The sequence below is a fragment of the Anas platyrhynchos genome, chromosome 4 (assembly GCF_047663525.1).
Source record: "Anas platyrhynchos isolate ZD024472 breed Pekin duck chromosome 4, IASCAAS_PekinDuck_T2T, whole genome shotgun sequence".
Taxonomy (NCBI): Eukaryota; Metazoa; Chordata; class Aves; order Anseriformes; family Anatidae; genus Anas; species Anas platyrhynchos.
The window spans coordinates 71,901,856-71,973,611 of record NC_092590.1 but is presented as its reverse complement, the minus strand read 5'-3'; the positions used below and the strand labels follow the sequence as shown (position 1 = coordinate 71,973,611).

Genomic DNA, 71,756 nt, shown 5'->3' with positions numbered 1-71,756 from the left:
ATCGCCCAGTCAACCCACAAAACATTTCATCACAGTAGCAGCCTGAATGTTCAGTTAGGGGGCCAATTAATCAAGTTGGCATTTAAAAATATAAGACTGCATTTTATAATAGCATAAAACATCAAGGTATTAATTTTAGTTGCATTTGGCATGCACAGCCGCGTATACACAGTATCTCTCTACTGTTTGATTTATTACATTTAAGACTGAATGGCTTTGGAAATCAATTTTATTAGACTTCATTATTTTCAAACATAAAATAAAGTGAAAGCATTAGTTAATAATAGCTTTTAAATTCTAGATAAAGATGCCCAAAGGGAAAATATATAAACCCTGGTGCATTGTATATTGTACATTTTTGCACGAAGCAGCTTGGTGATTTGGAGAAAGAAATGGTGCAAATTAAAGAGTGTATAAGGGGATGGAGTTTGTAGGTATTACCACTCATCCAGCATGCCCAGGAATGAATGGAAATCATTTCATTGTCCCCGATGTGCTTTGGATCAGAAAACATAAATGCGTGGCATCTGTCTCATTTAACTACAACAATAACAACAGAAAGAGAAAATGAATGAGGAGTTGTCCTTTAAGAGACAAGAGAAAATCCCTTCTTTATTTGCAGATGTTTCCCCATCCAGAGCTATACTGGGGGGAGGAAGGGGTAGATTAGAAATTAATGAAAGAGAGAGAGAGATCTGCGCCGCAGCACTGAGAAACTGGCCCACAAGTCATTCCCAGCAGCCTGTAACGCGATCTCTCCCGACTATCGGCACCTGTGTGATGGAGAGGGCAAGAGCAGAGGTTTGTTGGAGGTGTGTAGCAGCTAGGTGGGCAGCAATTCCCATCGAGGCAGTCGATGTGCAGGTTGGTTGAGCAATCAGCACAGGTCACGATGTGGGGATCAGTGCATGGCCTTCATTGGCAAGGTCTTGCTAGACAGTGAGCATGGCCTAGGGGTTTAAAAACTTTAAACATACTCACACAAGTATGCGTGTATGTGTATATGTGCATTTATATATACATTTTCCTATCCAAACATGACTACTTAGAATGAAATGAATGTTATCTACGGCTATTCTGTGCCTCCAAATTAGACAAATGTGTATTTAACATATTTTTTTAACAACTTACAGGTGTAAGTACACTTAATTTTGAGGTCTTCTGCTGCTGACATTACCACTGGGAGGACATGGCTCAGGAGCGAGGTCAGAGGGAACACAGGACTGCTGAACACAGTTTGATGCTGACAGAGGTGCTGCAGCAGGTGGCGGGTATATATATATATTTGGCCATGGAAAGATGAAAAGTCAAAGGCTGATTATAGCTTTACTGGTGAAGTTCATGTTACCCAGATTAACCTGTCCTGGCAAGAAATCCGTGTATGAATCCAGATCTTGAAAAGCAGAAATGGACCGTGCTGTTATATACCTACTATTTGGTTAGTTGTTGTTGTTGTTGTTGTTTGTTTGTTTTATTAAAATTCGAATTTGAAGAGAGAAGAGATTCACCTGCTTGAGGGTGAGTCCTCAACAAACTCTGGGTAATGAGCTCAGCAGGAGAGTCTGAATTTATGGCTGAGATCAATCACTGTGTTATCATATCAATCTAATCCTGTCAGCATTACTAATGCTTTGCACCAAGGAACTGAGCAGGACCAGTGGTGTTGGCAAACCAAGACCTGCCTGAAACCTGAACTCATTTTTTTTCCCCATGGCTTGCAGTGGGCAGCTTCCCTGTGTGCTGCTGATATGGTGTGGTTTTACCCTGGGAGGGTTCCCTGTCTGCTTCCTATATTTCCAGTAAGCCTCCTTCCTTTTGCTGCAGTTTCAAATTCTCAAAATGCAGATTTATATATATATATATATATATATATATATATATATATATATTTTTTTTTTTTTTTTTCAGGGGTTTCTCCGTCTTCTCTCTCTCTCTCTTTTTTTTTTTTTTTTTTTGGAGACGGCCTAATCTCAGGACCTCATCTGAACTCTCTTGTGCTAAGACATTAATCTGCATTGCATAACGTTTCAGAGCAAACAGCGCTGGAGTGAAAGCAAGCTCTCCCCGTCTGTATTTTACTCACTTTGCTCCTCTCGGCAAACACAGATGACATTTTTTGTGCACAATAGGCCAACACAAGAAATAGAGGGGCTCATTCTGGGAGAGTTTTTGTGTTTGCAAAGTCCTGCCACTATTTTATAAAATGAAGACAAGTCCAGCTGGGCCTCAAATGCCAAACAACATACCAAACAGCTTATTAGTTAAGGGGCAGCATCAGCCCCTTTGGGATGAGGTTAGAGGACAGTGGAAAATTGATTTAGGAGAAATGTGAACAAATAAATTATCTACCTAGGATTTATTAAGTGTATGCTTTGTTTTCTTTAATCTTGTTGTTTTATTTTCATCCCAAGGTTCTTCCCAGGGTTTGCAGCTGCTACCTGCTCTGCTGACTGGTGCTTGCTTGAGATCCAACATTAGTTATCCAATATTATAACTAATTGGATATTCATGAGGGTTGTACTACTGGGAGTTGCCTCAACATGGCCACTCCAGGTGCTGATCTGGGTGGCAGCTCCCTTAGCCTCAGGCAGGGACTTTTTCCCAGTTAAGCTGTCTCTTCTCCAGGAAAAAAACTTTTTTGGTGTCACAGAGCTGAGAAAGGGCCTTGTTGGCACCAGGAGCAGCCCAGGGCTGTGAGGAGACACAGAGTTGGCTGGGAAGGGAAGGGAAAGGGCAAGGCTGACGTCTGTGAGACAGCGACTCCTTCTCCAATTAGCATCCCTCCAGCCAGGGCTGCAGCAGCTCAGCTCTCTCCTATCTCAGTTTTATCCTTTTTGTCTTTTCCTGCCTTCTTGTGAGATGGTCACAAAAGAGGGTGTTGGCATCCTTGATTCGGCAGCTTTCAGCATTGCACGTAGGGCTGAGCTTGTCCTGTTGAGCACAGGACATTGGAGCTAGTCTGGGCTTGCTGAGAGTGGCTCTAGGATGTAGACTCCTCACTCATTATTTAGTCTTGACTTGCCTTCAGCACTTGCTTTGAAAGTGTTATCATCCTCTGCTTCTTACTTTCAAAAGCTCGCATGAACAATTCCCTACACAAACTGGCATCAACTGGAAATTGCAAGTGGGAAAAAGGACCTCATTGAAAAACATCTCATTGTCTTGTGACATGGACAAATGCGCTACAAGGATTTGAACCCACACAACATTTCCTATCCCGGTGTATTTTAAAAATACCTTTTTGAAAGGCAGAATTAGAGTAAAAGGAGAATACATCTCCACTGGCACCACTAAAGATGGCCAGGACATGCCTCTCAGAGCACAAGCTAACCATACCCAGACCAGCTCTATTTCAATGCTCCTGTAGCCAGAAAGCACGAGGAAGAATCATATTCACAGCTGCTTTAGCAATCATGTTTTCAGTGTGTGCCTCTGCTTATATTGCCTGAAGAACAGCTGTGGGTAATGGTCCCTGGTCCTGAGGCCAGGTTGGATAGACCCTAGTGTCCCCAGAACCAAGGCTAGCTTGGTCCACAAGCCAAGGAACATGCAAACCATGAGGCCTTGATCAGTTGTCCAGGGCTTCAGGTTGTCCCACCACTCTGTGTTATTCAGCATTGCACATACATCTCATGACCAAGATGTATTCATGTAGGAAACCCATGGCAGAGTTAGGACATGAGCCCATCTCTCTGGAACCCTAAGAGACTGTACTGTTTCCTTCATGTGGTTTTATTTCTGGCTTTTCTGTAGCACTGAGATATATTTCTGCATTCCTGCGATGGAACTGTGATTGTCCTGCTGTTGGGAGGAGCTACCCAAATGTAGTAGTGACCCGGTACCTCCAGACCACTTGGGATTGTTTCAGCAGTGCACCCCTGGGAAGGGTGACATGGAGGTCAGGCTGCCCTGGGCCACATTTGGCCACTGCCTAGGTTGCCTCTGGTCACAGCTGACCCTTGATAATGCTGTTGGCAGCGCTGTCCAGGGAGGGCATGGCCCAGAGAAAGCTTATCTAAGTCCAGGTCCTGGTCACATGTGGCTGGGCACAAATGGAGGAGAGGAATTGCAGGTGGTTTTGCATGATCTTCTCTCAAAAGATCCATTTGCCATTGCTAGGACACTGGTTCCCTTAGAGAAAAAAATCCCTGCCCTCTTTGAGAGCTCCCCAAAAGAGCTGAAATCCCTCCCTCCTGCACGCTGCAGAAGTCCGAGCCCGTGAGACAAGCTGTAATCAGGCTCTAGCCGCAAAGCACAGCCCCAGACTTGAATTCTCTTGGAGTCTGGTGGATTCAGTGCTGGGAATTTCCTTCCACTCACGCCAGGGGTAAAAGGATTAGCTGCGAAGCCCTGATCCCACTCTGTGCTCCTCCCAAAGCTCAGGGCAGCCTGGGCTCCCGGGCTGAGGTTCAGGCCTCTGAAAGTGGTTAAATGGGAATGTCCATCACTCGGGGCGAATAAAAGCGAGCGTGGCTCTTTTAAAAGAGAGCGATGACTTGATCAAAATGCTGCTTTGTCATATCTGTTTCATAAAAATTTGCCCCCTCCGGGCCAATCCGGCTTGATGTCAATGGCGAACGCCAACCACAGCCTTGTCTCGGTGAGTGCCGCACAAAGCCTTAATTTCACAGCCTTCAAACAACAGTGAAAAATCACCAGGAACTCTCTCCCCGGCTCTGGGATCTCCCTAGCAACCTCAGGCCAAGCATACTGTAATTCAATTTACGCCTTGAACTCCCTCAGGAGCCTCTTCTTTAAAATCTGTCACAGTCAACGTGCCTTGGGAAACTATTACGAGCGCCTGAACCTTTGACCAGCCGGAGGGAGCGAGCGTCGGTATAAATCTCTGCGAGCACGTTTGGCCTGTTTCTTTTTTTTTTTTTTTTTTTTTTATGTTTGCTGTGCGGTGTGTTTAACATTCAGCCCGTGGCCTCCCATCTCCTTTTCTGCTTGGGAAAGGCACCCCGCATCTGTCACGCCGTCCGGACGGAGGCGCGGGGGAAATGCCTCCGCTCAGCCAGAAGAATGGCTTTGTGCGGAGATGCACGGACACGGCCCCGGGCGCGTCGGGAGACGGGGTGTCATGGGAAAGATAAGCAGGAGTGACCTGGCAGGTTTGGGAATGTCTCAATCCGGGGCTCGGAGTGGGCTCACAAAAGAGTGAAAGCTTAGCAGGGGAACACAAGCGATAATGAACTGCTCGCTGTGTTTAAATAGCCGTCCCCCGAATAGGGCTGCAGCGAACATTGTCAAGTTGCCTCAGTCAAAGTGAGGTTTGGAAGCCCGTAATTTTCAGGGCTATTTGCTCAGGAGCCCTGTGTGAGCATCTTGAAAAAATTACCGCTTTCGCTGACAAATGCCATTTTTAAATTAGCCATATGACACAATGTCTTATAAATAGGATCCTTTGCTCTGCGTTAGCTCCATGTCTCAAGTGTGGTCAGAAAGAGAAGGGACAGCCTCTCAATGAGAAATGCTTGACAGGAAACGGGTTGGTGTTGTAAATCCGGGGGTAGATTTAGGCTAGGGTCAATCAGGGAAGGAGAAGGAGGAGGAGGATTAGGAGGAAGATCTGCCCCTGTGGAGGTGCCAGAAGAACTCTCACTCATATAGGCTTTGATGGGATGGGCAGGTGCTTTGCACCTCTGATTTGGCTGCTGAAGATTTGCGAGTAATTGCTATCTGGCTGTATTCCAGCCCAATCTGAGCATTTTATCCCTCTCTCCATCACACTGGGTTGGCCACGAATAGTGATGGGATTTTCCAGCAGGATCAAAAATAGACATCCCGTTTATACCCTGTCGTCTTGCTGAGCTGTGGAAAGGCATCCTAAGTAAAGTGGTGTGGTGTGATAACACACCTAAGTGCTGGCAATTACCAACAGCTCATGTGAATTGAAATTGCTGCTTCCAGAGCTGAAGGAGGGGACCACGCTCAGCCCATGCAGCCCCTGCTCATGGACTGGGGAGGGTTCGATGCTCGGCGCAGGCACAGATCTGATCTCGGCACTCTTTCCTCACATTCCTTAATATGACCATATTTATATTTTCAGGCCTGCTGTTTGCTTTGATCTCAGGGAAGCTCTGTAATGCAGGTTGGGGACGGTATTTGGCCGGGCGGTATCTCCATCTACTGTCAGAGAACAACAGCCTGCAGCTTTTTCCAACACTTGGAGAAGTGCTGAGATAAGGACAGCATAAAATCAGTAAGGGTCTGAATTCTCATCTGCAGCTGAGTAGAGACTTGGCATCGTTTTATGCTGGAAGAACCTGCTCTGACTTTAGTGAGGCTTATGGGGATTTGGCATTGCAAAATAAGTGGCTGCTGAAAGGCAGACAAGGCCCTTAAGAAATGACAGGGTAACATGCGAAGCCATGGGGCTGGAAACTGCAGCGCTGCGATTTAGTGCAGCAAAGCTGGAGCAAATGCCAGCTCAGGGCAAATGCAAATCTGTTGTGAGTTTTGCTTTCCCCCCCCCCGGCATTTCTTGCTTTTGTAGATCTGTGCAGAGCCGCTTTGCTCTGTGCTGTGTCCCTGCGTATGGTGACTGGTACGGCGTGGTGCTGGCACGGGGAGCGCGGAGGTGCAGTAACACCGTGTCACTATTCATCCATCACAAGCACACAGACATCGCTGGAGTACCCCCGGGTTCCCATGGGGCAGGGCTGTCCTTCACCGGGCTGTCTCCAGTTTAAATAATTCCTCCCCGCTCAAAACTGAGCTGTAGGAAAAGTACACATATTACTAATTAACCAGAGATCATTGTTTTACCCCAAACAATGATATCAAAACTCATCAGTTTCAATGGAACAGGACTATTTAGAGAGAGATTGATTAGTGTCACATTAGCAATGTTCCCTTAACTGTTTGTGCCCTGAACAGCAGCCTAATCATTATACAGGACATGGGGACAGATTTTATTCCCAAAGTGGGTTACACCATCAGCATTAAAGCTGGGCTCCCATTTTTTTAAGATAAACCGTGCACAAGCAGCAGACAGAGTTGGGTAACTTCATGAGCTGCCCGGGGCTGCCAGCACTGCTCTCAGCAGAGATTTCAGCAGCCAGCCGGGGCACGGGGGATGCCTGGTGCTTCAGACCCAAACCTGAACATTTGCAAAGCCAGGGAAGCAGATCATAATAGCTGCTTTGCACCAGGGACACTTTGTTGGCTCTACATCAAGAGAAAAAAAAATTAAATATCATTTATCTTTCTCTGGGGAGTTTATGGGCCAAGTTTTGAGGGAATTATCTTTTTCGCATCGCCTGTTCGCTTGACTGTATAAATACAATACCTGCTTGAGAAAGGAACAACAGTGCTCCTTTCAGCCTTGCAGGATTTCAATTCACAGTAAGTTTATCTGACATCTCTCATGATTACCTGTGAACTTATCTCAAGCAAGAGAGAGGGGTGGGGAGAGAGCAAGAGCGAAGAAGATAAGTACCAAACAAAAGATTTTTGTCTATCTCTGTTTGCTGCCTTAAACAAGCCCAGTCTGTCAGGTACTGAAACACAAAGCAGCATGTAAATTTTGGAGCAGGGAGCAAGAAGAAAGCATGATATAGGAACCCACTCTGGACACCAAATACATCTTAAATATTATTTGTGTCCCTTAACAAATTGTAGGGCTAATTTCATGTAGTCAGCAGGAAAAATTATGTGAGCAGGTAAGATCTTGCTTTGAGGTGCAGTGGAAGATTCCCAGTGATTTGGGTAGGTGTGGGTCAGAGCAGGACTGAGGCAATTTGCAGCTGAGTCCTGCATCTTGCTGCAAGGTGGAGCTATCCCTCTAAAGGCTGCAGGAATCTGGAGGTGACCAGCTTTAGAGCCTAATCCACCTCCCAGTGGAGGTAATGAGAAAGGTCCAGGTTACCTGAGTGGTTTGAGGAGTCAAGTGGGCATTTTTTACCATTTGTAAAGCCAGGGATTACCATTGTTTCCACCACTCACAAATCAGAGGACATCAAATGAGATGATCACAGAGACATCCTACAGCACACCAAACTGAGTACCTTTTCCCACCACCCATAGCCTCATAGTAGAATTCACCTCCACAGGGTGTTATGTCAAAAATTTAAATTTATTCAAATATGTTTAGACAAAGCTGTGAAAGAGCTTCAAGAGCAAGTAAACACAAAGATGCAAATCCATCCCCAACGAATTCCCTGAGCTAGGCCCTGACATTTGGGCACATATTGTAGGAAGCATCGTGCTCATCTGATTGAGGCTTCTGTTGGCATCTGCTGCTGGTCACCTCTGAAGGAGGACACCAGCTGAGATGCACACTGGTTCTATCTCTATTAATAAATCCAAAATAGAAGCAGAAAATCTTTTACCAAAATTGCTTATAATTTTTCAGTAGAAAAGAAGAATAGCTTTATTTTCAGTGAAGTGAAGCAGTGCAGTGTACACTACTGGCTCGATGCCTGCAAGATAGCTGTTTCCAGGATGCTCCACACTGTGGTGCCTTACATTATTCAGGGCCTTCTCCCACTGTAGACAAGAAGTTACTCCAGAAGAGGCCTGAAGGAATAGTTGTTCCAGAGATAACTGTCCCTGAGTAACTCCATATGTGGACGTTGTTACTTCTGGTTACCAGCATCTTCTGCGGGACTAATCTAAAATGTCTCTCTGTTCTCAAATATGAGTTTTCACCCATGTGTAATTCAATCATTATTGCTCTCTGAATTCACCTTGCCTTTAACATGAGAGGCCTATAAGTATAAAGGGGCCCAAGGACAGAAGTTCATGTGGTAACAGCTGGCACATGTTGATTGCTCATCATTTCACAATATTAATTACGTTTTGTTCACAAATGGCTTGTGCTGGAGTCGCTGAATGTACTTTGAGAAATCACGGTGGAGTAAGCAGTCTTACTTCCATTGCACAATCAGGGAAAAGTGAGGAACAAACACAATAAGGCACAATTTTCCAAAATGATTATTAAGATGAGATATTCCATTTTGGGCAAAACTGAAGTGCAGAACAAGAAGAGTTGGACTTTGAGATAAAGGTGAGCATCTCCACTTGGAAAGCAAGAACTTCTAAAGGGTCTAAGAATGGAGGCAACAAAGCTTTCTTGTCCCTCCTGATTATGTTGGCTGATACAACTCGTCATGCAGATATTATTAGCATCATTAATGTAGTTACAGACAAATATAGATCTGGGGATTCTCATTGCTCTACAAACTCAGCAAACATATGTCAAAGAGTGGTCCTTTGCCCTAAAACCTTGTTCTCCAGACAGCAACACATAATCACAGGGCTGAAAGTGGGTCAAAGAAAAATAACAGTTGTGCAGTTGGGAGATGCTCAGGAAGAAGAGAGCGGCACGCTACCTGCTCAGCTGCAGTTTGGCTGCAGTTTCTTGCCGGCTGTATAGAAGAGGAGAGAGCTGGCAGGAATCACGGGGCAGGCTTTGCAGTGCTTTGGTGGGAACCTTTCCCGTTTCCCCATGTGGCAGGAAAAAACGGTCTGAAAAGTGATTGTTGGAAAGAGCAGAGCAGGCAAGTGGGGCTGGCCTCATCTCCCCCACCTGCCTAGCAACTTCGGGGAAGATTTGGGAAGCAACACAAAACCATTTTCTTTCTCCCTCAGCCTTTTCCCCCTCTCGCAGGCCATAACCTGAATTGAATTCTGTCTCCTTCCCACTGTCTTTCTTCTGTTGCAACTCCAGTGGCGTATCCTGGCACTTTCCGAAGTGAAGTCAGATTTTGGCAGCATCCCTTCAGCTGTGATGAAAGTTACAACAGGGAGGATAAGTGGAATTTGATAACAAAAAGCCTCTCGAGGCCTTTTCATCTTTGAACCACTGGCAGTCCCAATAAAGTCCTGTTTCTGCCTCAACATCAACATTCACAGTTCTGCAGGAAAAAAAAAAGAAAATGGAAGATAAAATAAATAGGCATTACCACAGCAGATCCCCTAAAAGATTTTCCTTTTACTAGATTCCAACAAATTGCTTAAAACACATCTTAAACTGCCTGTATTCTCAGGAATGTAAATACACCGAAGGACAGATTATACAGTCACAGCTTTCGGGGCCGGCATGTCAGAAGTACCAAAGACGGGGTTGTAATCCTCCCCCTTGTTCTTCCTGGCAAAATATTCTTATGTGGTCAGAGTGACCTACCGTGCAGTCATGTCAGCTCCTAAGTGGTTTAAGATAAGTGTCCCTTGATCACAAGGGAAAATGTGTGGAAATTTTCCAAGACATAAGTGTTTGGAAAAGCTATTGACGGTTTGCAATGAAGAAAATACATTCTCAATCCCCACTTATTGCTGAATTTCTATGCTCAAATGTAAATATAATTTAAGTATAAAGCAATACTTCTTTTTTCAAGCACCAACCTAAACAACTGCTAGAAAAGAGAAAAAAAAAAATCAGACTGAACTCTAATGACCTTTGTGTATGTGTATTTGACAATATAGCATCTGTAGCCAAGGTTTAAAAATGGTTCAGTCTTGCATCAGAGGGTAGACTGGACCATATTTCTAAACTGTGCTGCAGTATTAGACGTACTCATTTATCTTCTGTTTCTGCAGTTAGATTTCACAGAAATAAAGAGGACGTACTTGCCAAAGCACATGTTTCAGAGTAAATAACGATGAAAAAATGTCGTGTTTTGTTTGCCAAAGTGCAGTATTTTGTGTTAATGCACAGAGGACTCCCATGGTGGGAATGTCCAAACTGGGAGAACATCCTGGCTCAGCAAGAGTGGTGGTGGGGCTGCTAAGAGGAGCTCAGAAGGTCCAACACCAACCTGGAGAGGAGGCACAGGGCTGGCAGCAGCCTTCATTTTGCTTCTTGGATGGGGTCCCTTTGCCTCTGCCAACCCCTACCATCACAGTCTGCAAGAACTGAGGTAGAACCGAGATCATTGGAACAACCTTCCTTGGAAAAATAGCTAGAAGTGCAACTTGGTATTTTCTATTTTGGTATTACTACATATCCTTCTTCAAGAGCCCCGTGTAGGCTACCTGGAGAATATCAGAAGATTGTCAGTGTTGAGTTTCCCTCTCTTTCCCTGCATGTCTCCAGCTATACGTAGAGGAGAAAACTCTAGGTGAGCTCATTTCTCTACATGGTCATTACCATGGTGTTCTCTTATTGATGGCCAAAGCATTTGCCATCAGTTGCTAGTCTCTGAACACTGGGAGAAGAGAATTAGCCAGCCTGTGCTGCACACCCTGCTAAATACTCTTGACTCTGGTTTTGTCAGCCTGAGACAAACTTCTGAGCAATAACTGTGAAAATGCTTACTCAGAAACCTCTGAAAACTCATTGTCCATCAGGCTTTTGAGTCTGGGGAGCTTCAGGAATATGTCCTCAGGGTTTGCAGAACCATGCTGTCTCCTCTATGGTCTATTCACCCTCTCACATCTCAGAAGAGGAGTGAAGAAAATTTTGCCAAGTTACCCGAGCCATTTTTCCACTGAAGACTTAGATATCTCATCATTATTCCAGAGGCAACTAAAATCCAGTATCTGTTAATAAAAACTTATTGTATATGAATCCCATTTGGGCTGGAATATATAAAGCTGCTCTGCTGCAATAGATTGTGTTGACATGATTAAAAAAAAAAATACAAGATTCCAAGTGGAAGGACAATTTTCCACTTGATTTTGTTTGCATTGTTGTGGTGATAGTGATAGTGGTGATAGCAATAGTGATAGCGTCCCTTCTACTGGTGTACTTTGCTGGCACTGCCCAGCTGGAGGGCTTCAGTGGCCACCAGACTTTGCCTTGTAGTTTTCCCGGACTTCAAGTTTCTTTGCGAAAGTCTTTGATATGAGTAATACATCCGCAATACAGTGACATCAGCCCAGGTTGGAAAGGGAAAAATGCTCTCAGGCCTTCCTTGTTTATAAGACAGGCGATAAGCCAGATTTCACCCTGGCTTACATCAAATTCAGGGCTAGATGACGTAATGTAGGTCAGGATTCAGCTGTGCAAAACCTGGGAGAGGACAGAAAAGACGATACTGACTTCCAAATGCCTTAATAAGGGCATCTTTTTTTAAAGGGAGAGTTAGTCTAAAGTAACTACTCTTATGCTAACAGTTATGACTAGGCAACTCTAAGTGTTTAAATCAAGTGGGATTTTCTATTCAAGGCACTGTGAAAGACCACGTTTTTTAACTGCTTAATCTGGTAGCCCAGGCCTGCTTGGGAGTGTCATTTGTTAGGGAGAGCAAGATTTAAAGTGGAGAAACGTATGTAAATGGCTTTAGTCATAAAAAACAGCCCAGATAGTTCATGAGCATCTTAACGTAAAAGTATAAATTACTAAACCCACAGCTATGCTTTAGGGAAATAAATAAATTAGAAGCTTTAATTCAGCAAGGCCTGCAAAGCTTCATGCTTTCTGTAATTATCTGAAATACTTCAGAGTAGACTCTATGCTCACAGCACACACACACGCACACTCATACACGCAGATACATGGAAACTCACTAGTAACGGGTGTTTTGAACTGCTGTAACATCCCCAAACCCTACAGAGCCCTTAGCAGAAGGGAATTGGAAATGTTTCACCTGCATTGCTCTTGCTGGGTTGCAACTGCATATTCTTGCATTATAATGCCAGCTCCAATCTGATGAGAGTTTAATTCACCTCCTCTCTTGATTCAAGAGGTTGGGCTCTCTCAGAGACTGCTGAGACTTGAAGGGCTGGGGAGAGCCTTGGTGAGGGTTCCCAAAGTCAGTGCTTTGCCCAAAAGATGCATTTGCCTCGTGCCTTTGCTCTGCAACTGTCCAACAGAGGATAAAATAAGGGAAAATAATAAGGGAAAGATGCCAGTTGGTTTACAGCTTGCACTTCATTTTCACCTGGTATAGACGTAGCTGTGTGGGCAAAGATTTATTTCCATTAATGTTAAATATGCCCAGCCCACCTCTGATCTGTTGCACTAATGCCTGTCCACAAGAGAAGCATTGATGCAGGGGGCTCATTTCACCGCCTTGCTCCAGCATAATATTGGTGGGTCTGAGAAGAGATTTGCCCTGACACCTTTTGTCTGCAGCTCATGGACACCATTGTCTGTGGTGCATAATCTGATTTAGCCTAATCCAGTCCTAATGGGAAGGAACTCCCACCTAGGAGATGGGGGAATAGAGATACTGTGGGATTTCCACTAGGTCATGGTGGTCTGTTTTGTTTTCAGTTTTTGTTACTTTTTAGTAGCAAAATAAATAAATAAATAAATAAGTCATGCCTGAGCTCTTGATAGATAGTATTGATAGTAAAGAAATCCCTAAATGTACCTTTTGTCTCCTTCCTCTGCAAATAGGTTTCACCTAAGACATGTCTCCTTTTGAAGTACAAAAGGCAACATTCAGTTCTGTTTACTATACCATGCTGATTCCGAGAAAAATATCAAAACGCTCACAAATGAAACCCCTGGATAACATTAAATATATTTATCATCAGACTACTGTTGTAGTACTAAATACATAAGTGAACATGTATTACATTAAAATTATTTCCAGAAGCAAAAGTGAATCTTCTCTCTGTGGAAACAAACAGCATTTTTAGACATTCTTTTTTTTTTTTTTTATGTGCCCAAATGCTAATCATTTATTCTCCATTTTTATTATTTCTTTTTCCTCCTGTTAATCATCCAGGCTTCATTAGTTGTCACAACGTCTGTGTTTCTGTCAGAGACAGTTGCACACAGATTGCAGCCCTCTGAGGATGGTCCCAGATGAGGCTGAGATGGCAGACTGAAGGAAATGAGTAAAATATCACTTTTTCTTCTGAGAGAGCCTTCCCTGGCAGGGAGCATGAGAGGAAGCTCAGCTTCTTGCCTGCATCTCAGATTCATTGCTGTCTGCTCCCATCACTGGGGCTTTGATCTAGCGAAAGCCTTAAGTGTGCTCTTACCTTCGGATTCATGTGAAGTGCCACGAACTTTGCAGGGTCTCGAGCACCCACTCAAAAACAGGCACGTGCCAGAGTGCTCAGCTGAACAGGAATCCAAGGCCCAGATCCAGCCTGACACACTTGGGAACCAAAATTAGTTCTCCCTATATAGTCAAAGAAAGGAAGAAAGTACTTCTCCAAAACCTTCAGGGATAATCCAGCCTGTCACCTGAATTAGACGTATTGGAAAGGAGCCCAATTTTTTACACTTGCTCCCGTTCTGCAGATTGTTGGCTGGCTGTACAGTGCTGAGAATAAATACTAAAAAATACTCACCCAGAGGCACGGTGGCCTTCAGAGAGGGTGCGTGGGGTAGGGCTGTCCTACCACCCTGGGCAGGATGGTGGCAACCTGCAGAAGGTGGTCCCCTTTACCAGTGCTGTACCCATTCCCACCCATTTATCCCAAATCCCACAGCAAGGCAGCTGTGGATGTAGAAGAGGGAGGGCTGGGAGGACAGGTCGTGAATTTATCCCTAAGGTTTCTGAACCTCCTGCTCACCCTTTGGAGGGGAGAGGAGCATGGCCCATGGGCCTGGCGGTCCCAAAAAGTGGGTGTGGAAGGAGGCACAGTGCCAGGATGACCCTGGGAGATGAATGTGCTCCTGGGGGGGTCAGTGATCCCCAACAGCTCCCCTTGCCCCCAGCTCATCTTGGTTCAGAGCAGAAGAGGAGGGAGGCACAGGGTGCCCGCACTTCTCCCCAGCAGCCTCTCTGTTTGGCTCCCGATGTCCTTTCACTTGGCACTTAGCAGAAAGTGATAACAACAACAAAACAAACTTTCAGCAGCTCCAATTACATGAAAAAAGAGCCCAGTGTTTTCTCACTCAGAAGCACCGAGAGCTGAGATGTCACCCGGCTATCAGCGATACCTGGAAAACACTGTGCTCAGTGCCAGAGAACGTGATGTGTTTTTTTTTTTTTTATGTTTTATTTTAATGGCAGCACTCTGAAAGAACCAGTTGTTAGGTGCATTGTACACCATGGGAATGAGGTGTGGGGTCGTGTTGGTCCTGGCATTCTGTATTTCTTTTCACTTATCCCAGCAATCTCTAAGGGGGGGAAGGAGGCAGTGGGTGCTCTGGGTCAGCCGGAAGGGCTCTGCCTGCTGTTCCCATCACACCTGTGTGGCTGAAGGGATGAGGAACTTCTGTTACACACACCAGTGTTTCATGGGGTGATTAAATCAAATGCTTTGTGCTGGCACAATAGATACAGTTAGAAAGATGTGCAAAGATTAGCGCATCACGCAACAGGAGAAACCTTAGAGCAGAGTAAGATGTAACCAGTAAAGGATGGCATTGTCTCCTGTGTCCCCACAGAGTGCACGTTTGGGGTCAGATAAGGCATCCTGAACTTTTAGAAGAAAGAGCTGAGTTTAACATTGCTTGGGATAAATATCAGCTATTCTACTAAATTCATTATTTTGCTGTAAAACCTGTTCCCTGGCAGAAAACCTGGGATAGTGCATCTGCTTACAGGGCAGCAGACTCCAAATATTGATTGTTCCTCTCCTCTCCTCTCCTCTCCTCTCCTCTCCTCTCCTCTCCTCTCCTCTCCTCTCCTCTCCTCTCCTCTCCTCTCCTCTCCTCTCCTCTCCTCTCCTCTCCTCTCCTCTCCTCTCCTCTCCTCTCCTCTCCTCTCCTCTCCTCTCCTCTCCTCTCCTCTCCTCTCCTCTCCTCTCCTCTCCTCTCCTCTCCTCTCCTCTCCTCTCCTCTCCTCTCCTCTCCTCTCCTCTCCTCTCCTCTCCTCTCCTCTCCTCTCCTCTCCTCTCCTCTCCTCTCCTCTCCTCTCCTCTCCTCTCCTCTCCTCTCCTCTCCTCTCCTCTCCTCTCCTCTCCTCTCCTCTCCTCTCCTCTCCTCTCCTCTCCTCTCCTCTCCTCTCCTCTCCTCTCCTCTCCTCTCCTCTCCTCTCCTCTCCTCTCCTCTCCTCTCCTCTCCTCTCCTCTCCTCTCCTCTCCTCTCCTCTCCTCTCCTCTCCTCTCCTCTCCTCTCCTCTCCTCTCCTCTCCTCTCCTCTCCTCTCCTCTCCTCTCCTCTCCTCTCCTCTCCTCTCCTCTCCTCTCCTCTCCTCTCCTCTCCTCTCCTCTCCTCTCCTCTCCTCTCCTCTCCTCTCCTCTCCTCTCCTCTCCTCTCCTCTCCTCTCCTCTCCTCTCCTCTCCTCTCCTCTCCTCTCCTCTCCTCTCCTCTCCTCTCCTCTCCTCTCCTCTCCTCTCCTCTCCTCTCCTCTCCTCTCCTCTCCTCTCCTCTCCTCTCCTCTCCTCTCCTCTCCTCTCCTCTCCTCTCCTCTCCTCTCCTCTCCTCTCCTCTCCTCTCCTCTCCTCTCCTCTCCTCTCCTCTCCTCTCCTCTCCTCTCCTCTCCTCTCCTCTCCTCTCCTCTCCTCTCCTCTCCTCTCCTCTCCTCTCCTCTCCTCTCCTCTCCTCTCCTCTCCTCTCCTCTCCTCTCCTCTCCTCTCCTCTCCTCTCCTCTCCTCTCCTCTCCTCTCCTCTCCTCTCCTCTCCTCTCCTCTCCTCTCCTCTCCTCTCCTCTCCTCTCCTCTCCTCTCCTCTCCTCTCCTCTCCTCTCCTCTCCTCTCCTCTCCTCTCCTCTCCTCTCCTCTCCTCTCCTCTCCTCTCCTCTCCTCTCCTCTCCTCTCCTCTCCTCTCCTCTCCTCTCCTCTCCTCTCCTCTCCTCTCCTCTCCTCTCCTCTCCTCTCCTCTCCTCTCCTCTCCTCTCCTCTCCTCTCCTCTCCTCTCCTCTCCTCTCCTCTCCTCTCCTCTCCTCTCCTCTCCTCTCCTCTCCTCTCCTCTCCTCTCCTCTCCTCTCCTCTCCTCTCCTCTCCTCTCCTCTCCTCTCCTCTCCTCTCCTCTCCTCGCACAATTCTCCAGGAGAAGCATTTTCAATTATATATATTTCCTAGTGCTGTCCTGAAACACAAGCAAGAAATTAGCTTATTTTTCTCAGTGCTTTGTTCTAGAGTTTCTCCCAACCAAGCAAAGCAGTGATTGATGATTAGATACAACTTTTAGCTTTTAAGCACCCTTATAATGCACTGCCATTATTTCTGATTTCTGCTTTTTTTCCCCAGGTGGACTGTGAGCTCTCATCTGTACCAAGGTCACTGCTGTGCACATTCGCCAATTACAGGGCTAAGGATCCCACAGAAACCTCTGGGCAGCTGCAGGTAAGAGGTGGTGGCATTATCTACCCCTAGTTATATGTTTCAGGGCAGTATGAGCTGAGTTAAACCTCCTTGGAGCTCTGCACTGAAATGAGTCCTGCTGGTGAGCAATGCACGTGAGCAAGTGCCGAGTTAAGCCTTAAATAATTAGAACAATTCCGAACAAATCCCTCCTCTGGGTTTCTCAGTCACATCCTGCCTTTCTGAGGCTCGACACGTAGAGTGCAAGTCCTGGGAGACAGCACTGTCTCCGTTAGAGCATCCTGGCCAGCACCGAGCAGGCTGCCAGCATTTAACTAAACGCAAAGCATCCATAACCGTAACAGCTCCCATGGTGCAGCCCACGCAGATATCGATTTATTCATAGCGTGCCCTGTTCTCTGCATCCAGCAGGCTAATGCACAGCTATATTTAACAGCCCTGTACTACGGGCTGCAGTCTCAGACACGAGCACTTATGGTCCCAAAGAACAGGATGCATTATTTTAGGAGGAATTGCTACTCTCACATAGAGTTAAGCTTCCCTTCATCAACCTGATGCTCTTGACAATGAACTTGCACCGTTCAAAGCTTAGAAGAGCATCTCTTCATCGTAAGGTGCTTCTACAAGGGTGACGTTGTGACACAAAGCTGCTGCTTGAAGTTAATTTTGAAAATAATTTGTTTTAAGCCCTGATGGCCTTACCCAGGAATAATCCCTCTTCTTTGTCCTAATATGAGTTTCTTCAGAAGTTGCCTCTTCAGAAATTCTTCAGAACTGCTTTCAGTTCAGTTTCAGAACAAAAATGAAAGCAGCATTGTTTTCTTAGTATCTTCTGCAGGAAAGTTTAATCTTCTCTCAATAAAGGGTAATTTATTTTCAGCAGAATACTGTGTGTTTGTGTTTTTTTTTTAAATATTTTTATTATTTTATTTTATTTTTTTAAAGTCAGAAATGCTAACATTCTACTGTGCAGAAATTGCTATGTAAGTGCCTTATACTCACATTTGCCTCAATCAACCAGACTTGCTCAGATTCTCTTTCCTGTGATACACCGCAGTCTTCTGTCATGATGTGAGAAAACAGTTATGTTGTGGGAGATAAAACTTGGCCAAGCTCATAAAAGAGAAGAGGGGCAAAAAGGAAAGGATCTGAAAGTCCCACCATTTGCTGTGGAAAACAAGCTGGATCTAAAGATTTTTCTTTCAAAGTAAATATTTCAATTAAAGGAGTACTTGGCATCTTCCTCAAAAAGAAGAACTTTTGGAAATAAATTAGTTCAGAAAAGAAAAAAAAAAAAAAAAAAAAGAAAGAATTAAAAAAACTCCCCCCCCTCCCCCCCAAATACCTAACAGCTAATTTTCCACTGGAAAACATTTTTTGGTGGAAAGTTCTGATGATCTCCATGCTTGTGTGCTTGAACCTACACATGTGCTGAAGTGGCTTTGCTGATCAGGACCTCAAAATTTTGTATGATGTAGAATTCATATGTTTGATTCCAGCCAAACCATACCATATAAAAGCTGGCTTATTAGTAGCAATATTGAAGCAACTGGCTAACAAGGCATCTTGGATACTGCACACATACGGATGCTCTTTATAGAATAAATTCTCTGTGCTCTGATGTGGCAAATGAGGTCATTTGAGTGCACTAACTCCAGTCTTCCTCTCCCTGTTCTGCTTGAAAGAGATTTGAATGTGAAAAGGTTTTGGCACTCGGGGCTCCATGGTTTGGAACGGTTTTCAAAATTGGAGGCTTAAAGGTCACTTTTCTCTGAAGAATTAAGGGACACAACCCCAATACTAGCCTTCAAAGAAACTATTTAAAAAAAGATGTTTTTTAAAAACACACTGAGTCGGCTAGGGATGAAGTTATTCCCAATAAACATGCGAGACCTCTGCATTGAGAGTATATTGTTTTATCCCTGCAGCATGACCCCGTCTGTCAGATAAGGAGAAGCAGTAAACCAGGGAGGATGTGGTCTCTGTCTTGAAAGTTGGAAAACAAACTGAAGCACAGAAGGGTTGTTTTTTCTCCCCTAAAATTAAAACCAGCATTCCTGTTAGCTTTCTAAACTCCATCCAAACTCAGCTGATACTCCGACAGAGAAAAACAAGATATCAAAAGCTATTCCACATTTGCCAGTGGTGACAGCTGGCAGGGAGGTGCTGGTGAAGGCACAGGACAGTAAGATTGCCTCGTACCACCTTTACATTCTCCCTTTACACCTATACATTCTCCCTCATCTACCACCTGTCAGTTCTAAGGCTCAGCTCTGTGTCCCTGGCTCTGTGACTTGTTGAGGCTAATCCTATAACAGTGACATGTATGGCCTGAACTGAGGAATACACAAGATAACACAAGTGTTAAAGATTACCAGTTTCTTTTACACAAATTGTAAATGCTGCAGTTTTCCTATTTCGACTCTACTGAAAATTACAGCTGATAATTTTCCTTTTACCGTAATGTTGACTTTTTAAATTTTATTTCCTGAGCCTGGAGTCATATCTCAGACAAGTTTTGGGGATTATCAAATTGATTGACAGACTCTCACCCACATTCAGGAAGAGGTACAGTAGACAGCTTGCTGCTCTTTGAGGACTGAGTTGGTGGTAGAGTGAGGAAATTGCTTCTGAACCCCCCAAACCGCCTTTTCCATCATGCACTAAGCTGCACCCCCGTTGGGTGGGCTGACAGCAAATCTCCATGTTCAAGCCTACTGCACATTGAGCTGGTTTTAAATTTCCTGCTCTCTAAACCATGCTGCAAAACGAATCAAAACACTTTCATTAGAGGGATGAAAATAAATCCCAGTGAAGCTGGATTTTATCTTACGGATCTATCAGAGACTAGAAGACCGGGTTATGTGGGGTTCAAGGACGTGGCCATCAGTCACAGGAGCCACATGTGAAGCTGTGGAGGATCCATGCTGCATGCCCAGAGACCAGACTCAGCAACCAGAGCCACCAGCTAGGAGAATCAAAACTGGCACGCTATCACGCCATTCAGTTTTTGGGAAAAATTAATTCCCATCAATGGAAATGGGTCTGGCAGCATCATAAAAACAGCTTTGAATTTTGCTGAATTTCCAGAACTAAAGAAACATCTTGGTGGCATTTCTATTTGTGATTGCCATCTAAATGCAAATTTAAGCCTTGCAGCACACTTTTGAATAGGGGGGTGGGTTCTTTCAGGCATGCCTTCACATCAGGATGAGCGCAAGCTCTAGCTTGGGAGCTGCTCCAAACCTTTTCCTTGCCCCCACTGAGAAATCATCCTGGTTAGCTGGTGCTCCCAGCTGGGACAAGCTGCCCCAGCAGGATGCATTGCCTGGAGCATTTCTTTTGCTTTCACTTAGAAATCTGCCACAGCTCCGGGGAAGATTTGGATTACATTACTCAGCTGATAATAACTCTCCCATCCCTTCCTGCCACCTCCACCCATCCCCAGGGGAACAGTCCCAGTGTGCTGGGACAGCCCCACAAGGCACAGAGCAGTGTGGGGCACACGTTGCAGCAAGAAGGCAGCTCAGCAGGACAAATAAGCACTTAATTTGGGGGTTGTGGCTGGGCTAATTTGGGGCTGACCCAACCAACATCATAGGTGGAGATGTTGCTGTTTGGAGACAGGTCTTTCTGGGAGGCAGGCGAAGGTGTCGTTAGCTGAGCACCCCTCTGCCCTGATCATGCAAGCACTGGCTGTTTACAAGAACAATTTCAAAATACCGTGTAATGTTCTTAAGTCAGTGACTGTATTCGTTGCTACAACAGCAAAAATGCACAAGGATGTAGACACAAACGTACACAAATGCATATTATTATGATTTGCAGCTGTCAGAGCAGTTCCTATCACCGAAAGAACTAAATTTAATTACCAATCTGGAACGAATCATGATCTTAAAATAAAAAAGAGCAAGCTGCTTAAGTGTATCCACATTCTTTCATTATAAATCACTTGCCAAGAATAGGGGGCTGAATCCTCAGTTGGTGTAGACTGGTGTCAAATTTTGACAGCTAAATCAATTCAAAAGAAGCTGTTTTTCCTGATGGTGCTAGCTGCAGATCTGATTCTGCACATTTTCTAATCTATTCATGAGGAAGCCTTTCAAATGCTGTGAGAATATCATAAGGGCGATGTTTATTAGGGGCCACTTGCTTCCTCCAGCACCCATTTGCCTTGGCATCTAGACGGGACTGAAGAAGTCTGGGTTTTATTCCTGACTGAGCCCCTAATGTTCAGTGTGACCTTGAGCATGTCCTTCACCACCAGCCATAACATTCAGACCAGAGTCATCAAACTTCAGGTCACTACACAGAGCAAAAGACGCCCTAGCTGAAGACTAACCATTGCACAAATATGAGGCCCATGCTGGACATTTCTTGGTGCCTGAAGGAAGCATCTCCCCCAAAATGCAGGGAGATGCTCCTGTGTTCACCCTGGAGGTGGTTGGCACACCACTAGCAACGCATGAGGCACAGTTTGCAGCCCCCTTTTATCAACTGTAAGCCCTCCGCCAGGGCTGTCCTCACTATGTGTTTGTACAAGACTTCATGCACTGAGGCCCTGCTATAAAACCAGCAATAAATAACAGCAGACCAGGACAGGGTGTTAAACTCACCGATGGCATCTGAGTCATCACTTCTCCCTCTTGATGGCATGACCTTGGAGGTAGGCTGTTAAGTCTGTAAAAAACGTTTAGAAAAATACTAAAAAGTCTCTCAGGTCCAGTGTCTTGCTCCAGTGATAGCACAGAGGGTAACAAGGTAACAGGAGATTGTTGTTTTAATGTTGTGCAGCCTTTTGAGATCTTGTTTTTGTTTTTGTGCAACGAGCAGGACTTTATTGGCTTGTTTCTGCGTGCACACACAAAGTCTTTCATCAGTGCGTGTTTCGGTAACGGGCCCCTGGATATCAGTAACATTGACACATTCATACAATATCCCGCTCCGTGATTTGCAGTGCTCCTATGACTTGGCCCTATTAATGTATGAGTGACTCTTTTCATTACCTTGCCATAGATCAAGCGCTGGCCTCTAATTTTGACAGATGATTCAAATACATCTGGTTTTCCTAACTTGAGCCCATTCAGCTCCTCCAGCTAGTGCTAAATGATGTTGTTTGCCAGAGAAGAATAAACTATTTTGGAGGGACATACAAAAGGCACTTTGATGGCTGAGCTGTGGTCGGAGCTGGGAGCAAACGTGGCTGTGTCTGAAAGGGGGAGCTCAATGGGGAGAAAATCTGCTTGTGTGAATTTTTCTCCAGGACTGTTAATGTTTTGCTGGGGACAGACAAGCTTCGCATGAAGAAAATCAACAACGGTCCCATTTATAACCTAGGATGACCATGAGAGTTTCATTTTCTGCATCCAGTGAAAGGTCCCTCTATCTGTTGGGATTCCCCCAGACATTATGTGACAAACGCACCCCAGCGTGATGCCAGAGACTGCATTTTTCTTCCACTTCTGACATACCACATCCTAAGTTTAATTGCTTTAATTTGTGAACATTATTTTATACTTGACAAGCATCCTTTCTAAGGTGCTCACTGAGCCATGGCAGCTCGCTCTCCACCTTAACGCCGGTGAGAAACTGAGAGATCCCTGTTGAAGTCTGCTCCGGTGCTGCTGACTGCTGCAGCTACTTGAACTAGCCTATGTATTTGTTTTAAATAGGAATAGGATAAAATTCTGGAACAAACTCCAAGAGGAAAAAACACGCTTTGCTTCCCCTAGAGGAACCCAAGCTATCCGGGCACAGAGGTGTTCTCCTGTACTGCTTCTGCTCTCCCCAGCACCATACAGCTTGAATGCTCTCCTCCACACTGGAGCAGTTGTAAGCAGGAGAGTTGAAACGGGTTCATTGTCACCCTCCACATGTTGTGGGGGAGGCAGACATCGCCCCCCAAGATGGGAAAATAGGTGTTTGCACTCTCTAAGCCAAAGGAAGGAACTGAACATGGGTTTCTCAACTCCTGAGAAGGGGCTCAGCTGATGTACAAAGGATGGGCAGCAAGGGCTGAGGAGGAAGGATGACTTACCAAAGGAAGTATTCCTGGCTGTGTTTTGGGGATTGTGTTCTAATGGTTGTGAGGAGGACACGATTCTGTACAACAGCTCTGTCTCCCTGGAGAATGCTTGCATTTTTGCCTCAAGCCGAAAACCCATCACTGAACGACTCTGGTACCAGTGACTAGTCCTGAAGTGGGCATAAAACAGAGAGAAGGACACCGAAGGTTACCAACAGTGACAAATTAAAGCTACATGCTGATCATACAGTGCCTTCTACTTCAAAGTCTTCTGTCTCCAACAGCATAGGACATCTCTGGGCCATGCTAAGGCTCTACCAGTGCCCTGTCCATCTGGATGCCTCTGGTTGTGTCTACACTTCAAGGACCACATATTATATGTCAAAAAAAAGTGGAGCTGAAGAAACTTTTCAGTTGGCTAGTTTGGGCACTGGAAATAGGGTACTCGGCATGGACTGGGTGTGGAGCTGACTGAGAGGCTGAACAAGTAGCAAAGGTAGCCTGAGCTAAAACTGACCTGGTCATATCCACATCCATGCACATCTTAGCCCCTGCACTGTCTGAGAGGTTGGCTCTTTGCAGCATCCCTGCACAGGGTAAGAGGGCCAGGCTGTGGTGACATTCAACGCCAGCTCTCAGGTTTGACCAGGGCAGAGTCACACATCAGAGCAGGCTTTGCATTCATTCTCAGCGTCAAAGCATCCTGACAGCCATAGCTCTTCTAGGTGGATTTTAAGCTGAGGAATGAGTAGCTAAGATAAATATATCTCACAGAAATGTATATGCTGCTCAGCCAAAAATAAAATCTTCAGGAATACAAAGGGCCAGGAAAGATGGACTTTGCAACCCTAGAAACTTAATGTGAGGAAATCCTTATCCTACTCAGCTCTTACCATTGGCCTCAGAGACAGCACTTCACCCTGGGACTCTGGCAAGGCTCCTACCAAGTACCTGATGAGCTACAGAGGGCTTAAACTACCCAAAGACTTTCAGGAAAGCCTCGAAGGCATTTGGATTTGCAGGGATGCAGAGGGGAAATCTTAGGTACTTAGGTAGTTGCATGCTTGACTACCTCTAAAGTCCACCACCTCACATGCAGTTAGAGAGAGCAGCCCAGGCCTCCTCATGGAGGCATTTATGCCACCCAGCTGGCATAAATGCAGTCCCTTGCCCTTGCTACCCATGGCAAAGCCTCCAAAACCTGTGCGAACAGAGTCTTTGCCCGGCTCAGGGCATTGGCTTGAGGTGTGTCCAAAACCAGGAGAAAAACACACAAAAAAGGAGCCAGGAGTTGTCCTATAGAACACTGGTTGCCAGATCAACCTGGCATTGAATCCAATAAGCAATAAAAATGTTCACACTTTGGAGCCTAAACCCATTCCCTCTAATCGTCCACTAGAGGGTTTCTTGTACTTTCCACTGAAATGCCTGGCATGGCTGGCTCTTAGAGACAGGGTTCAGGGACCCCAGAGGTGGGATGGCCAGCCCTGTGTGGCGATGGATGCAGGGGCAGCCCAGGTACCGACGACCACCAGAGCCTGAGCTCACACTGGCATCTAGACGAGGGACTGGTTTGTGTAGACACATACCCATACAGGCTTACCTGGGAGCTTGGGTGATGGCAAGGGCAAGTGCAGCCCCATCAGAAATACCAAATCCAGAAGTCCCAGGGTCCCAGGGCAGAGGCATAGAGAAGGGAGAGTAAAATGATCATTTTTGAGCTGGGGCCTAGAAGAGTGTTTAGCAGATGCCGTCGTTCAGATTAATTCCTTGCTGCTGCTGGGCTTACAGGCGCCAGTCACACACATTTCAATTACTTCATGGGTGTGAGGACTTGACAGGTAGAGGGATGGATATGAGAAAAAGTGGTGTAAAATACATCAGTGGATATTTTTACCAACGCTGTAGGTACAGGGTGGTAGGGTGCGGTACTGAAAGCTTTATTAGCTCCTGTGTATATACCCATAGACTTTCTCCATCTATCAGGAGTGTGAGCATTTTAATCTTCAAGCACTTACCAAGCATGTCAGTATCACTTTCCCCTTTAACCAGCAACAGAACAGATCTGGAAGGAGGTGACGTGTTTTGATTCAGGCCATCCAGAGGGCTGATGACAAAGGTGGAGCAGACATCGGCAAACATGACAAAAAAATACTCTAAGTTCAATGAGATATTTTGAGGGTGATTTTTTTTTTTTTTTTTTTTAATGAAAACATGAAATTTAAAACAATTTAGATGGGAAAAGAATCATAACAAAATCAACATTTCCTTAAAGAATTTAAGTAAAATGTTTTGATTTTTTGAAAAATAACCATCAAACATGAGCACCTGGTTTTCTTCTGATGCAATCCGGGAAACCTGATTTTTTTTTCACAGCAAAGTGGCACATTTCTGTAGATGTGATGGTAATCTCGGGCTCCTTGGCTGGCAGCTCCTTTGGGCTGTACCTGGACAGCAGAGCCCCACTTGTAGGGTGCGAGCCCATCCCCGAATAGCTGCGCTGGCAAAGCCCCAAGCCTGGGCTGCGTCTACGCTGGGAGCACTTTGCCTGTATGACTATGCCATTATCATCAGACTTGTTTGTAAAATGTCTAGCCGACACTGAGCACGAGGGTCAGATTTTTAAAGCACGTAGTGTTCGTAATTGGAGTCAGATTTCTGGAGGAGCTCTGCTCCCATCTAAACACCTCCGGAGAGTGACTGGGTTGTCTCCCCCAGCTGTTCCCGCTGCGGGAAATGAGAGCTGCTACAGGCTGACTCTGGCCCTAGATAAATAATAATGAATGAAAGTCATTATAGGGGATGAATTTGCAAATATTTAAGGTTTCAAAGCATGAATTTTGTTAATTAAATAATGCTAATAATGCAACGTTGGTCTGACCTGAAGGTTAATGTGAAATCGCCGATGTTGGTGAGAATCTCTCTCCTCACAAATTCCCTGGGGTAAAAGAAACTTTTTTTCAGATTTCATCTGGCTTTGAAAGCTGAACTGATTGAACTGAAACCTTTCTATGGGGTTCATTCATCCCTCCTGTATGCCTCCAGACAAACCAGTAGCCATCAAGAAATAATATCGCCTGCACAGAGTATGGATTCAAAAGTTTATCTTTCTTTATAGCTTTGATCAATTCTTTTCTAGCTTGTTTTACACTGGGAAGGCTGATTTATAGTGAACCCATGTTAGGATGTTGGAAAACCTCGTTACTTGTGCAGAAAAAAAAAAAAAAAGAAATAAAAGGAGCAGTCTTTCAATATGCAATGTAATTTAGTTTAAGTACTACCAAAATAATTCTGTGGCTCTAGTTTAATTTGTCTGGTTTTCCCCAGACCTTTCCATATGCAGTGAGAGACAGATACCATAGTGCCATGTGCTCTAAGGAAACTTTAGCTACAATATTAGAAAACTCTATTTAATTTGATTATGGATGTCGCTAGGTTCAGTAATATTTATATGATTTTGTAGCTGTTACAAAAAAATTGTTTGTAAATCCAGGATTGTATTTTTACTTTAGTGCCTTAAAGGGTCTGAATTAAAATTAACAAAAAGTGTTTTAAAGGCAGAAAGAATGCTGTGCCTTTAGAGAGAGATTCGGAACACAAAGTCCCAGCTCTATCAGAGTCATCTTGGGTCATTTTTGTGGAACTGGATTTTTTTTAAATACAAATAAGATGTTTATGCTTTTGTAATATTTTCAAAACCTGACCCAAGACTTTGTGCTTCAAAAATCTTACCTCTAATCCCATATCTCAGAGGGTCGATGCGATGATAAACACATTAAAATTTGGGAAATGATTAGACACTACAATACTGGGAGAGGTGTGTTTGCCCCCTGCCTACAACTCAAAAAACAACTCACAGCACAGACACCAGAAACATGCAGTTAGTGGCACAGCATTTACCCTGAGATATCCTGATTTTGCTAACGGAGGCTGATGATTTCCAGCTGTGAATGTGAGCTCCTTGCTCACTTCTCCAGGCTGTGAAGTGCATGCTGAGGGATGTGCATCACACCGAGTGCCCTCTGGCCATGCAGCCCTCCTGCAGGTTGAAGCATACTTCATCTCAGATCTCAAATGCCTGTGAGAAATAAGAAAAAGAGCAGAAACTTAAATCTCTGCTTAAAATTTTGGAGAGAAACCCTGGCTCCGCCTCTAACCTCATTACAATATTTGGAAAGGTTGGAGTGTTTTGAAGCCCCCTCCTAATTTCTGCATGAGTAGAGCTGCTAGGCTAATGCAGGTGTACTCTTTTCGAAGTCCAAGCTGGTGCCAGTGAACTGTTACGTTTGGGCACTTGTAGTTTTCTCTCCCTGGGGCTCTTCATGCATCACCTGACAGAAATGGGCTCTGCAGCAGATGCAATTGGTGTTTAAAGTCAATGGATTCCACTATCCCTTTCCAAGCCCCTTGAAGACACTCCAGATAAGAAGCAGCTTTTGAAAGCCTGTGACTACATAGCCCTTATCATTCCCCTCTAAACACCCATCAGATTTACTGCGCTGCTTTGGTCTGGCAGGGCTTGTATCTGAATATAGTATTTTAGGTCACACCGCAAGCTTGATATCACGGGTCTGCAGAGGAATCGAAGACCACACCGTCTAATTGCAACCTTGTCCAACCACTAAATAGCGTTCTGTGGAGCAAAAGCCTATCTTTAGTCCTTCCCAAAAAACACTGAGCCTTTGCCAGGAGGTGAAAATGCTGGGAACATAAACAGAACTGAAGAACAAAAAATGGCAAGACTGAGAGGAGATTTTCCAATAGACAGCCTGTAATTTGCCATGGATGTGGTAATATAGCCAAAATAATTGAATTCTATGTGTTTCCAAAGGGTTTCTGTTAATTTTGTTGGCACACTTGGGTTGGGTGGTTGGTAATGTGATATGAAATCTTTCATCTTGGGTTTGCTGCTCTGAACACCACCCCAATCATCACCAACAATAAGCATCGCCCAATCATAAACATCACAGTTGCTCCCCTCGGGTGGCTTTTTTGGTGGTATACGTGAAATGCATGAGCGTTTCTCATTCCCCAAGTGGAGGAATGCTCCCCACATCCAAGAACACCATTGGTAACTGGTAATCTCATTGGACTTCAACTTACCCAGCTCTTCTTTAGGAGTTTTATTCAAAATGGATGGGAGCCAGCTAATACGTTCAAGGGGTTTGAAGAGAAAGCTTTCTGCTGAGTGGACAGACAGCTTCCCAAATGCTTCTTAAGGGAAAATAAGAAACAAAGACATCCTAGTTGACTGAAAATATTTAGTAGGAGGAAAAATGGAAAATAAGGTTAGAAGAGAACTTGAGAAGGCTTTTTATCCATTCCCTGCCCTGAGGCAAGATATTTTAGACCTGGCCAAGTCATTACAGAGATGTGCCTAGTTTCATGATGGGCACTGCATGACTTGCCCAAACTCAGCCATTGGCCTCCTCTGGTCTTCTAGTTAGAAAGGCTTTTTTTCTAATGTCTAAATGAAATATTTCTTTTTGCAGTGTCAGCACCCCTATTCTTGTGCCCAGGGAAACACAGACAATGGTTTATTGCTTTCCTGAAGTAGTGCTTTTCTTCAGTCCAAGGTCAACTGATAATGATGGGAAATGATCTGACACACTCTCCCTGTATGTGTAATGTCTTCCTATACCATAGGCATGGTGCATAATTAAGCTAAACTGCTCCCAGCCCCCTTTTAGTGCTCCTGGAAACTTGCTGGTCTCAGAGGATGCCATGTCCCATACCAACCTAGGCTCCCATTAAAGGGTAGTCAATGGGTTTATTGTAGGTAATGATATCTCCCTAATTCTCATATGAATATCTCTGCCACTGATGCATATAAGTGGACATCCTAAAGCTTACTTCTTATCCACGATCAGGAGAATATAACATACACATCCCCATGGCACAGAGAACCACAGCAGGTTCCTAGGATGGGAGTTTTTTCTTCCTTTCTATATTAAAGGAACACATTATTTTTATGGCCAGTAATTAAATGAGCTTTCCTGGGTACCACAAAGAGAGTGAGTGAAAACCTGAGCCTTTAGTTACTTATTGGAGTAATTTTTACTTTTGTTAAGATCAAAGGAACCCAATTCACTGCTGTTTGCATTAAAAAGTAATTTAAAGTTGCTTCACATGGAAATAAAATTTTGGATAATGGAGACTTTTGCTCAGTGTGTTGCAAGAGATGCATAGAAGGAAAAGATGAGGTGTGTACGTCTCCTGTATGTAGTCCTGGCAGCTTTGTGTGAGTAGTGGACCTATAGGTGCAAATAGGGAGTTTCAAAGTGCTATCAGTAATCTGCTGAGTGACCCTGGGTAAATTCAGCTTATCCCTTTAAGTGTCATGAAGTGGGGGTCATTTTTACATAATTTTCCCTGTTTGAAACATAGCAAAATTGCACTTATTGGTTTGAGCCACCCCTAAACCCTGAATTTTGCAGCTGGTTCTCTTCCAAATCATCATTTCTCACAGAGGAGACCCAGATACCATCACAAAACACACCTCTGTTGGGTTGTGAAGATGCCTTCCTTGCTGATGCAAGAAAGCAGAGCTCAAGCTAAGGTGTTAAGTAGTCCCTCTCTTCCCTAGGAATGCTGCTTCTTGTCTGTCTGCTGCTGTGCCTTGGTTTGTACCCCTGCATGGCTGAGGGCTGGGTCCCCAGCAGGGTTTGGGTGCTTTGCTGCCCCTTCCAATTTCTGTGCTGCATCCCCCTCCCGACTCAGCAAGGCTGTGGAACTTGGCCTGAGAAACTCACAGGTGTTTAAATGAAAAAAATAAAAACCACCCTGAGGCTGGAAAAGCCCAGACATGCCTTGTTGCCTTTCAGCTTTACCACGGTGGTACCGCCACTCACCTTATGTGACTTTCTCTGCTGTGGGCAAAAGGAGAAACAGAGCCAACCTCTCAGCCTGGTCCATTCCTCAGTGATTTTATCTGCCTTTTTCTTGCTTTTATCAGCCTGACCAAATGAAGTTCCCAGCATGGGTATGGCACCATCTGTAGGAGCAGACTCTATTGTTCTCTGGGCTGAGACCCGCTGGCTATTTAAATAAAACAACTTGTTATCTATGACTTCCTACTCTGTAGCCTACTGGTAATTTTGAATTGCTGTCAGAACATACTGTCCCCACAATCACTTCCCTCCTGCTGAGACATCTTTTCCTGTGTTTACCCATGTCTTTTAAGTAATACTTAGAGCCAAGTGTCCATGCTGTGAGAGAAACACATATTTTAATGGTTTAGCTTCTGTAATGCTAGGAGCACTCAGCAGAAAGGAGAGGGATCATTAAACTGCAGTGACATGCCTACAAATCCTGCTTTGAAACTACAAGGACGGAAACGAAAGTCATTTTGATAAGGACATGCTCAAACCGAACAATCTTCCTTCATCTTGCTAAGTGATTTTTGCCCCACTCAGAGGAAAAGCTGCACAGTCGAGCATAGGAAACAGGTCCTGTAACGCAAGGCATCTGTGCAATATCATCTGGGTATGCAGTGAGACGCTGAAATGTCTGAAGGGTCCCTAATGTGATACAGCCACTGACCTAACTGTAGGATATTCAGGGAAGGTGGAATCGTGGGGCAGATTCTGATATTGGTGGAGCCATTCCTGTGACACCCAGGACCACCCTCCCCACCCCTACCATGTTTTAAAATCACGATGAGTCAGAAGCATCAACCTCTTTAGCATGCCACTGAAACCTTCTCTCCTCAAAATGCTATTAGGGGGTTGTCTGCAAATAGGTACAGGGCAATATGTTTTAAAATATGTGGACCATTAGGGCACATATATGGGAGCTTCTGCCACAGATTTTTTGGGGGGGGGGGGGCTGAACTTCATCTCTCCTGCCATGTGCAGAAAAAAATAAAAAATAAAATAAAATAAAATAAAATAAAATAAAATAAAATAAAATAAAATAAAATAAAATAAAATAAAATAAACAGCTTCTGCCCTTGGAAATTCCCTGCATGGGAGAAACAGAGCAGGTGGCTTTACACAGGCATTGGATCTACATAACTGTGCTTTGATCCTCATGTGAATACAAACGAAATAGTGGCCAGACACACTGCTTTTATTTCTACCTTGTTGGAAAGATGTGGGGGAAAGTGGCAAAAAATATATTCTTTCAGTATTGGTGACTGAAATTCTTCACACTGCATCGTGCATTGCAGTCACGGAATGATGCATTTTAACCAGGCTGTAACCAGAGCAGTTTGTTGCTTCCCTTAGCCCGAGCCTATAATGTGCACGTGAAATTGTACTTCAAAGCCAGCAGTAATGTAATGCTCAATAAAACTTATGCCAAGATAGAGCTTAATATGACATGGATCATGCAGTAAAACAGCAATGTGGGAAGCGTAAGTGGCTTTTTTAAAAATGACACTATATAAAATTAAAGCTGAAACATAATTTATCCCTTTACAGGAGAAGTAAAGAACTACTGACTGTACTATGATAAAACTAAATTGCATTGGCCCATGACCGTATCAAGTGCTGTTACAGACTTTTTGTTCGTGATGGGCTATGACTGGAAACATATGACACTTTGCTACTGTTTTAACAATTGGTAGAGACAAACACACAGAGAATCATTGTTGGTTTGTTGTTGCTTTTTTTTTTTTTTTTTTTTTTTTAACACTTAAGTGTGATTTCTGATTATCATCATGATGTAATTCCAAAAGGGAGTTGCTTTTGTCATTATGTTTTGCTCCTTTCCAGGGGACTATTTTTGTTTCATGTCCCTGTTTCAGCAGCTCCCTTCTGATTTTGGCTCTCCATCAGCCATGCTGAGGGCTCCGGGCTTGAGGAGTTGTGAAGTAATTCTATATCCTCCGAGGCTTCAGAGAGGAAATAGTCACAGATTTATTGGGCTTTAAGGGAATTCTGGGGGAAACCAGATGAAGGCATCCTGCATCCTGGATTAAATTCAGAAGAAAGTCAATATGTTATTTTATATAAAAGATGCCACTTAGGAAAGTTATTTTAGAATAAAATTAAGATTGAGACTCAGAAAAAAAATAGCTGACAAAATATATTCTTATGTGTAAAATTCAGCATATAATTTATATCTGTGGGGGTAGAACTTTCATGTCTTCTGATCATATGCACTTTTATTATGAAATTACAAACTCTGATTAAAGTCTTTTATTTATGAAATTTTCAGACTGACTTCTATATTTGTAACCTCAACTAAAGAAGAGTTGATCTTTAAAGTGATGAGTATTTCAGCAGGAGGTAGTTGTTTTCCTGTATTGCCTTTCTGTGAAGAACAGTTGACTCGTCCTGCAACTTGGGGTGAGCACAACCCTGCCTGTCACCATGCCCAAAGAGAGACACCATAGCTGCTGCTGCAATGGTGCAAGTGTCCAGTGCATGGCCAGCTGCTGCAGAAGCCAGCAATCCAGCATGATTGACAGAGAGTAATCCTCTCTCCTTTGGCTCATGCATTGCTGACCCCTGTTTGTTGTGGTTCATCTGGTTTTCATTCGTTTTCCCCAGGTGCCTTCACTGAACGCTTCAATGGCTGTTAAGGAAGAGAGTAGGAAGGTTTCAAGAGATATCTCAAAGGCAGATCTTCAGACCTTCCATAGTGTCATTACTCATACTGATGACCTTCAGTGCTTTTCTTTTCCCTCACGGTTCAATAATAAATTGAGCTGTAGTGTTTGACCCATGTTGTCTCCTAAAGGAGATGGAAACTATGTGTGCAGAGGAATAGCTATCCCCTCCTGTTAAAGAGCACTAACCGTGCTTCTTTGGTGTGTTTTGCCTGCCTTCACAGCTCCTGCTTGCCCAGAGCTATTTCTCCCTCTTAGCTCCTGGTAGGCAATTTGTTGAATTCATCAGGTAATCAAAGGAGGAGCAAAGAAAAACAGTGCAAACCTTTTGGAAAGCTGCGCATGAGGTTATCCCTTATTTAACCAGGATAAGCAACATCACAAACTTTTATTTTTGAACAAAAGAAGAAGAGAATGAGAGAAAGGAAGGAATATTTTGGGTTGAAGAACACAGCTGCAAAAAGGAAAAATGGACGCAACTTGGACTCTTGGTGATGGAGTCCTGCCACACCGCAATCCCTGGGAGGAGAAGCTGTACAGTGAGGGCATATCTGCTCTGATAACAGGAGCTGCTAGACAGTATCTCATCCAAAACTTGCATCAAACACAGTGATTTATCCTTGCTGTGGAGGAGCTGGTGCTGGTGCACTCAAGGCCTTAGGACATCCTCTGTCTGCAATGTTTATTGTAGTGTTGTTTGTTTGTTGTTTTTTGATTATTTGTTTGCATATATAAGCACCAGAGCTCTGTGGAAGGCAGTGGGGAGTCTACACATGAGAGAGGTTGATCCTAATTTCAGCAGTGCCTCACAGATGTAACTACTGCCCCTGAACAAAGAAGTGGGTAGACTGAAACTCTTTCTACCTGAAAGCAACCAAAATCTTGGAGAAAGAGTTAGCTGCAGATTAATTTTCTGGAGGACTGACCAGACAGGTAATCTAAAATGCTGCTGTACTCTGAAACACTCCTGGGTAAAGGTGACTCCTTCATATGGTGGAGACCTGGTCTTGGGCCTTTTCTTGGACTGGGATAAATGGAGTTACAAGATTTGAAAACTGTCAAAGTGTGTGAGCACAGTGCAAGACCTCAGCTGGTTTTAGTTGGATGGCAAAGCTCTTCATCTGTGCTCACAAGCATGTCCACCAGATAGTCACATCACCAGTCAGCAAAAATGAAATGTTCTTTAAAGGGATAAATCTGAAATTCAATCACAAAAATAAGTTGTGGTGCTTCTTGGATAAACTTAATTTAACCAAACTTTAGGTGTAAACTATATAGTGAGTTGTCCTTGGCTCATCTTAGGGAAAGTTTTGTCCTTTTCTAGGACAAGATTCATTTTGCTGGAAAGCACCATCTGAAGTTAGATAGCCTGAACTGTGGAAGCTCCTATTTTTCTCCACGGACCATAAAGTGAGCTGAGGGAGGCTGGCTCTTCTGCAGTCAGGCCAGGAGGATTTGTTTGAGTCTGGGACCTCTGAGATGGTTCCTGGGACAGACGAACCAGTAAAATTTTCAATTTCAAAGGTTCTCAAGTTTCTATTAAAAAATACAGAGTTGAGCTTCAAAGATGGCTTAGAAGCAAAAGTTTCTGAAAATAAAGGTTTAACCTTTTTCTGCAAATGCATTAGGGATATACTTAAAAACCAGCCACAGATCTCATTACCATTTTCCAAAAGCTGTGGCTCTGAGTCCTCTTCTCCTCTCAAAAACTCTAGTCATGATTTTGTCCTGAGAGGACAGTTAGAGTTTGCTGGACTTGTCTAAGCCCATCCGAAGTAACAGAGTTGATAAAATGTCAGCAAGAACTGAATCTGGACATCATGAGGTTGAACATAATGAAGAGTATTTGGCTTCTTTCACTGGTGGTGATGAGGTAAAAGAGGGAATGAATCCAGCTGGGAGGTTGCAGGGCTGCCAGGAGAGGTAAAAATGTGTAAACATAAAGCATTTGCTACAAAATGAAGGGAAAGACTAGGAAGATGGAGTCCCAGGAGAGGTGTCCTGACAGTTGCCGTTTGGAGGAGAGATGGGTTTTGCATTAGACGATCTTCAGTGCATCTCAGCATGACCTGCCTTACTCAGGGAAATGGGTGAAGATTGATCTGCAGCATCCTGATACGCTTGCCCAGATGTGAAAATGTCTTTTCACACTTTCAAAAAAACCCAGTCATGCCTACCAAAAATGTGGCAGAGCTTACAGCCAAGTAGTTTCCTGTCATGTTGCCCAAGATCATCTCACTGTTCCCCGTCCATCTACACCCCAGTTGGTTCTTGTCCTGTTTATGTTATAAATATTTGATGGTGGGGACTTTCTTTTGGTAATATGTTTGCAGAGTGATGTGCACTTTGGAGCTCCCAGGGGGTCACTGCAACAATAGTATTATGTTTTGTTAACTTAGGACAACCTGCCCTTGTTCCCTGGTACAATCAGAGAAGCTCAGAGAAAGACAGGAAGTAATTTTGTAGAAAATGTGTTATTTTGCAATTCTAGGACCCTGTGATCCTCAGCATGACATTTATACATCACTGGGAAATTTGCACACTGAAGCTGTGCTTATAACAGTGAAAGAAATGTCTTTGGGAACATCTCTGGTCCCACAACCAGCCACCTGCTGGGAATGGTTCCTGGAGCACTTCAGCCTTGCTTGGGCACTGCCCAGGGGAGTTTTAGCTGGCACAGGGTGAAAGTTTGCAAAGGACCTCTTTGCTGGCTTTACAGGCTGGATGGTGGTGTTTCATATTTATAACAGGCACACCCATGAGTCAGAGCAAGTGGTCTTAGCTGCAACAAAGTTTGAAAGATATGGGAGCCTTCTTGCCACCATTTCTGTACACTTGCCAACAGAAAGTTTGATCATGTCAGGCACATTCGGCTTCTTGAGTGGTGATGAACGTATTCATCTGTCAGTGAAGTTAATTGCTTCCAGATATCTCACTGACAACAGACAAGAGTTGGAATTGGCTGTTCATAAGGTCCCAGAGGACTGGAGGCTTGCTGATGTGTCTCCCATCTATAAGAAGGGCCGTAAGGAGGACCCGGGGAACTACAGGCCTGTCAGCCTGCCCTCGGTTTCAGGGAAAGTTACAGAGCAAATCATCTTGGGTGAGATCACACGTGGCATCCAGGGGATCAGGCCTAGCCAGCATGGGTTCATGAAAGGCAGGTTGTGCTTGTCTAACCTTATCTCCTTCTATGACTGTGTGACCAGACTGGAAGATGAGGGGAAGGCTGTTGATGTAGACTTCAGCTGGTGGGAACAATAAACTCCCAGTTAACCCTGAACTTTTGTGGGATTTGCTGCTGCACCTGAATGCATAGAGGTCCATGGCACCTGATGGGAGTCATCCCAGAGTACTCAGACAGCTGGTGGATGGCACTGCAGGACCTCTCTCAATCATTTTTCAATGACCTTGGGGATCTGGAGAGGTCCCAGTTGACCGAAAGCTGGCAAATGTGATCCTAATTTTCAAGAAGGGCAAGAAAGAAGATCTTGGATCGCCTCTCCTGAGCTGCCAGCAACGCCATTCCCAATGCAGCCCAGGACAGCATTTGCCTGCTCTACGGCCAGGCCTCGTTGCTGGTTCATGGGCAAGTTGGTGTGCGGCAGGACTCCTGGGTCCTTTCTGAGCACATGTCCCCAGTCTATCCTGGTGCTGGGCTTGTTTCTCCCCAGGTGCAGCAATTTGCCCTTCCCCTCGCTGAGCAACTTGGGGTTCTCCTCACATGCCCTGTGAGAGCAGCAGCACCAGGCAGTGACTGCGCGGGCGGTATCTGGGTGCTGCCATGGTGAGGCCACACCAGCAGTGCAGGCTGGCTGGAGGGCATAAACCCAGCTGCGGGGTCAGAGGCTGTGGTGAGAAGAAGACCAGGCTGGGATGACAAGGCCGGGGCATGGGCTGGAGCCCCCCAGGCTAGAAACACCTTCCCAGGAGCGGCTAAGGAAACGAGTGGGTGCTGTCAGGGCAGCAACGCAACAGGCCTAAGAGTGGGCACGGCATCAGGAAAGGGAGGAGAAAGCAGTAGGGGTGGGGATGGCAATGACCACTGTGCAGTTCACAACACTGGCATATTTTATGTGATTTTATTTGTACAATGTGTGGTGGAATAGGACCCTGATGACCTTTGGGTTCTTTGGCGCCGGCATGTGTTCCTGATGCTGTCCGGCCCTCTTCTTGGCAGATCTTCTATTGTCGCCAGCGGGGTGGCCTCTTGTTGGGTGGTGAAGAGGCCTGGGATGAGGTGTTCTTCCTTTTGGGGGCTTGCCGGGACCCCCCAGGTGGGCACGCCCTGCCCTGCCTGGCAGTGGAGGGACCTGCTGTTGCCTCTTCTGACTCCTCATGAGGAGCTGCCTGCTCCACTGGGTCTGCAGCAGGGGTGGAGTGAGGGTGGCTGGCACTCTCTTGAAGTGCCGCTCACCTCATCGGCTCTTGAAGTGCCGCACACCTCATCCCCGTTGGAGCTCGCAGGCTGGTGAGAGGGAGCTGGGTTGGGTGCAGGAGCCACCACTTCAGGGTCGGATGGGCCAGGTTCTGGCATGGGGATGTCCTCCCGATGCTCGGCCGCAGGTGGAATGTGGAGACCCAGCAGGCGGTGGGCCTCCCTGCCGCACTGTTGCACAGTGACGTTGAGGAGGTTCTGCACAAACATCGCCACGTTCTCACCAAGGTAGAGCTCCAACAGCTAGGCCAGCAGGTCTTCCTCCAGTCCAAAGAGGCACAGTGTCTCCATGATGGCATTCTCGAAGATAAGTGCCTCTGAACGCCGCCTCCGGAAGATGTTCCTCAGCTCCCGGTGTATCCAGGAGAGCGGGGGCTGGAGTAGAGCAGGGTGCCGGCGGAAAAGTTGGCCCCAGGATGAAGGCCACCCGCCAGAGGGCTGGGTGCCTGGGCAGGGGGCCTGTTGGCATCAATGGATGCTGCTGCTGATGGACTGATGACCAACTCCTCAAACTGGTCATCAGCTTGCACCGAGTGCACAACTGATGTCAGTCTGAGCTTGCAGAGTGGGCATTCTGGCTTGCTCTTAGCTCATCGCTGAATGCAGGGGAAACAAAACTGGTGGAAACATGGCATAATATAAGCGGCGCTGCCCCAGGTGTCCAGGCATATGGGGCAGCGGTTGTCCAGTGCCGCATCCATGCTTTCCACCAGCTGCGGTGGGCTGGGGGGAGCAGTGGATGACAATGTGCTCCCTGGTACTGGCACTGCAGCAGCGGGTGTCACTCTGGAAGAGGAAGAGAGGAGCCACCATCATTATCTGGCCTGGGGAGGGTCCCTCAAGGAAGAACCCCCCCACTGCCAGCGCGAGATGTCCCCACACTACCCACCTCTGCTGCTGCACGTGCACCTCAGGAATGTCCCAGCTGCCTGGTCGGAGCAGGGCTGGGAGAAAGGCACAAGTGGCTCTGGGGACGTGAGTCTCTGAAAGCTGCACGAAGCAACCCCGCTGGATCACGACCCAGCACCGAGGCACACCTAATTTCTCACTCGAGACCTCGCACAAACGCTCAGCCGGAGGAGAGGCACAAGGCACTGGACTGAGCTGCGGTGACCGTATTTAAGCAGTGAGGGCCATGCAGTCACAAAGCATCGCCTGGAGACAGCGCAGGGCATCAGAGGGATGCCACAGAAAGTTGCTGGGCACACCACCGCCCACCAGCCAGGCACCTCGCCGCCCACCAGCTGGGGACATCGTCACAGGGATGTCGCAGTCCATCACTGCAATATCACAGTGGGCCGTCCTCACCTGCAGCATGTTCTCCAGCAGTGCTTAGGCCCTGGCACGTTTCTGGGGTTTCTGCAGTGTCACTGCCCACTCTATCTGCCACATCTTGTGGGCTTGGCATTGGTGTTTCACATTAGCCCCCAAGGCCTTGGCCATATCTTCCCAGGGCCCCTTCAGGCCGCTCTGCCTATGGCACGCAGCCGCTGGCACGTAGAGCAAGGGGGTTGGTTCGAAAAACCCTCATGCTCCCCTCTGAGGCTGCAGGACAAAGTTGTACAGGCTCTCCCCATCTCCAGCACTGCTGGCCAGCCCTCTGTCCAGGTCCCTCCCAAGTCAAAAGCAGTCCCTGGCAGGCTCCTGGGGGTCTTCTCCTCCTTGCAGGACAATAGGAAAGATATAAAGCTGTTAGAGAGCGTCCAAAGGAGGGCAACGAAGATGGTAAAGGGTCTAGAGGGGAAGGTGTATGAGTGGCTGAGGGCCCTTGTTGTGTTCAGCCCAGAGCAGAGCAGTCTGAGGGGAGGCCTCATGGCTGCCTGCAGCTCCTTCACAAGGGAGTGAAGGGGCGGGCACTGAGCTCTGCTCTCAGGGGACAGCAACAGGAACAGCATGGAGCTGGGACAGGGGAGGGTCAGGCCGGGTGTTAGGGAAGGGTTCTGCACCCAGAGGGTGGTTGGGCACTGGGACAGGCTCCACAGGGCAGTGGTCAAGGGACTGAGGCTGCCTGAGTTGAATAGCATTTGGACAATGCTCACAGATACAAGATCTGTTTTGCTGTAGTTGTAGTTTGTTTGTTTTGTTACTTTACTCATATTGTATTTGTTTTTATTTTTGACAGTGGTCCTTTTGGGACCCAGGATTTGGACGGGGATCCGAGTCGGTCCTTTCCTGCTCAGATATTCTATAATTCTATAATCGATGTTTCACGTAAACCTTGCATTGTGTTCAACCATTGTTTTTCCAATGTGCTTGAGTGACCTTCCACATAGCAGTGGTATGAAATCAGTATAGTGTAGTATGAACCAATTTGCCAGCTACCACTTGACATGATCAATGCTTTCTGTGTTAAAATTGTCTGTCCTCATAGACTATCCAGCCCCAAATTTGTGTGTTTGCCTATATTGTCAAATAACAGCTTTTACACAGCTTCTAGAAATGTAAGGAAATTTACAATTGGAAAAGACTTGAGAGCTGTTTTTATTAATACTCATCCACATGACAAGTTGGTAGAACTTTCTTTTTTTTTTTTTTTTTTTGTTTTTTGTTTTAAACAAAACATTTGCTTAAAAGCCAATAATTCAAAAGCCAGCTCATTTTCTGGAGATTCATGATCACTGGGTATCGCTTGAATTCTGTTCCCTGAGGATTTGTGGTTATGCACAAACTCTCTTCAGTGCTGAAATAGTCTGCAATGCATGAGGAAAGTATAACATTGGATGCAATTAGTTTATTATGCCCACAGAGGGCTTTGTGGGTGAATTGACTGTATTCAATAACAAAGGCAAGAAGGAGAAATTATATGCCAGTTTCCATCCACAAGGAAGAATTTTGGAGGAAAATAATGATTCAGGTCACTGACGGCTTATGGGAAGGCATTTGGGACAAGCTGATATTCTGAAGCAATCTTTATGACCAGGCACCCGTCATACCCCTTTTCTGTTTATTCTGGGCAGCTTTCAGTGATCGATAACCATCTGTTTGGAAGGTCTCCACAAAAAAAAAGGTTATTTCTAGACATCATTTCCCAGAGAGCATCACCACAGCTGACACTGGCTGATGCCTCATGATACAAGAGGAGACTGAAAGAGCAGGAATCAAAACACCATTATATGTGCTAAAAGATATCCATGGCCTGATTCATGTGAGAAATCCATTTTATTAGGCACAGGTTTGAGTAGCTGTCCAAGCTCAGATGTCTAATTTTTTATTTGATAGAATGATATTTTGAAAAAACTCTAGTTCTAGAAGACATTTAATTTAGAGAAAACTGTGTTTATGCCATTTGGATTGTGTTCCGTTTGATGATTCCTCTAGATGCAGTAAGACTTCAGAAGAGTTATGGGGTAAGAGCTAAACAGAAACATTTTTTTTCACTGGCATCAAACTTCTTTCTTATCGAGGTCACGGTTGGAACTAGAATGCATTTTTCACTTGATTTTTTTTTTCAAGCACCAAAATGCAGGTTAAAGCAAAATGATTTATATTTTACATACTGGCAAAAAGAAGAAAAAAAAATCTTTTGAGTCTACTTGACAAAATCTTCCATTCAGGTTCTTTAATTTGGTGAACAAACTTAAACTACTCCATAATTAATGCATTTTTGCTGAGAGCTACACAAATGTGGCTTCAACCTGTGTCCTATCTGGCTAAGTCAGTGAAAAAGTTGTGCTCCAACTTCCATATTTTCTTGCATGCTTCCCTGCATTCAGCTTCATTCCAGAATGTACCTGTCACTGGCCTCATGACTTAGCTGAAAAAATAAATATTTCTCAAAAATCTGTCAGCACTGCTAAAAGAGCAGCTTGTCACAGCGGCGCTGTGCTGAGCCGCCAAGCTGAAACTGTCCTTTGGAAAAATTAGTTTCCCATGGAAAATAAGCATCAGCTTCCCATAAAATATACAGACCTGGGACAAAACACTTCTTGGTTCAGACTTGTTTAGCCTGAAGTTATGGCAGCGTGTATGCTTTACAGAGAAACCTTCCATGGTTGGTCTTGTGTATATCAAGGTTGGTTTCAATTTTATGGGTTATTTATTTACTGGATAGGCAGACCTGGGCATTTTTCATTTATATGTAGGTAGCTGAGGTTGCAGTTCAACAACAACAACAACAAAAAACATTGAAAAAGACGAGACTCAGGAACCCTTTTCTGTACAATACTCATCAGCATAAAGCAGAAGCAGCTGTTTCTCACAGCTAAAACAGTCTCTTCTGGGTTTCATGAGGAAAACTCCTGGCCTTTGCTTGCCATAGCATGGGAGTATTGCTCAGCCCACTGACCTGCAGGACATTCCTGGGTGCCCACCCCACAGGTCACGGTTTCCCAGGAGCTCCCTCCTCCTCCAAATTACAAATGATTATGGCAGCTGACACAGCCCATCAAGAAACACAAGAAGCAAAATCAACAGAAATGCAACAAAAGAAAAAAAGAAGAAAAAAAAAAGTAAATACCACACCGGAGACAGCACAAAATGCTGCCTCAGCCTTCATATATCATAGCAGCCCTAATATAGCCCTGGCGATGAGCCGTCCTCTGCGTAAATGCTGGGCATGGCTTGGCGAGCTGTGGGTCAGGAATGCACTTCATGCTCTCCAGCAGCCAAGGAGCGTTCAGTCCTCAGGCATGGAGTGGAGCTAGTCCAAATTGAAGCCTCCTGAAATACACAGAAATGTGGGTATCAAGTCCTTAGCACCATCTGGTCATTTTACCAACCAGCTCCTTGCTGGGGAAAGGCACTTGCCAGTACAAACAGAGCCTTAAAAGACATGGGCTCTTAACTGTTGGGCAACCTGGGACAAGCGAGTCACATCTTCCTTTGCCTCATCTTTTCTGCCTTGTAAGCATGGGTAATGGTGCTAACAGCCTTTTTTAAAGGTAGCTTCTGATTTTCTGATAATAGTAACAATTATCACAATGATGCTATTGTTCTGATATAATGATCATCATGGTCGGGAAATTGAAACTATTTTGTCTTTTTTTATTTTGTTTGTTTTTTTCCTTTGTTACTGCCCTCTGGCTATCATAGGTAGAAAAGCCAAAAAGCTGTTTTCTTTGAAACACCACTCTACATTTAAAGGAGAGAGAAAACATAACAAATGAGAATTCAGCCATAATATTCCATATCTTGCAGAATTATTGTTTAAATAAAAATATTGGCAGACAGAAAATGAAATATTCAAATAGTGAGTGCTGACAATAACAGTTTACTTATGTTTAAAGATTTTTAATAGTGCTTACTGGACAACTTCATATTTCTGTATGAAAACATTAGAGTACTGTAGTTTTTCATAGGAATATACAAATCCCTACAAATTAAATTTGGGGTCAGAGGGAATAGGGTGAAACTTTTACCTGTCCTTGAAAGGCTGGGCTTTAGGAGCAGATTCTCTCTTGTCCAGTGACTTACACCTGGTGACATGTCATGAGCAGAATAGCTCATCCATTGTAAACCACCAATGATCTGGTAGTGAAGGAGATGACAAGAAACACATGGGATTAGTTTATACACCTTTGGTCAAATCAGGCTGAATTTGTGTGTTGGGGTCTCACATCCCATAACATTACTTTATGCCAGGCTAAAGCTTGTTCTGCAGATAAAGTGCTGCTTTTCACTGCTCTGAATGATCTCTTGTTTATCATGATGTGGAGCAGGAGCTTTTAAATGTCCAAATCTTGCTGGGATATAAAAATCTCCCATGGTCAACAACTCCCTCAAAGTCTAATTGCAGTGACTGAACATACACATGAGACTATCTTCAAGTATCAGGTTGCTCTTGGCACCACACTGGCATAGGCTCAGGAGAAACTATAGCCTGTGAATGCTGTGTTCTCATGTGATTTAAAGTAATCTCCATGGAATCCACTTAGCAGAACCCATGTAGCATGAGTCTCCTTTCAAAACTGGCTCCTGGCCCTCATGCTCACACATCATGTGGAAGCAGAGTGCACACCAAGCCACACCAGTTTGCTTTTTTCCTCAAGACCTAAAAAGCCTGCTATAAAATATTACTGGAGATGGCTATAGGTAAGTGATAAAATATGTTAGAATAAAGAATAGGCTGAGATTTTAACATTTAAACAAACACAAGCTAAGCCAAAACAAATGTTACCTGATGTCTAATTTCTCATGGTAGCTATCTGGCATTCCACAACTGTGTCTGACGGATGAAATGCCTGGGAGATGGAAATGAGAAGAGCAGCTTGCTTTATACCATTTGAGGGCGTCTTCTAAATTACTAGGTTACATGCTCAAACATGCAGAAATGGAAGACAGGGAAATAGATTCAGTCAGAGAAAACAGGGCTGGTTTGGACAATGCACCCAATGGCCAGGCTTTGTCTGCTGAGATGGGTGTATTTGGCTGCTGGAGGAGTCTGACGAGAGGGTGTGAACACCTGGGGTGTTTGTTGCAGACAAGATAAGTTCCTTCTTGCTCCACAGGCTGGCTGATCACTGACATCAGCAAAGACTCTGGGGGGGAAGGAGTGGGAATGGGGCACGTAAGAAGACCTTCTAGGTCCTAGGTGGCTGGACAGGGACAGGGAGGGAGGTGACAGGGAGTCAAGCCTTCTTTCTAGTGGGCATGCAGCCATTCCTTCTATTTTCTTCCAGCCTTTTCTGGCACAATATGAAGAAGGAGGAGAAGCATTACTGTACTGAGACCAGCTGGAAGCCCCAACAGGAGGCTGCATAGACCTAAGTCCAAGATGTTTTCAGGTAAAAGACTTTTTTTAAAAAAAGTAACACAACAACAAAACCTTCATAGGCTGAAGTTAATGCTCCCCTGTGAGATCTAAAGGCTTCCTCTCAAGTTCTGGGAAAGTTCACTCTGAGATCCAAGCATGGAAACTCAGATTCACCTCTAGCAGCAAGACAAACTGTACTGCAGTATTCCCCGACATGTATTCTCAACACTACTGCACAAATAAATCATCTTGATCCACTTCTAATTCAATGTATATTTTTAATGTTTTTGAAATGGTTCTAGTTTCATTCCATACATTTCTGGCTTTATGAACTCAGGCTAGTTGTGTATATTAAACTTTATACTGAAAATAATGAGTTGAACTTTTCTTTGGACATACAAACCAAATCCTAACACCATGGCTGGAGGGAAATACATTCATTGCCAGCTCAGAAGGCTCCAGTCTGCCATGATGGGAAACATAGAGAAAATTGTGTGTCGCAACAAAGAGTTACTGCACAGTGTGTATCTTTCCCTGTATGTTCTGGATATTGTGATACAATGGAGGAGAGAAGCCAAAAACTAAGGAGCACAATGAGTCCTGAGAAAGCCTAGACTCTAGTGTTGCTTTATCATCCTTTTCCCACAGGACAAATCATCAGCCTCCCATTACTGGAATGCTCTCATTGATAAGCAAGGACAGTGATTATGAGGTCTGTGAAGTGGTTTGAGGACAACCCTCCCACATGGGAGGTAGCTGAAATATGCCACCTGTGTTGCTCTCATGTCATAAACAACATATCTTCATACTAGTTCTGTCATAAGTTTTTTTCCACCTGGAGGAAGAAACTCAAATGCGATAAGGCAAACAGCTTTACATCAAAATAATAATGGATCTTTCTGTCTGTGACAGCCCAAAGTGCTACACAGATGATAAGGGAGCAATCCTGTCCTGTGAAGTCTGTGGCAGTTTGCCAGAGTTACTTCTTTTTAAAAACAATGAAGAAAGCTTTTTTTTTGTAATTGTTTTATTTTATAAAAGCAGCCTGAGGAATTTGGAATAGACAGATGTATGCCAAAATTAGAGACTCTACTGAAAGAGTTCCTATGGCCCCAATCCCAATCTGGTATATATGTATGTTCTGGTACAATAATACTGATAATATGAATAACCATAATACAACATGATGCCAATTCCCATTAGCTGTTACAGATACCATTCTTCCATTCCATGTGTGAACATGCAATCTGACAGCCCTTTACCACACAATTCCCCCTTGTGAAAACGAAAACTAAAACCTCAGGAAAAAAAAAAAAAAAAAAGAACAGAAACAGACATGTGCAGGCAGTATAATCATCCAGTTGTATCTGTTAAAGGCCTTTTCAAGGCATCTCACCATTATCAAGTTCTTTTTTTTTTTTTTTTTGAATTGATTATTTTGAAAAACAACAGAGAAAATATAGAAATCTTGACATATTTGGGCCTGCAGACTCAGAACAAGAAAGAAAGCTGTGTCAAACTTGTAGAAAATTGATCCAAAGTGCCCACTGATTGTAAGAGACTACCCAGACATCCTTAACCCCCCAACATACCCACCCACTGAGGTTAGAGTTTCTCTCTCCTCAAGGGCATGCATTTTTTGCAATATTTTATTTTTCTTTTTGTTGTTCCTGGAGTTTGAATTCATGCAAATGAGTTTTGATAAGTTTCTCTGAAGTGTTTTAGCAGTGTCAAACACATTGTTGGACATCACGAGAAAACAAGGGTTAACTATACTTGGAACAGAGCATGGAAGGAGACTGAAGGAGATGCAAGGATTTTTGAAAATACATAGCATTTGTTCCACTCCAAAGTCAAATAAACTGAAGAGGATTTTGTCAAAAATGGAGATTTGGGACCATTATATTCTTGTGGGACTTAAGTATTTTATGTCCATGGGACTTCCTCTTCTAAACTCTGTGCCCCCATTGTTCTCCAATTTCTGACTCCTCTTTTATGGGCTAGCAATTAATAGCATTTCTCCTGAGCATAGTACCAGTTACTGCAGACTATGGAAATAAATTAACCTGGTTTTGGAGGCTTGGATCCATGTGTAGCTGTCACGTTCTGCCTAGTGTAACAGCCTGTGCCCAGCAGGAGCTATGCTGGTGGCTCCAGGTCAGCTGCTTTCACTGACTCCTGACCCCTTTGCTGCTGCTCTGAGGACAAATCATCCCAACATCAAGCACTGAAATGGTTGGGGGGGGAGGATTCACCAGGCTGCTGGGGTGGGATTTAGCACATGGATTACAACACAAAAATTAAATGTTAAAACATGGACCAAAGGCACAATTCACAAAGGCGTGGGGCCATCTCAGTAGCTCTTGCTGTCCCATGTGGCTGCCTTTGGAGCACAGGTCTTCATGGACTGTGTCACACCTTCCAGCTCTGGGTCTGGTGCTCCACAGCATCAGAAAGGTCAATAAATGTCTATGATAACGCAATTGAATCATGCTATAGACCTTTACTAATTTCTGTGGGAGATTAGGAAGAGCTCCTGTGTAGATACTGATATGTTGGTATTTTTTTTTCTTCTTAAATTTTCAAACTGTACCACTCCTGATAGAAAAAATCCACCCATAAAACTTACTGTAAAGGAAAATTGTCCCCCATCAAGGAGGAAGGTGGATAAGGAAAATCTGCAGAGCAGTTCTATGATTCTACAAGTTGTTCCTTGTGCCCTGTGCATGTAAAATTCTTTAGCTGTTAGACTGCTGAGGGGAGGGTCGAAGGATTAATTAAATTACAGATCTATGCCTTTTGGTAGCTTACCTTGACTTAAGGAACTGGCAGCACTCTGCACTCCTTGGTTACTTTTATCCTTGGTGATCTGATGTGTTTTGGGAGTGATCCAGGCCCTACCACCAGCTGGTATAGGAAAGCTCGTCTTGCCTCTCCTGGCCTACAGGACAGGAAAGGCCTGAAAGCTGCTGCCTTTGGGGCTGGTATTCTTGGGTTCACTGGTGGAGACACATCTGCTGTGTCCTGCAGAGCAAACCTGGCCCAGCTGGGCCTGCTGGGGCAAGCATGGCCTAGCTGGGCCTGCTGATTCAAGCCTGGCCCACATGCAACGAGTTTAACCTTCACTACTGAGGGAATTGCTGCATTGAGAGTCTTCCATGTTGAGTCACAGCATTAATGCTGTAACAACAGGCTCAGTAGGAGCATGTCACCTCTTTCATGCAGCAGGAGCAGCAGGGGACATGCCATGCTTTGCTAAGTGACCTAAACACTCTCATACAGCACTCCTCTGGAAGACAAGGGGTTCTTAGCTTGCCAAAACACCACATAAATCCTTGAAGATTTGCTTCTTCAACTGCAATGGCAAGATCAGCAGTTTAGCTCCAGTGAGAAATGTAATCCAAAATTTTTTGTGAACTTGTCCACCTTTCCTCTCTGCTCCACTTGGCTTGGGAAATATTTCACAATATCTCCTCTAGTCTGCTGACACCTAGGGAACAAGGGAACAGGGTGATTCAAAAAGGTAAACATGAATCAGACCTTTTCTTCCAAAAATCACGTCATCTATTTGGGGTAAAGGATCAGTTCTTGATTTTCTTGGACTTTTACTGACCCAGTTTAAATCTGGGATGACAACCAAACAGACATGACAGCAGGGATGATCATTTGCAGCAAGAGAAGAGAGAGAGGATGGGTAGATGTGGATGGGAGCAGAAAGGCCCTTCTTGTGCTGTTTCCGCTGCTGGAAAGTTCAGCAAAGGCAGGTTCACACACAGTGATTTTAGCAGGTGCCTGGTTTTGCTCCAGAGCTGGATCCAGCTCCAACATGGAGCAAGGACAATTCAGTCATCTCAGTGCTATGCTCCATGTGCAGGACTCTTGAAAGCTAACAGAAACATGGACTTCTGATATCTTTTCAGTGAAGTGATTTTTTAGTGTAATATCTGCTTCCTTGGACCTTCCTTATTCATTTATTTGCCTTTAAGTGGCTGTCTCCACCATTGTGTCTGCTCTGCCTGACATATCCCTAATCTCTTTTCCAAGGAGTGGAACTTCCTGTCTTACTTTAAAAACTAGATATGCACAAATCTCTAGCCTGAATAATTTGACTGCTTGGTTATCTCTAGGATTGCCATTTTCATTTTTCTTGGCACAAAAAAGCAGCACAGAGGTACTAAAGTAGACAAGCTGTAGTCCTCAAATCATTCGAGGTCTTGCAATAGTTTTTAGTTTCTGATAAACTGAAGAAAATAACAGAAATCCTTTACCCTATCTTGTTACCAAGACACACCTCTCTGGCCCCAGCTGTGTCTCTGGAAGAGGCTGCTATCACCAGCTGATCGTTTCTCTCTCTCTCTGCACTGTTGCCATGTCCTGGCTTCTGCCAGCAGATTGGAGCATGTAAACATCGCCTATGTCACTTCAGTAAGATGAGCCATGTTAGCTGAGCCCAGTAATTGAAAATGCTGGATCAGCCACCTTGGCTAATTTTCCTAGAGGTGGTCAACATGGCTTTTGCATGAACTGCTCTGCAGATGGGGCTGGGAGATTACCCCTGGTCGTGGGCTGCTAGAAACTATCATTAGGGAGGGTGTTTTCTAGCAGTGTAGCTAGAAAAGCTGGAAGCCTGTTGTGTTTGCCAAAAATAAAAATGAAAATCTACTATTGGAAGAGGGTTGAAATTTTATATTTCTGGCATTTTATATTTCTTAGAAAGAGATGGGTACTTTCATCCCACCCTGAGAGAGGAGGAAACCAGTTTTTATTGGAAAATGTCTTTCCTTCTGTCGGTCATGTGGACTCTGTTAGACCAAATGTCAAGCTTTCTGATTGCTGAAGCTGAGATGTCCCCCACTCACTCTGACACTATCTAAACAAGATATGTAAGGCAACATAATTATGAGAAGTGTGAATGTAGAGTGGTAAACGCTGTGGTATGGATCCTCTGTGTAACTGCTACAGGACATGGGACAAAAAGATGAGTGGAGTAAACTTTTCTTGTCTGAGCACATTTACTTTCATCTATATCATAGCTGCTATTTCTTCCCTCTCCCTAACAGGGTCCTGGGAGATCAGCAGATGACCTGAAGAGAGGTGGAAGGGGCTGTTACTAATGTCCATATGGATGCAAAGGGTGAGCTTGTGACCTTGCACTCAATGACCAGTACAACTGGAGGGTTCATCCAGATTACTCTTCCTGGATAAGAAAAGAAAAGAAAAAAGAAAAGAAAAGAAAAGAAAAGAAAAGAAAAGAAAAGAAAAGAAAAGAAAAGAAAAGAAAAGAAAAGAAAAGAAAAGAAAAGAAAAGAAAAGAAAAGAAAAGAAAAGAAAAGAAAAGAAAAGAAAAGAAAAGAAAAGAAAAGAAAAGAAAAGAAAAGAAAAGAAAAAAGAAAAGAAAAAAGAAAAGAAAAGAAAAGAAAAGAAAAGAAAAGAAAAGAAAAGAAAAGAAAAGAAAAGAAAAGAAAAGAAAAGAAAAGAAAAGAAAAGAAAAGAAAAGAAAAGAAAAGAAAAGAAAAGAAAAGAAAAAAGGAAAGGAAAGGAAAGGAAAGGAAAGGAAAGGAAAGGAAAGGAAAGGAAAGGAAAGGAAAGGAAAGGAAAGGAAAGGAAAGGAAAGGAAAGGAAAGGAAAGGAAAGGAAAGGAAAGGAAAGGAAAGGAAAGGAAAGGAAAGGAAAGGAAAGGAAAGGAAAGGAAAGGAAAGGAAAGGAAAGGAAAGGGAGAGAAAGAAGGAAGGAAGGAAGGAAGGAAGGAAGGAAGGAAGGAAGGAAGGAAGGAAGGAAAAAGAAAGAAAGAAAGAAAGAAAGAAAGAAAGAAAGAAAGAAAGAAAGAAAGAAAGAAAGAAAGAAAGAAAGAAAGAAAGAAAGAAAGAAAGAAAGAAAGAAAGAAAGAAAGAAAGAAAAAGAAAGAAAAAGAAAGAAAGAAAGAGAGAGAGAGAGAGAGAGAGAGAGGATTCTGCCCCCTCATGACCTAGGTCTTCCTCAGGTAGTTCAGCCTACACTGCCGCTCCCTCTTGGCCTGCAAAACTCCTTAGGCTTGGGCTGTGCGTGAGCACAAAGTAATATGTTATTCAAACAAGCAAATGTACAATTTGAGATGCCTGTGGCCTTGCTACATCCCAGCTAAATATATTAATAGGTCACAAGTTAAGCCTAGGTGTCTGCTCCCTAGCATTTTGAAAATAAAAGCCTGTGTTCCAAGCATTGTCAATAAGGTCACTTGCACAAGGGATCTATTTAGTCTCAGAGACAGCAAAGCCAGAGCAGTGGTTTGGGAAGAAACAGCTACTTGAACTTTATAGGTTAAGAAAATCCTCAGCTAAAGGGGATCATCATTTATAAGTTTCCAATTACGTCCAAAGAACAGTCAGCACTGATGTGCGATCAGGATGGTGAGTAATTTTACCTACCCACATTTTTCTAGGCTTTGGTTTTACAGGGTGTTCCTAGATTGAAGCAGTGTTGCTCCGTCTCGGGTCCAATGTGCAGATTTCAAGTGCAAAGCAGAATTTCTCTCTTCTACTCATTCCATTTTATATCTAATCTACACTTAAAGAGAAGTCTCAAAGTCTCCCCCTTTTTTTTTTTTAAGCAGCAAGTCATTGCTGACAACTGGGAACTGTAAACATGATCTTTTGGGCTCATCTGACCTCTTTTTAAAGGCTGAACTGAACTGTGACTTCATATTAAAAGTTTGCAAAAATCAAGCAGTAATTCAGTCATTTTCTAATCTCTAGCTTTTATGTCTGATGCTATAATAAAAGACCACCTGAGGCATAGCCATAGCAGCATTTGTACTTCTCAGTCATATTTCATGTTTTTACTAAAATTAATTAATTAGAGCTTCCAGAGAGGCAGACAACTGATCATGACAGACATAATCAAAAGCTTCACTGAGGGCTGGCCAGAAAAATCACAGAGAGTGAACAGAGCAGTGGGAAACAACACAGACCAGCCAGAACCCAGACCTTGGTGGATTTATCTGGGATAACAACCACAAGTTGGCTATTGTTCTTATTGTATTTATTACTTATTTACTGCCATATATCCATGTGATACTTCACAAAACAAACTAACATCTCACAACATAAACACAAACACACTAAGATGATTTCTTTTTGTTAGATTTACACAGACAATTAGGTCAAAGATGAAAATGTTTATCCACACCAATGAGCCAGTCTTGGCTTCCTGATAGACTCATCAAAGCACAATAATTACTTTCCCTGAGACCTTTCAATCTGCTCCATTCTTACAGCTGGAGGAGGAAATTGCTTTTCCATCCTGGGAAAAGTTAGAAGATTTTGATTGCTTCCTCCTATTTAGTAGGATCTTGGGGATGTATCATATTACCAGCTTCAAGTACCTACCACAAGAACTCGTGTCGAGCGCACAGAATGCCCGGCAGAATTTGTCCCAGGTATGGAGTCCCTCCTTCAGCTAGGATGTGTCATAACAGGGCTGAAGTGAATGCAGACATGGCCTTCTCCAAAACAGTGAAGATAAATCTCTTGAAGTACTGTGGAACACTTTTTATTATTATTCTTTCCCTATCTCTGAGCTTTAAGAAGCCTTTGAGATGGGAAAAGCCTTTCATCTTCTCCAAGACAGAGAGTGACTAGAAAGTGAAGAGAGCAGCAGTTTCCCATGCAACCCCCAACTTGGGAAAGCAGGTGGAGTGGAGGGGAGAAGCCACCTTTCAATTGTGTTTTAATGAAGATGTTGTTTGTTCTTCCGTGTCCTTTGATGAATGGGTGTTTTCCTTCAAAAGCTGACGTTTGTCTTTCATTACGCCCAGCATATGCTCTACTAGGCAGCACCGTTTTTTCTACTCTAAATAAATAAACATGAAAATGAATTTATCTCGTAGAAGCATGTTCTCTTTCAAGTCTTGCACAAAACCGCCCTCTCCCCCAATAAATCTCTGGGTAAATGTGAACTCCTAAGCAAGCCCTTCTCCTTGTGACAAGTGGAGACATTTTGTAAGCTCCCATCTCCGCACAGCTTAGAAGAGCTGTCACTGACTCAAGAGGCATTTAGAGACAGTGGTTTAACTACAACTCAGAGATGAATTTGAGAGCTCTTTATCATAAAAAAAGAAACTACTCCATACAATAATAATAATAATAAAAAAATCCCCTTTTCCCAGCTAGTGGTAGATAGCATTTTAACCCTCATATTGCGGAGGTGATGTGAGACACCACTGTCTGCAGGCTCTTGCATGGAATCTGCTGTTGGCTGGAAGTACAGTGATCCCTTGCTAAAATTCCCAATGTTGTCAGTTCTTCTCACTTCCATTTAGTGTATCTCTGCTTGAAGTGATGCATGCGAGTTACGTGTTTCCTGATGCCCCACTGGCATGCTCTCTCCTTGGAACCAGGAACTGTGGCTTCTCAGAAGTCCAATGAATTCCTCTATAAGGAATAGCCTGTTCATTTGGTGCATGGACCTGTGGATAAAGCTGGTTGAATTATTAAGTGTAATTCTGTTTCCTTCCAGATTTAGTCCTCTGTTATTTTACATGTTTTAGGTTCACAACCTGGTCTTGGTTTTCCTGCTTTTAGATGTGACAAAACATGTTCAGAAATGACAGTCCATGAACCTTCCTGTCATTGTGTGCCTTAAACTCACTGCAATGTACACTGAAAACAAAGTAAGCTGGATCTATTGCTACACAGTTTGCAATTACTCATCTTCAGTATGTGGGTGATGTATCTTTTGAACCAGTTCAGACAAAGAGGGGAGGCTGGATGATAGGCATTTTTATTTGTGGACAAATAATCACTCAACCTTATGTCAATGAAACTTTTGCAATTCATCAGTATTTTCACAAATACCATGAGTAGTTTAATCAAATAATGACCCTGATTCATGAAAGCACTGAAATATGTGTTTGACTCTAACCTCATGTTGATGTCTACTTGAAGTAAATGATACCGAGGTGTATCAGTGATTACATGCATGTTTAAGTGCCTCTGAGTGCTTAACTATCATGAATAGGGACAGTATTAGTCATTCAGTAGCACCTGTCCTATTGTAGGAAAGTATTAAATCAACCAGGTCAAGCTGTCTCTTAGCTCATCTATGAAACATGTTGTGATGGAAACCACTGAGCAGTGTGGCTCCTCGAGCAGACAGTATCTATTACAGCCACATCCCTGGTGTGCGGGAGGTGGAGGGCAATTCAAGTCTTTTTGAGAAAATTGACTTTGCAACAGGATGTCCAAACTGGATCGTTTTATCTGTTTCCCTCACTCAAGATTTTGGATCCTGAGGCACATAAGAGAAATTAGTCAGCATAAGTAAGTGTTGCGCTCACTGAAGCTTTCAAGCTGAATTGAAGTCAAACCCATTACACCTCTTTTCAAGACCCTGCTAAGTTTCAGCCCCCTTGATTAAAGGGTAGCATCACTGAAAACAGCTCTAATCACTGCAAAGGTTAGTGTGATGTCTTAGCCTGGGACATTCCTCAGCCTTACCCTATGGTGACCCCCTAGAATTCGCACCACCCACATATCAGTAGTGGCACCATTGCTTATAAATTGTTTGTACAGCAAGGCAGAGAGAAAATCACTTTACTTGGCTAAGAAGTTTGACTGCATCTTTTCCTGTTAGAGGAGAGTGACTTTGGCTGGCTTGCTGATGATTTCTTTCATAGTAACAGCTTTATTGAGAATATGGAAGTGTTAAGCTGTGTCTCAGCCTGTATTTTGCCCTTAACTGGATTACCATACAAAGAATGTTACAAGGGGCTCTGAGGTCTGCCAGGTCAGCTTGGTAAATGATAGCACCTCTTGAAGCTATAATGTATGAGAGGATCCTTGATAAGATTTGACACTTGTACTATATAAGCTGTCACAGCAGACATTTCCCTTTTTTCTTGATGTTTTTAAGGCCATAAATACTGGTCTCTAATGTTAAGTATGCAAACCTCACATTAATCACGCTGCCAGAGAGAGCAAAGAGCTTTGCTCATAAACTGAAATGGAGCACAGTTAATCTATCAATGTTTTGTAATGAGGATTATTATAACAAAGTATTTAGGTTGATTTACTGATGGGCTACACATCTCTGCTAATGATCACACATCAGTACGAGAGCAAAGGGACCATCTGGATCACCAGGACTTTGAGATTTATTGAATACTGTGCAGATCCTTCCTTATCTCTACAGCAAAGTTCTTATACGCTGTATCAGTTCACTTTCTCAGGATCATTCTGCTCACTGTGGCATCACTGCTGTCAGAGTGCTATGCCCAGCTGACGTATCTGGGTAGCTTTTCAAATATTGCCTTCGGTTCCAGAGACAGGACAACAAAGCTGTTTGGCTTATCAGAGAGCTATTTCAAAATAAAATTGAAAAAGAATGAAAAGGAAAGAAAAGGAAAGAGAAAAGGAAAGGAAAGGAAAGGAAAGGAAAGGAAAGGAAAGGAAAGGAAAGGAAAGGAAAGGAAAGGAAAGGAAAGGAAAGGAAAGGAAAGGAAAGGAAAGGAAAGGAAAGGAAAGGAAAGGAAAGGAAAGGAAAGGAAAGGAAAGGAAAGGAAAGGAAAGGAAAGGAAAGGAAAGGAAAGGAAAGAAAAGAAAAGAAAAGAAAAAAGAAAAGAAAAGAAAAGAAAAGAAAAGAAAAGAAAAGAAAAGAAAAGAAAAGAAAAGAAAAGAAAAGAAAAAAGATTTAAAATGAACAAACCTGAATACTTTTAATAATTCTTTATACTTTGTAATCTGTGCCTAGCATCCTTCTATAGACATCTGATTCCCTGTCAGGTGCTGCTGCTAAATAGACAGAGAACATATCTGCAGTCCCTACCCTGGGAACTCAAAATCTAAATGTAAGCAGGTATTTCAGCAGAGTAACAGCCACAGGTGAATAGGTAACTGCACCTCCTTTTAGATTCCTGCCATGGAAATGCCTGTGCCTGAGCTACTTACTCATCCTTACCCGTGGACACCTCTGGAGCATCCTAAAGCAGTGTCCACATGACAGCAGGTGAACCATGCTTGCCAAAGTATGTCACATCTTAAAATTATATTGGATTTCCTCTGTATGGAGTTCTGCCACAGGGTCTCTATCCCTGTCCAAACAGCACCAGGCAGCCCGCTGCCTAGTCTAGAACTGGGCTTGAAGTGAGCTGTCTTGGAGGTACAATCCTGGATATACATGGAAGGAACACAATGACAAGTGAAGAACCAGGACTCCTAAACCCCAAACAATGTTAATTTGAAGAGCTTTGTAAATGAGTCAGTCTTCAGAGCATCCACGTGAGAGTGTGAGTGAAATCCCCTGCTTTCAGCTCTGCTTTATCTTGGAGGAACTTGATAATGTTGATATGAGTACACTTGTGGTGGGTGTCAAAATGAAGTCACCGTGTTTATGCACAAGCTCCTCGCCTTTCCCACCAGGGATCATCTGTGGACCATCCACACAAGTATGAACATGGGCACTCCCTTTCTCATATGGAAATCATAGCTGTGCTTGGAGGCATTTTGATTACTGCAGGTGAACTCAGCCTTGGTGAGGGATCTGTGGGTTTGATTTTCAGAAACCAGCTGATAAAACTCTATGTTCCTTGAGGGCACCAGGTGAGCAGAGCAGCCTTAAAAATAAAATAAATAAATAAATAAATAAATAGTTTTCTCTGACTCCACTTGCACAAGCCAGCAGTGGAAAATATAGGACCTCTCAGTAAAACAAGGAAATGAGTTCTCCAAAAGCCATATGCAACTGTGGGCTGTCAGGCTCCTCCCTACTGTGGATGTGCTCCTGTCACTGGATGCAAAGCAGTCAACTCAGCTGCACACTCATCCAGCCTGTGCAATGCAAGGCAGGCCAAATTTGGTTGGAGAAATGGGGCAGGACAGTCATTTCTTCTGAAAGGTCATCAGTAATGCAAACATACTTCTTAAAAGACACATAATGGCTCCTTAGTTCAAGTCTGGCTCCAGTTCCACAGGAGAGACGGTCCTGCATGCTCCTGCCCATTCTGTGCTCTGCTCTGTGCTGAGCATGTTGCACCACTCGTCTGTAATGAAAGGCTGCCCTCTTCTCCAAGCTGGCCAAGGTATCAGAAAGGATGCCAGATCAGAAAACAGAAGTGGCCGCAAAGCCACTGGGACAAAAAGGCCCAGAGGACATGGCTGAGCAAAAGTGCATACTTCTCTTGCCTGTCACATCCACAGGAACCAGCCATGGATAAGAGGAGAAAAAAAATTGCTTTAATTCGCACTGGGGTCTCTGGTTAAAGCAAAAATAGTTAGTAGGCAGTGCTTGCTGCACCTTACACTCACTGGGCAATGAGAAGTTATAACTCTTTAGCAGCTTGAGGGATAGCTAGCTCCGATAAAGGAACAACATGGGCAAAGCAGTTAGAAGAGAGGTTTGAAAGAAAAGTCAGCCAAAAAATAACATCATTCGTATTTAATAAAGTGCCTTGCTTTGTGTTCTTCAGGATGTTGTAAGAATTTTTTCCCCTGCTTTTTCTCCTTTCCTTCGTTTTCTCTTTCCTTTTTGTTCTCTCTCTCTCTCTCTCTGAAAAGGTATAAGCAGTATAACTTCCCACTCTGCGTCTCTCAGATCTGAATATGCCGGGAGTACTGGGTCTGAAGCTGAACTCAGATCCATATTTCACAGCTTATCTCTTTGCTTTTCTAACAGGTGATTCTTCAAGCAAATACCTTCAAACTGTGGGGGGACACATACTACCTCTGAGCCTGTGTGCTTATATTTCTCTTCTGATGAGAGTGAAATAATACTGAAGATGACTTTATTTTTTTTTTTTTATTATTATTATTTATTTATTTATTTATTTGAGCTATAGGGAGGGCATCTTAGTGAGGAATAGCCCAAGCCTAAATCCCCCAGCTCCTCCTAAGCCCAGCTAGATCACAGGTAGCTCAGCAGGTCAGTAATGATACTACTCACCTCATTCTGTGTTGCAGCCCTTACAAGCCACCCCCATGACCCCCTTTCCCCAATTCAAATCAGGGTAACATCTAAGAAATTTGATTCTTGTGCCTACCTGGCAGGAGATGGAGATAGCTAACTAGGCACAGGGGAGCAAGGTGATATGAAGATAGCTGTGACTGATATGATAAGGAGTGGTCAACAGCTGTCTGATAACTGCATGGTTCACCACAAGGGTCATGGTAGGGGCAAGGTTTAGGGAAGGATTTGAAGGGAACACCTGGAGTTTTTCCAGGTTTGAACACATCATAAAAAATGTCAAACACCTGTTAACAAGAAACTAAACACACAGTTGGAAATCAGCTGGTAATTTGGAGAATTTACATCCCATTGCTTGGACAATCCTTGAAAGCGTGTGTAAAAGGAAACTTCACTCTCCTTGTAGAGAACAATAAGCCCTGGACAACATTTTTTTTCCCATATATTCTTTTTATGAGGGTCTACACTAAGCTAACCCCAGAAGACTGCTTCAGCAGCTTGTCTCAGTACCCATGATGGGGATGGGAATTTGCAATTTGCCCAAAGCTACAGCCAATCCCTGTCACAAGTCTTCCGACCGAGCAGAGGTGTCCCTGGTTGGAGTAACATACCATAATGCTCAGTGGGCTTGCCTGGAAGAGGTAGTTATAGGCTTCATGGTGCAGGACCTAGGTGAGGAGACACCCAGGGAGATCTCAGCAGCCCCATGGCCTGGTGCATCTTAAGGAGGATGATGAAGGGCATCCATGGAGATCTGGTAGCACAGTAGCTGTGCTAGTACTGCAGATACATGTATATGGACAATCCTGGATGGCAACAGAGCAGTTACAGCTGGGTCATCTGCAAGTCTCACCTATGGAAGCAGCTGTGGGAGTGCTATGTTCTTCAGACAGTTGTTTGTTGGCTGGTGATCCTGACAGGAGACTTTTGTAGCCTGTTCTGAACAAACAAAGACACCTTGGTTGTCCCATCTCAAAGACACCTTGGGTTCCCAGAAGATACTGGGAAACATATGAAACAAACAGCATTTTTTTCTTGGTATAAAACACCTGTGAAGCCTCTGTTTATCTCAAAGGTGCTGAGGGAATTAGCAAATCATTTGTAAAAATGCCTTGGCCTTATTCATCTATTACAAGACTAGTTATTTAAGCAAGGGAAATACTCACTCTCTGGGCCATCTCTGCAGACTACAGCAACAGTCTAAGCTGACAAAATTTAACTTGGTTATTTCATTGGAATACCTAATCTGGGTCTGTAGAAGTGCTGTATTCATTCTTTAGTAGTGTCACTGACAATGCAGGTACTTAAATATGCCATCAACGCCTTTCTTTTACATTGACCTAGACTAGATGTTACACCTCTGAGATGCTAATGATTATAATGATTAATATTGTGTAGTGCCTTACAAAAGATTGTTAATTTGCAGGTAGGGATTGCTGGTAATTAGAATAATGCCGGGAATATTTTACCTTACAGTCTCCAATTGAAAAGCCTTGTATGGAAGGCAAGGCATGTTACACTTTTGGCAGACAAATTATCCTGGAAATAGACTTGATATGTTAAAATAGCCCTGCTTGAATGAGGTTTATTCAACAAGCCTAGGGGCTGGAAATAGCTCAGAGAATATATGGCTAAGTATGGGCTGTCATATATTCTGTGCTTTAGAGACTGATTTCTCCTCAGGAGTCACAGTGTGTGTGCTCTCCAAAAATCCAGCTATATGCTCAGCTGCTCTAAATCAGGCAACTGCCCTGGGGTTTAGTTTGATTGTGTATTCAGGCAGTGCAAAGGGAATGGGCAGATAGGAATGTTGGACCCCATCTTTCATTAAAATCCCAACCACGTTTTCTTACAAGTTTCTCTACCAAAGAGGCTGCCCGGTGCCCCTGCTTTGTGTAAACAGGCTGGTGAAACCCCAAGGAGCAGAGAGATATATTTGGGGCCCAAATTTGGAGTTGATGTACAGCAGAGCCGTCAGAAAGGGTGTAAATCAAAGACAAAATCCCCACTTAACCCTGACAAGGAGGTCTAATGAGTGAGTGCCCGGCCCTGGCTCGACTTGCATGCATTGCTTCCCCGTGGAGCTCCACAAGCCCCCCTGCACCCTTACTCTCTCCTCTGCGGCATGCCTATTTTGAAGAGCACTTCTGTATGAATACAAACTGTGATTTCTACACCTTAAAAACCAACAAAATGAGGTGTGGAGTAAAAATAGCTTGAGAAGAGTTCGGCTTCTTGAGGTGGCAGGTGGTGATGGCCAAGCACCTCGTGAAGTCGTCTTGCTGGTCTCCAGCTCAGCCTCTACACAAGTTATCAAATGCCAAGGTGTCAGAGAGGAGTGACACTCGTTATCAGCTGCAAGGGAAGAGAAAGGAGACACGACAGCAGTGAGTGCCTTGACGAGCCGATGAGCACTGGGGAGCAAACACGGGCAGCAAGTGCTGCGTGTCAGCAGGCAGAGGACCCTGTTTGCCCAGGGCTGGGGCAGGCGGGGATGTGAAAGCTGGCTTTGTTGTTATTGTCGTGTTGTAAGGAGTAAGTGCGCTGGATTCTACATGCCTGGGTGTTTGATCAGGAGAGCACCGCTGACAGAGGATAAATAAACAGAGATAAAAACAAGATTAAGCAGGTCCTTCTCCTTATCGCTGCCTCTTTATCCCTATTGATCTCTGCCCAGTCCCTTTTCATCTAGCCTGGAATTCCTCACATGCTTGAACCCTGAGCTGTCACATCTAATTAAAAATGTGGTATGAGGCTTAGCATGCAGCAGCGGGTATTTTCCAGTGCTGGGCAGCTGTGTGTTCGTTAGGGCCTTTCACCTTCCTTTGCCTTTCTCTATGAAAACTCATTTTGCTTATGTGAAACCCACCTGGGCTGGTAGCCAAGGAATGGCAGAGGTGAACAGGAGGAAAACAACCTGCTTTTTTGGTTCTATCTTCTTCAGGACAGATCCAGGAGGTGAATGCAAATGGTGGCCACCTTGTTTGAGAAATGCAGGTCTCTTGCCCTGGAACACAGAAAGTGCTATGTCTACCTCTACATCTTTGGTGGGGATGTTCCTGCCTTCTTTGGGTCCTGAGATCCCTGTTGCAGATGGGCCAACATTACACATAAACTCATACCCTGTCACTGCTCACTGGCCATCACTTTCCATCCATCAGCATCTTTTCAAAGAAAAAGTGGTCACTGGCTGTCCCATTTCAAGCCTATTCCTGCTTCAGAATGCTGCCAGTTTTCTTCTGGGGCTTCTCAGCTCTCTGGGTAACCTACTGCTTTCATACCACTGAACCTCTCTGGACTCACTGAATGAGCTTTTAGTGCTTAGGACAATTAAAAGATGACACAGGTCAGTATCACTAGGTTGCTGTGTCCTTCTTCATAAAGGAGATGCCTTTCAAGCACCGAGTGGGCTGTTCACATTTGGGTCCATAAATGACAAGTCTAAGGTCTGCCTGGATGTCTAACAACATCCAGGACATTGCTTCAGGTTGCAAATTAAGTCATGTTAAGACAAACAAGGTTAAAATAGAAGGTTAGCAGGATGAGGGTAAACAACACAGAAAAGGAAACACAAATAGCAAAGTTTATTTTCTTCCTGACTTGTTTGTCTCTGCATTTTACCATATTCTGTTTAAGTTTATTAAAACATAAATGATCACTTGGAAGCAGCTTTCCCTCATGCACTCATGATCTCTGGAAACTATTAGAACTTTGGGTTTGGCTCTGATTTTCAAAATTGGACAGTGGCTTTAGGTGAGGCAAGATTTGTGGAGTGGGCAATGCTATTTGGCAGATTGGCAGAACTAGGGAATAAAACCAAGCATAGTTATGGGGACACAGCCACTTGTGTTTGATTCACTGTAGATGTAGCACTAGGCATCTTCATTTTTCCAAGGCTAAAACATGCTAGTAATTTTGAAACTGTGTTGAGCAATTCCCCTTTCTGAAACCCAGCCTCTTGACAGTGTCTTAGGCTGGGCACCCAAAATCACAGGCATTTTGGAAAAGGTAGATCATGTCACTCCGTTGCTTTTGCAACTTTTTTTTTCTTGTCCCTAAGGATAAGACACTTTACTTCAGATTTACTATGTGAGCCAACAGGCAATCAGTATGAGCAGGGCCTTTATTTATTCTTTCCTATGCCATCATTCAAGACCCCACAGTATATTGCTCACTGTTAAAACAATATCATTAGACATGAAATATATGTTGTCAGGCTCTCCCTCCTCTCAGCTCCCTCCCTCTCCCTCCCCATCATTTTTTTTTTCTGAGGAGAAGGAAAGAAAACTTCTTTTCAGGATACATTGTAGGGAGTGCTCATGAACTGGCAATTTATTTTCTCCTGAGTTTGACACTGCCAGGCCCTTAGTGCTTTTATTGACTCTGGCTAAACACAGTGACAATTATTTTTGTTGGTTTCAAATCGCCTTCTCCAGCAGAGTGTGAAGTCAGCAGGTTTTTTTTGCATGCTGAGCATACCCTTTCAGACACCATAAGAGGAGCAGAGGGAAAGAGGATGGCTTTTTTTTTTTTCTTTTTATTTTTTCTTTTTTTTTTCTTTTTCGTTTTTATCCAGTTGCACTTTGGCATTCCCTGAACGGACCTTTTGTTTCAAAGCAGGGGAAAGTAAGGGAGAGGCTTGCGGCTGAGACACGGATTGATAGTTGGGGGAGAAAGCAGAGCCAGAACACCCTTATCTGATGGGTGCTGCTGCAGAAACCTGCTTTTCCACACGTACCCACTGCAATGCATCCCCTTATGTGGGATGGTTGGGGGTATTGTGTACATAGGGTCCTCCCACCGCTCCTTGCTCGTGTATGGTCACCCAAAGACCCAGCCAGCAATCTCCAGTCCTTCATCTTCCTCCCTCCTGGTGCCATCAGGAGTGTGGTGCCTCCCAGACCTCCCTAACCCTCTGCTGGGCTGTGAGGGGTCAGGATGGTGCTTCTCGGAAGAGACATTTAAACAACCCTTGGCAAAGGTCCCCTGGAGCATTCATGGCTTGTGGGATGTGCATTAACCAAAGTGGTTGTTTGAAGCATTTCATTTTATCCTCTCTGTCTCCACATATCTGTTACCAGCAGAGCCCAGGAAAGGGCAAAACCCACGTATCAACTCTGTAGATTGAGCCAAGGGAGTGCTCCACAGACTGACCCACGTATCAGTAACAGCCACTCTGAATATGACCTATAGATGTTTGCAGACCAGTAAAGCTGCTTGGGAAGGAAATAAATAAAAAAGACAATCTTTCAGTCTATCACTTGGATGAATTGGACGTGCTTCTTTATTGTCTTGTGTAATTTAGATTACAGACACTGATTAGTTTTTCTCTGCCTACCCACTCTGCACAGAGGCTTTGACCATTTTTTGTCCTTCTAAGTGACACAAAAACCCAAAGAGCTTAAATCAGTTTCTGGCCTGGAAACACTGTAGGTGAAAGTATGTCTTCTCTGGGAAAGCAGATGGAGAAAGGTCCCAAAACGATTTTGTTAATATTTCTTTTTCAAACATTTTTTGTTGTTTTTAACCCTCTGCTGCCTAAATTCTGAGAAATATTAACAACCAAAACATCCCAAATTTACATGTAAAAGTAACTGTCATAGTGAGAATTGTTTTTTACTTTGATAGAAAAACTTCCTGTCAGTTAAAAAAACATCTGTTCAAGAGAATCACCCTCTTCTAAATTTGTGATATTGAGTAAGGTCTGAAGTTTAAATTGCCATCTGAGGACTCTCTCATTATTATTGCCTTTATAAGTGGTTTTATGAAATGCTAGGTCTGGAGGAGAGGTTTGCCTGAGATGCCCAGATTTCCTGGCAATTAATCATTCCTGCTACCATTAGCCAGTGTGTCAGGACAGAATGCTGTAGGCAGATGCTGTAGACCAGATCCTTAAAACTGGGTTAAAAGCAGCCTTCCAAAAAGAAAATAGAAAAAAAAAAAGAAAGGAAAAGGGAAAAAGAAAGGGAAAGGAAAAAGGAAGAGGAAAAAGGAAGAGGAAAAGGAAAAGGAAAAGGAAAAGGAAAAGGAAAAGGAAAAGGAAAAGGAAAAGGAAAAGGAAAAGGAAAAGGAAAAGGAAAAGGAAAAGGAAAAGGAAAAGGAAAAGAAAAAAGAAAAAAAGAAAAAGAAAAAGAAAAAGAAAAAGAAAAAGAAAAAGAAAAAGAAAAAGAAAAAGAAAAAGAAAAAGAAAAAGAAAAAGAAAAAGAAAAAGAAAAAGAAAAAGAAAAAGAAAAAGAAGAAAAAGAAAGAAAAAGTGGTTCCATCACACCATGGGGCAGTGATTGGTGGGACAGGAGCAGAGTTGGACATTCAAGGTGTGGAAGGTGGTGAAAACTTCTCTGTCTGCCTTTGCCAACCTTCATAGACCCATCTTAGGCCACATAGGACAGAGATCTGAGTTAAATTCCCTTAATCACAGGCAAAGGCCTTAGTGGTTTGGGGCTGAAGTCACCTGGGAATTTTGAAAACAGGATTGATCCTGCCTCCAAGAGGATCGGTTACTTCAACAATGAAAGGGGGAATTTCTATTTATTTACACGAACAAACAAGCAAACAAAAGCATTTCTGATTTTATTGCCTCTCTGCCTTTGCACAGAACCATAGCACAGGCTGTGCAGAAGTCATCCCTCCCTGTGCTCTTGAACCCAAGGGGATTTCTCTGTGGACTTGCCCAACATTTGGTGCACCACAACATGAGGGGCTTGTCCAAACTGCTTCTCCTTGGCTGCTGTTGATCTCCTGACAACAGCTTTGCAGTTTGGATCAAAAACTGCTCATGTTTTTGGAGCAAAAACAATTCATGTACTGATTTTCCCCTTCACTCTCTTTTCCCTTGCAATGCCTGTCTTCAGCATCCAAAACTTTCCTATTCCTGAAGATGATATCAACTTCATGCCCTTGGCGTGTACTTCAGTATGACTCTAAACTAGATGGAAAAATAGTAGATGCCTGTATCTACTGCCAGTCTGGAGCCTCTGTGCAGCCCTTACCAAGTCATTTGATTTCCCTGAACTTTGCTCTGTGATGCAGAGACATAATTTTCATTGCTTCACCTAACCAAAAATGTACAGATTTAGATAGTCATACCTGACCACTTTAATCCTGGTTTCAGCAAGTCTTCAAGTATATGCCATAATGGTCTTCTGGAGTACTATGAAAGGTCAATCTCCTTCTGTGTGTTTTTAATTCAATAAAAAGGACTTCTAGGTATAAGAAATGTGACCTAGATGAGGTGCAGTATCTTCGCTGCTGTACAAACACATAGAGCGAGAAGCAGTTCCTGCCTGAAACAGTGGGCAGAATTTCTAATAACAGAACTGTTGCTGTCGTTGTTTTATAGATAGGACACGAGGGAAAAAGAGCAAGTCCTTTGCCACAATTCAGGAAGAAAATCATCAGTGGGAGCAGCAAAAGAACTCACCTCTTCCATGACATCTTAAACTGGGCTGCATTACTGCACCTGCTGGAATTAATTCACCCTGATTTGAGGCAAGCAAAGGTGACAATATTTGGATCAAGTGTTATATATATAAGCAGTGTATGACTTCTTGAGTTTTTGAAGAACATGTATAGATTGGCAAGGAACTAGAGAAATACTTTGGATGTTTATTCTCCCTAAACTTCTAGACGTCTTAGTATTAGTAGTTGGCATGAGCATTTCCAGCAACTGAACTTCGGGAATTATAATTCTCAGAACAATCCCATTCATTATTTCAGCCCACTTCACTTGGAACTCTGATTTCCAAATGAAAATTCAAGGAGGAAAAGCACACATTAAAAGAAAAAATAAATAGAAGGATTCCAACAACTGATTTTCATTTGAGCATCTTATATTTATTTTCCTCCTTTATAATTATGCAAAGCAGAGTGCATCTTTTCTTAATTAAATGGGTAATGACTAGTTTGGTAGCCAGCAGAGCAGTGCCTTCGGAGAAAAGATAGTATTTGAATGCAGAGGTTACGCACAGAACCCTCTCAAACAGATCTTTGTGCCAGAGGCTTTGTTTTGATACTAGAAACATTTCCACTACAGCAGCCTCTGATGGCAGTCATGTGCGGGATTAGGAACTGACTCCATTCAAATAACAGACAGCTATTTGGAGTGAAAACTCGTCTCTGTCAATTTGCACTCAAAGAAGGCAGAGGGAAAGGAAAAAAAAAGACCCTGGGCCTGGGAATCATTGTAGCTTAATCCCTCCTTTGGCAGGAGATAAAACTAGGGCTTTCCAATGCTCTATAATTTCTTGCATTGACCTGGAAAGAGATTTCTCTATTCACTGGGCTGTAAACCTCCTTTTTTATATTTACTACATGATGTACAAGAACTGAATCTCCAGCAGAGAAAACATGCCATGTTGGGCTAGGAGCCTGGGAAGAAACTTAGTCTCAGTTTAAATAACTGAGTGCAGCAGGGACACACAGTAGCTGTTAAAACCACTTGCGGATTGTTCTTTTAACTTCCAGCGGAAGGTTTTCTCATTTTCTGCAGAAGTGGCTGAGATTTCCAGAAGTGGTTGATGATTTATGGCGGTCTTCTCTTTGGATGTCAAACTTCAAACCATAGAGCAGGGCCTGATTTTTGAGACTGGCTGCACAGCTCTTACAAAAAGCCAAATATCTCCTGTACATCTCAGCTCCCTGGTATTTCTAGTCACTTGTGTGATATGATTTAAAAAATAAATAAATAATAACATAAAACTACAGTGAAAAAGTGGAACCTCCAGAAAGTGCAACTGCAGGCACAGCTAAGGAATCAGCTCTGCTGCTCCCGTGCAGCACAGAATAATTTTTTGTTAGCATGGTGCCTCCTACCAGCATCATAAACAGGCTCTTGCAAAAGGTGTTTCTGTTGTTTTTCAGAAGAAAAATTGCCTGTGCCAAAGGACATCCCTAAATACAGCATAATGAATGGCAGAGCTATGGCCAGGACAGGCCTGTGAGCACCTGGAGCCATCCCTTTTCCCTTGTCCTCCCTTTCAGAATTTCATTCTAAAAAGAAGAGAATGGCATTTAATCTATTAGAAGTGGGTTTCGTTAGGAAAGTAAACATCTCCTCTGAGGCTACCTGGGACAGCTTTGGTGGAGGTCTTTCATAGTTCTGAGTGTCATCTCAACTGGAAAGTTTTGCCAAATGATATGAAAAATAGAGGGAAAATTCTGAGGTTTTTAGAATGTGCTGTTTTGACATTTTGAAATTAAATTTGCATTCGCTTTTTTTTTTGAAGTAAATTTTGATTTACATTTTCTCTTATCTCTTGTCACAGGCTTTGTTACCGAGCTGGCTGTGGCATCTCCATGCTGGTAGTGGAGAGGTGCTGGGGCATGTGGCTGGAGGTGGGCATCGCATGGGGCTCTCCCATGCCCTCACCCACAGCTGACCCCTGTGGAAACACTCAATATCTAAAAGAAAACCCAACCATTTCCTTGAAATAAAACATTTGGAACAGGCCAAGAAAATATATATTTTTTAACATTTATCTATGAATTAATTAATTGATTTGTTTATTTGAATGGGGTGAGCAGTTTCCTCTATGGAAGACGGTGGAAAAGGCTGAGTTTCATACCCACGTGGAACAAAGCCAGTTTACAAAATCCTGAATCTCCCTGCAAAGCAGCACTTCATCCCCTGGGGGCTGCAGAAGCCCACGAGGAGGGTGTCCAAGCAGCCAGGCCACAGCCAGGAGAAACATCCTCTGTCAACACGACACAAGGAGAAAGAGTGGGAAGGAAGGGGATGGAGAAGCGATTTTGCATAACGTTCTCCCTGCTTTGTTTGGATTGGAAGCCTCTTTCACCATGGCCCAGCGGACGGCCCTCGGATCACTTGGAAATTGTGCCCAGTTCATTCTTGTATAGAGGCGAAGCCGGGACTGTTTGCTGTGGCCAGTGCCAAGGAGCTCGGCAACCTACAGGAAGGAAGGTCTTGTTCTTAAAAAAAGCCCCAAACCCCCCTTGAGCTCAGGAGCAAGGAGACATGGATCCTGTCCCAAGCCCAGTGCTCATTCTGGGTGGCCTTGGACAAGTCACATTGCTGACTCTGTTCGGCTCTGCCTGAAAAAGCAGGATGAAGCACGGCAGGGGGGTATCGCTGTCTGCTCGCAGTGATAGCACTGAACACCAGGAACTGCCTGCAAAGCCCCTGACAGATGAAATGGGCTCTGTAGCATTGCTTCAGTTCCCTGCTGTTGTCAAAATCAGACTTCTGGTATATCTGCACAGTCCTTGGAGAGGCATCCCAAGGAGATGGCATGGGATGCTGCCCCATGGGCTAGCTGTTGTCTCAGGCCAGGCGGCAGGCAGGGAGGAGCTGTATGCACCGAAATCTGTAGCTTGGTGGGGACACCAGGTCCCAGAGCCATGTGGACCAAGCTGAGCATGCTATGGGACATTTTATGTTGTGCCCAGACATGAAGACAGGAAGAATAAGGATTTCCATTGCCTCATCTGAATTTTCCAGTGTTTGGTGTCACAGATTTCATGCTGTGTCATCTAGATCACTCACACTGACAAATAAAATTATTGACCATCTGAGTGCAATTAAAGCCTACGTCAAGATTTTCTTGATAGTATCCTTTGTATGGAAGCTGGTATTACAGAAATGGCAATTGGAAGATGTCCAGGCTCAGTGAGGACTCTGGACCTCTACCATAATGCTCATGTTTTTTATGTTGTTAACCCTGTACACCTGCTTGAACAAATTCTCTAGCTCCTCAGTGTTAGCCAAATAAAATGTTCTTTCATGAAGTTCAAAATGTGGTGATAGATACTGATGAGTCCCTTCAGGGGTAGATGGAAAATGAGCGAATCTTAAATCCTGTTATTTTGGATTTTCCTCCAAAATGTGGAATGTCCCTTTGTGGTTTGCAATACAGCATGAAAACATGAAAGCCTCTCCTTCCTTTCTTTAGTAAAGAAGAATTTTCCTCCCAGTCGTTCCTTTCTGGTCAGCCATTTTGTAAGTGCTCAGGTAAATCCTACTCCTACCACAGCAGCGGCTACTTATGAGACAAGGCTCATCATAGCTGATCTTACATTCTTTTGGGTCCTGAACATCTCAAAACATACTCTGGGAATTTTCTTCTTTCCATCTGTACAAGCAAGTTTAAGAATATAGGTGGCCTCTCACTGCCACCCTTCCTTTGCTGCCATCCATCTCCAGGAGGGATCCACCTCTCCTGCAGCATGGGCAATACCTGTAACTCCATGGCACTGGGGACTCACTGAATTTCAGGAATTACTGGAACGTTTTTATTTCTCTGAAGCAGCCAAAAGTCAGATCCATCATAGAGGTGGTGCAAAGTACTCACAAGGTACAGCCAATTTCCTTTTTGTGTATGTGTGGTAACAGAGTCCCATAATGTTCGTGTCTTGATAAAGACAGTGCCAAAAGAGGAAACATACGTGGCTGCAAGGCCACACAAAAATGTTACTATTTTTAACTAAATAACTATATTTTATTTGTGTTATTTTTCTTCCTTTATTTACCACTGAAGAAAGTATCAAAAATTGTTTTTTTTTTTTTTTTTTTTTTTTTTCCTTTCCAAATCTTTCTTCTGTTTTATTTATCTATCTATTTATTTATTTATTTATTTTCAAGTTATCTCTATATTGCAAAGTTATAGGCAAAATTCTGAGTGGCCTATAACTTTGTAAACTCTCATACATTCAAAAAGCTTTGAATATTGTTGGTAATGGAGCTGATGTTAATTTTCTATGTTGCCTTTTTGTAATTTTACCAAGCTAAAATAAATTTTAAGAAAACTACAAAAGGGAAAAAAAAAAATCAAATAAACAATAAAACCAAGATGTTGATTTTATGAAATGTTCTCAATTAGTTTTTCAAACTAAGTGTTAAAACCTTTAAATGCTGATTTCTTTGATACCTCCCAGACATGTGCCTCCATGCTATAAGTCCTTACTGGATGCCCTGATCTCTGCACTCCTGCTCTTTGGCCACAAAACCATCAAGTAGAGCAGAGGCACAGGCAGATGATCTTACTTAGGGGTTTCTGCCTTGTGTACTTGTGCCAGGTCCTTCTCATTATTTCACTTGCTCCAAACTTGCATTGAATAATCTGTATCTGCAAGAGATTATTCCATCAACATTCATTTTGAGAGGAAGTCTGATCCAGTCAGAGTAGAAGTCAGGCTCATCCTCTGTACACATTGTCTGTATAAATTGAACTGAGGGATGCTTTCTTCAAAGAACCATTTATTTACAGGGAACTTCTCTAATCCATACAGTGAGGATCAAAACCTCACTGCAGACTCTATAAACCACGAGACAAAACAGAACTTATCCCCCTGTTAGATCATTCATCTTAAAAAAACATGAAGGGACAATATATATATATATATTTTCATCCCTTCTGATACTAGCAGCCACAGAGTCCCCAGTACTATGAGGGGAAATATTGTGAAGATGTGTACATAACTTTGAGTCACAAGGCACTGTACATACATCCACCTGGAGATGGAAGGGGGGAGGCTCATATAACTGTTAGTTACCCGTGCTATGCTGCTCTTTTAGTTAACCTCCCATTGCTCCCACAGACACAGCTGTATGAGCCCTGTGCACATCTGGAGGTGAAAGCCCAGGACAAAGCAGTTTTTCACCTCATGGAGCTGTCAGTATGAACATAGATCATTCAGCTTGGCCTTGTGAACCGTTAGACTCTGTAGGGAATGGTGTCAACAGGTGAGAAGCTATGGGCTTGGCCTGCAGGTCTTCATCATCATTATCAGGTGACGAAGCTGGTGAGGGGTCTGGAGAAAAAGTCCTACAAGGAGCAGCTGAGGGAGCTGGGCTTGTTCAGCCTGGAGAAGAGGAGGCTCAGGGGTTACCTTATCGCTCTCTACAGGTACCTCAAAGGAGGCTGTAGCGAGGAGGGGGTTGGTCTATTCTCCCTTGTGCCTGGTGACAGGACGAGGGGGAATGGGCTTAAGTTGCGCAAGGGGAGTTTTAGGCTGGATGTTAGGAAGAACTTCTTTACTGAAAGGGTTGTGAGGCATTGGAACAGGCTGCCCAGGGAAGTGGTGGAGTCACCATCCCTGGAGGTCTTTAAAAGATGTTTAAATGTAGAGCTTAGGGATATGGTTTAGTGGAGGACTTGTTAGTGTTAGGTCAGAGGTTGGACTCGATGATCTTGAGGTCTCTTCCAACCTAGAAATTCTGTGATTCTGTGATTCTGTGATCATGTGCCTGCTGCCTTTGAAACCTTCTGCTTGAGCTCAGGCTTGAAGCCCTCGGGCTGGGTAGCTCCCTCCATTTGTCACCAAGCTGTCTTTTGGCTCCAAATTCAAGTGTTAGAAAGTCTGTCCCTTCAGCTAACATATCAGGACATCCTTGAATCTTATTAATTCTCTCTGGCATGTTCCTCTCCTTTGTATTCAGGTCACACAGACATGGGTTTGGCCATATAACCTGCTAGAGTCACCTCGACATCTCATGCCCTTACCATCACAGCAACATGCTGGAAATGCTCTTGTGGCTTCATTTACCCCTTAAACTAGATAAACACAAAAACGTGCAAGAACAGAGAACTCCTCAGGCAGGCAACACCAGACCTCTAGCATATAACAGCTCTACTCCTCTGTCAGGTTAACAGCTGCATTAAGACTATTTTGAAGTGTTCATAGTTTATGCATTATCTGCTTAAATCAGTGGAGTGAGGAGTTTTCAGCAGCCTTTCACAACCATTTTTTTTTTTTCCCTTTTACATTGTGCTGTTTTTTTTCTGGAGAATTGCAGAGGATAACTGGCATTGCGTTGGGGACGGTGTTTGTGAAGCTGGATGCTGTTATCTCCATGCTTCATTTTCCATAAGGACAAAAACAAGGGTAATGATGCTTTCCAGCTCTGTGAGATCCTTTGAACTCCACTGCCAAGAAGGGCTAGATAATAGTGGATAACATGGTTACCATGAGCTTTGTTGCTCAAACACATCCCTGGGGGAAGACAAATAAAAACAAACAACTCCACTATAAATAATTTTCTTACATTAGAGAAAAGCAATGTTCTGGCACCACCAAGCAGACTGCCTGATTGCTGAGTAGCTGGCATCTGCCTGCTCTCTAAGGGAGAGGTGGCTGGAAAGAAATGCACAAAAGTTTATCTGCCTGCTAGCCCGTGGGTCGCTGGGGCACCAGCACTGTCAGTGCTGCCTTGTGGACAGGGCAATGCTGGTATCCAGGTGACTATGCTAAGAAAATCAGAAGATGCCTGGAACTTCCTTGAAAGTGCTCATCAAAGGACATAAAAAGTAGACCCAAACTCATGTTCAGCTCCCATGTGTCCACAGCGTTTGGAGGTGTATGTCAGGAGTCAGCAGGAGCCAAAGTCCCCTGGATGTGTCCCTGTTCTGTGCACCCCCCCGCAGTACTCCTACTGAGACGTTCTGCCCCGCCAGGAGATGTGCTGAGAGAGAAAGGGGCAGACAAGCACAGCCCCAAAGCCAAAGTTTCAAATTTCTGAAATTGTGTGAGATGAGCCCCCAAGCAATGGCTGGAAAGTGAAAAGAAGAGCATGGTGACTTAATTATTTTTTCTTTGTTATAATCATCTATGGACTTAAGCCTTTTTTTTTTTTTAGTTTCCCAAATCCAATCTGTGTCTGATATAATGAAGTACTGTATATATTTATTTTCCTTTGGTGATCTTTCTTTTCCTTTTAACAAGCACATTTAGAATCAGAGGGAAGAGAGAAAGAAAAATAAACTAAAACCAAAGTAAAAATTGAGTTTTATTTGTATCAACAATCTGATAGTTTAAATCTGAGAAACCAAGCATATCTTAGTTCATTTACCCACTGAGTTAATAATTACAGTTCCTAAATAATAAGACATTCTGTAGCCTGAAGTCTTCATTCTGAGTATATATTTATATTAGCAGTTAAGTATACTTTTCATGGGCAATTAAGACATTATTCGCTCCTAGCTATTCACAGACATCTCAGGAGGCATTGGGGGGGAGAAGGAATTGTAAAGTCACAAGGATAATAACAGCCAAAACCCTTTTCCTCTTCTTGTGATATTGATTTTCAGAACATAAAC

The 71,756-nt window shown here is 43.8% G+C and overlaps 3 long non-coding RNA genes across 4 annotated transcripts; 1 reads left to right on the top strand and 2 right to left on the bottom strand.

Moving 5' to 3' along the window:
- Positions 1–25,496: 25,496 nt before the first annotated feature.
- Positions 25,497–27,233, bottom strand: LOC101792565 (uncharacterized). Its single transcript, XR_011808730.1, has 3 exons — positions 26,821–27,233; positions 25,970–26,026; positions 25,497–25,853 (listed from the first exon to the last, which is right to left on the bottom strand). It is a non-coding gene; the product is annotated as an uncharacterized lncRNA (long non-coding RNA).
- An 11,417-nt stretch (positions 27,234–38,650) lies between these two features.
- On the bottom strand, positions 38,651–48,811 carry LOC110352083 (uncharacterized). Of its 2 annotated transcripts, XR_011809274.1 has the most exons (4): positions 46,585–48,811; positions 43,198–43,261; positions 42,440–42,548; positions 38,651–41,741 (listed from the first exon to the last, which is right to left on the bottom strand). It is a non-coding gene; the product is annotated as an uncharacterized lncRNA (long non-coding RNA). The 2 variants fall into 2 exon arrangements; XR_002400459.4 differs by lacking the exon at positions 46,585–48,811 and having other exon boundaries at positions 43,198–43,581.
- Positions 42,577–48,965, top strand: LOC106015926 (uncharacterized). Its single transcript, XR_001188262.5, has 3 exons — positions 42,577–43,112; positions 43,700–43,804; positions 48,834–48,965. It is a non-coding gene; the product is annotated as an uncharacterized lncRNA (long non-coding RNA).
- The last annotated feature ends 22,791 nt before the right edge of the window (positions 48,966–71,756 follow it).